The sequence below is a fragment of the Ascidiella aspersa genome, chromosome 1 (assembly GCF_963924565.1).
Source record: "Ascidiella aspersa chromosome 1, kaAscAspe10.2, whole genome shotgun sequence".
Taxonomy (NCBI): Eukaryota; Metazoa; Chordata; class Ascidiacea; order Phlebobranchia; family Ascidiidae; genus Ascidiella; species Ascidiella aspersa.
Window position 1 is genome coordinate 13,945,621 of NC_139447.1, and position 63,207 is coordinate 14,008,827.

The following is a 63,207-nucleotide window of genomic DNA, read 5'->3' on the forward strand; positions in this document are numbered from 1 at the left end:
TTTAAAAGAGCGGGAAGCCTGGCTTCCTCTTGTATCCTGAAGCATTTTAGACGAGGCCAATACGCGTATGGTGATAGTAGAGCTTATATACATTACACAGCTGCCTAGTGTCCTGACACCAAGTGGATAATAAGTGTGAAAGACCTGCAAAAATACAATAGGTCAGCTGATCTTATGGTGTGCTTTGTAACAATTTAAAATAGCACAAAAATGGAACAATCAAAGACTACCACACTTTTTGTTGTACTGCAAGAACAACATTAAAACATGTGCCCATATAGTGCAAATTCATATCACTCATAAACGCCGTCTTAATAACAAAAAGTACCGTAATTTATTGTATTTTGAATTAGCTGTTTTTAGGTGTGTCATTTAGTCGAAAAAGGAATTATGATCAAAGCTTTAATAAAAACTTGTAAAATTACCAGGTTTACAAAAAAGTAACTTTTGCACCCATTCGAAGTAAGAACATTTACTTTAAAAAATACAAACAATACTTAGTTTAAAAGGTAAAAGATTTGTGGCATGAAGCCGCTGGGTCGAAAATATATGGACGTTTCATCTCATGCATAGGCTCGTATAACGTAGCTAAAAGCAAAAATCAAAAGAATTTTCGTGAACATAAATTTGCGCCGTTGGGTCTCCAACTATATCTGAATATGCAAATCATGACTTAAATATTCAACTAGGATAGTGTTACCATTCGTCAGAACTTCCCTGATATGTCAGGAAATTTACTGCTGAAATCTGTGACAGGAAAAAAATATAAAATCTGCTTATACGTCTGCGATTTAATCGTATACTGTTTAAAATATATCGCCAATACATTCACAATATCGAAGTTAATAACTAACTTTGTTTAAAATTTTGTACTGTTTAATAAATAGCTCTAAATTTCACAGAGAGTAACTCGCGTGTGCAATTACTGTTCATTGTTACGTCACACACTATTAAATTTATGGCTTTTAAAATAAATTGTTTTCGCATTTTAAAAGAGTTTTTGCCTATTGTGTTCTATTTTAGTAAGCTCAGTTAGAAACTTTCACCCAGCATGTTTTTTTTATTGGCAAACCCTAAACAAGCAAGATTATATATATTCTTTATCAAATATGGCGTTGCAGGTAAACATTATTTGCCTACCGCACACTTGTCCTGAGTTGTTTAAAGTCTTATTATATTGGGCTACACACAACATTTTTATCTGGTCAAGCTGCTGTTTATTAGCCAAATGGTTATAATAAACATTATCTCTGTTAGAGATTCGAGCTGAATTTGTTGAGATCTTAAATTCACTTCTAAGAGAAAATGTAAAATTCACGGATAAAGTACAAGAAAAAAATTACGGTTGAAATAAAGTATCCATGCTTTAGAAATGATAGAATTTAAAAGGGAAGCAAAATGTTTAGTTTGCAACCATATATCTCGCGCTACCACACAAAAGGTAGCGCGAATTTATAATCGCATATCAGTCCTGATAAACTTAGTAAACAATATGTAAGGAAAAAAGCGCAAAATCCATGTCTGTAGCCAGTTTTGTTGAAATCGGATAATTCAGAATGCGCCGTGCGTTCCGCACCATCGAAAATGAAAATTTGGGCAACTTAAACTATATACAAGGGAATTTTTTACGCAGCACGCCATTGTTTTGCATCTTTTGAAACAAAAAAATACATTAAAAAAAGCATTGATAACAAAAATGTTTGACCGCACTTTCCCCGAAAAGTTATTCGACCAAACTGAGATATGGTGCCGAATGACACATAGAAAAATAATTTAGTTAAAAACATAAGTAAGTAAACGCAAATGCAAACAATAGGACATTCGGGCATTTTTAGTGACCTCGGAGGACTATTCAATTTTATTTGAATAGATGGATAAAATTTAATATAAAATTTTCACGATAGAAAATATTTTTTTAACGGTTCGCTGATCCGATTTTTACGCACAGCATTTTAATGTTTGTATTTTTGATTTTGATCAAAGCTTTGTCATCCACTTTATTCCACCAAGTTGTCATCTTATTAGTTTGAGTTAAAACCAAAAATATATAATTTAAAACCACAAGCTTTAAAAAGTATAACCTCCTGCTAATTAATTTTAAGGAGGACAGTATATGTTTGTTTCTAACTCAAAACTTGGTTGAATATGTCACCTCCAGCATCAGAAGCACAGCCTTCCTCTTCAGACAAAACTGAATCAAAAAAAGAAGAAAAAGTTATAAAAGAGGAGGATGAACCAGAATTGGTATTTTTACTCATAATGTACTTGTAAACTAACAACCTAACTTAAGTTTAATCTTTCACTAATGTTAACTAATTTTATAATATAATCAGCAAAGAATAACTAGAATACCTAGGTAGAAATGTTGTCGAACAGAACATCTTGTAGTCATTATTAGTGTATTCTGATGATAGGATGCCACTTATATAAATGTTATTAAAATTGATTGACACAGAGTCGCTACATAAGATTTTGTTGTTAGTTGGTATATGAGATTATTGGAAGAAATGTCAAGACTTAATTATACGGTAAATATATCTGTTAAAATTATTTCATTTTGTTAAATTTATTTTCTAGAGTGAAGAGGATAAGCAACTTTTGGATGAACTGACTTTATGTGTTGACAGATTAAAGGTAAATCACCGCATATTCTTGTTTTATAAGATACATCTACAGACAAGGCAATGTGGAAACTATCACAAGTGCACCCTTAAGTTTGTTTAGCATCAAAAGTGCATCCCTGAAAACATCTGAAGTGCACCCCAAATATGTAAAACGCTTGTGCACCCTTATTTATCGCATTGACATAGGTTTACAGTGCAATGTACACTGGAAAATCATAAAATGCACCCGATGCGCACCTTTTTACCTTTGACGCACCCGGTCACCCAGATTGTTCGGCCGTGTTCCCACAAGATCTCGTCAAGTTCTGCCATACTTTCCAGACTGGCAGAACAAGATAAAAAGTTTGGCACACTAAACGTGGTTCAATCCCCCACAATGGCACACTCAGCGATAGAAAATTGCTATGAAATTTGTTCAGCTATGTAAATTTTAGCAGTAATTGTAATTATAACCATGCAAATTTAAATACCTAAGCATCTCCCCCGCGCAATAGCAAAATTTTTAAATAGGGAAAGTATAACGAGTGCACTTGCAACATTTTTTAAACAGAAAAAAACCTGCACTTAAATAAATTAAGGACGGAACCTGATTTATTTGTTACACTACAGGGCTGCACTTGACCTTGGTGCACCTGGTCAACTTGACTTTTCCGCGAGCCGCCAACACGATCACAATCCAGATTGGCCTGTGAACTTTTAACTTGCTAATAATTAGTATATCAAACTTTTACATGGATATGAATTTCAATCACATTGATTACATAGAAGTTTTTAAATATTGGTTATTTTAGCAAAATTATATTAGTTTTATAAATTCTATAAAATGTTCTTGTAATTTTTTGACAGGAAAGTGACTCAACACTTTATCATCAAGCCCTGGAGCTGTTGCGAACTAAAATCAGATCATCCACTGCATCAATAACATCTGTTCCAAAGCCACTAAAATTTTTGCGCCCACATTATGGAACTCTCAAAGAGATATATGATAGATTGCCAGCTGGAGAAAACAAGGTAATAATTATCTTCAAATTTTTTTAAATAAATTTACTTTTTTATAATTATGAATAAAACAATGTAAAAATTTTTAAATGTTTTTTTAAGGTTTTTTCCGCTGCTGGTTACAAAAAACATTATATTATATATAATTTAACATTGTTTGTTGGATTTTTAGTGTTTCTGTGGAGACATTGTATCTGTGCTTGGTATGACTATATCCGAGGACCGGGAATGTCTCAAGTACAGACTTTTAGGTTCCCAAGAGGAAATTGGATCCTGGGGCCATGAATATGTGCGGTAAGATGTCATAATAATCATCATTATTGAAATAACAACACTAAACTGATATTAGTGTCAACCAAGTTACTACAAAAATTACCCAACAACAGGGTGGTCTTTAACCCTCCGGTATTCTTAGTGATGTGAAAAAAAAACTAGTTAAAATTAGCAAGTTTTTATACAACCATTAAATGGATATCCAATTGAAACAAATATGAAACCTTGCTAATATTATTTGATAAGTAGCCTCGGTTCAATGATTTATGCCGTTTTAAAGCATTTGTAGTAGAGACACAATATTAATTTTTTGATTAACTACAGACACATTTCGGGTGAAATAGCCAATGAATGGCAAGACATTGACCCAGAGGAAGAAGGTGGAAAGGATAAACTTGATAAACTTCTTTCTATTGTTGGGGTATGTTATCAGAAAAGTTTATTTCATTGGTTACGACTGTACAGTGTACATTGTAGTATATTATAATTATATTTCCTAATCTGTGAATATGTTTAGGATGTTGTGCCTTACGACATGAAACATAATGCCGAAACTGAGGCCTGCGACTTACTGATGGAAATTGAAAAACTAGATCTTCTTATTAACTTTGTTGACAAGGCAACATATCCCCGGGTTTGCTTATACCTTGTCAGGTAAGACGTAAACTTAACAAATCACTAAGTGTGACATATTAAAAATTTCACTTTCCCAAATTTGTTATGTTAAAAAAGTATAGGGTTTTCAAATTATGTAAAAGAATTATAGGGGTTTCAAATTATGTAATGTTGATTATCATATGGCCTTTTAATAAAAAAAATGTGCTCATATTTCAAATTTTGCAGCTGTGTGCCATACACTGCTGAACCAGAGAACACAACTCTTTTACAAACAGCTGTTCAAATTTTCCGCAAATTTGATTGTCTCCCAGAAGCTATGCGTCTTGCCATGCACCTTAATGACATGGAGCTGATTGAAGATATATTCCTTTCATGCAAAGACTCGTAAGTTAATAAAAGAAAATCAATTATACTTTTTGTGACCAGTTAACCATTACAAAGAAATATTTCCAATGTCATTCTGCAGTAGTAAAACAACTTGACAAAAATCCCCGCCTGTGATGTTTTTATATTAAAACAAGAAACTTCATTAACAATAGTTTGTCGAAGTTACCTGAAGTTTTACATTTATACAAATATAGTTATTTGCAAACATATTTAAAATGAGATTTTAGTACACTCATGCCATAGAAATATAAATAACACATTATGAAAGCAAAAATATTGTTATAAGCAGTGTAAAAATAGCAGAATCCCACAATGATTACTGTGTTAACATATTTGTTAAATGCTATGTTAACAGTCAACTAAAGTACATAAATCAGTATTCTACCCCTTATAGGCAATGTGTACATAAAAACATTGTGGTAAGTGTGGACAAAAAGTTGTTGTTGATTTATTGTCATAAACTTGTTCACTTCCTGCTGAATTCATGTGTAGTACAAATTCCCATTTCTGTTCATATAGGTCGCGACAGAAACAACTGGCCTATGCACTGGGCAGACAACAAGTGTTCCTAGAATTGAATGATGAAATGCCTGAAGCTGACGAGTTAACAGAAATTCTCTCAAACTCTCATCTTACCACCAACTTTCTTGCACTTGCCAGGTCAGACATTTGATCGATAACCCGGAACTTCCATGTTTAAACTGGTTGCACATATAATTTAACCAGCTAACTTATTTATTAGTTAATGTAATATTAAAACAGGTTTATGTAAATTTTAACTGCAGAGAACTGGACATAATGGAGCCCAAAATTCCAGAGGACATATACAAGACACACTTGGAAAACACAAGTAAGCGATAATGTAAAAGCACATTTTGATTTTGTGCCTTTTTATATATGATTTTTACTTTTGTTGGTTCTTGGTGAAATTAAAACTGGTCAAGCATGTATCACATTTGAGGATATTTTTTTTACCAGGACCCGGTATGAGCACAAGTGGTGCAAATGTGGATTCTGCTCGAATGAATCTCGCTTCATCTTATGTCAACGGCTTCGTTAATGCAGCCTTTGGTCAAGATAAACTACTGACCGAAGAGGGAAACAAATGGATCTATAAGAACAAAGAACATGGTACTGAGATGTTTTTTTAATTTTTTTTATTAATGGTGTGTGTAAAGTACAAATTATTTTACATTCATAAATCATAATAATATTATCCAATAGTGAGTTTATGTATTTACAATACATAATGTGACAATTTGCGTATTCTAACAAAAAAAAAAAAAAAGTATTCTAAGTATCTAATTATTTTCAAAGCTTTAAATTGCTTAAATTTTTTTTCCTATATCAGGCTAAATGCTGTTATTGCAAACTATGTATTTAATTATGTGGGTAATCTCTTCTATTTTTGAGTTGGTAATATTGCTTTGTGTTATTTGCCAGGCATGTTGGCTGCAACTGCTTCCCTCGGCCTTGTCTTGCTTTGGGATGTTGATGGCGGACTCAATCAGATAAACAAGTACCTGTATTCATCCGAGGACTACATCAAATCAGGTATGTTCAATGCATAAACCATGGCGGCAAGCAGGCAATTGAATCTACATGGGTAAATACTAACCCTGCTACAGTAATATAGACCAGCAAACTCCTAGGTGCCTTCGGAAGGGCTATTATCCCCACTTTCAAGCCTATTGTTGCTTCCTAATGTTACAGTCACGTTTTTTTTTTTTTAGGTGCCCTGCTCGCATGTGGAATCGTCAACGCTGGCGTTCGCAACGAGTGTGACCCTGCCCTTGCCCTTCTGTCCGACTATGTTCTGCACAGCAGTAACGTGATGAGAGTGGGAGCCATCTTGGGGTATACATTGATATTATTTTTCAGTTGCTTGACAATTGGTATATAGCACAGCTTGTCAATCACTTGTGTTTTTGCAAAAATGGTTTATTTTAGTCGCTAGTTTTGGTTCTTGTTTTTGACAGGGTTATTCATTATAGCTGACAAGTAATTTTATTTTAGAGTTTTGTATGAAGGATGTAAGTGTTTTTTTTTGTTTACAGCCAGCAGTAGCAAAACATAGTTGGTTGAATGTGCTAACAAATTGTTCCATAGTGTGAAAGGTTTCCCATCTGAGATTTAATTCATTGTTTTCACATACAAAATGACTAAGTAGCCAATTTATTTCTTTGTTGATTTGCCTGTCATCGACTTATGGGTTAAATTTTTGTCTCCGTGAAACTCATCAGTGTGATCTGGATACGTGTTATAGATAAAATGGTAATTTTTTTAACGTATTGAAATGCAGGTTGGGTCTTGCATATGCCGGCTCCAACCACGCCGATGTGATTGCACTCCTCACGCCCGTGTTGGCCGATTCCAAGTCCAACATGGAGGTTAGTGAAGCTTAAGTTATTTATTACTTTTTTTCATAAATATGGAGGGTAACACAAAAATAAGTGTTGGATGCTATACGATCCTGCAAAGTGCAGACTATGCTGTTTATCCCATATTAACGAACACATAATTTAATGCCTGTTTTTAATAATAGCACAATATTATTATCTGTAAAAGTGTACAAAACTTTGTTTATAAAGAATTGTTTGACAATTTTTTTCCTACAGTAAAATCAAGTTGCGTGTATTTGCAGGCCATGGTGCCTCTTTGAGATCTAACAACGCTGCTTTACTAAACTTAAATAAAATTGCGGTATTTTCAAGATGCCACATTCTTCCCATTTTATGTAATAACAAATAGAGAGCTCTTGAAAGCTAAGAATATGATTCCGTGCTTACCTTCCTTCTATTTGTGCTAGGTTATTGGCATAACAGCGCTGGTGTTGGGTCTGATCGGAGTGGGCACGTGCAACGGTGACGTCACGTCGTCGCTGCTGCAAACTTTGATCGAAAGGTCGGAGTCGGAACTGAAGGAGTCCCACGCCAAATACATCGCGCTCGCCCTGGCACTCGTTTACCTCGGTAAGGTTGCCACATTTTAGGCGAGATAAACGTTGTATTTTATAATTATTTTTCGTTGACTATCATTTTATTTATTTATTTTTATATTCTTAGGCAAGCAAGAAGCGGTTGATACGATCTTGATGGCTCTTGAAGTTGTACCTGAACCGCTCAAGGGCTTCGCGACTGTGTTGGTCGAAGTATGCGCGTATGCAGGTAAGACTTGAAATTTAAATTTGATTATAAAATTATTATTTACTTGTGTTTTGTATTTCGCGGTATTACAACACAAAAGTTGACAAAGTTTAACTGTAAAAAGTCTAGCGTCCCACGATTTGACAAAAGCGGATTTTTATCACAATAGAAAATAATTTGATCAATAAACTGAAATTCGCCCATCAAGTTGTGGAGTTTGTTTCGCCTTGTGGTATTCTCTGCTTGTTTGCTAAATGTTGATATAATTACCAATTTTTTTAAATATTTTGTTGATTAAAGTACACTTTGGAAGTTTTTGGCAGGTACTGGCCTCCTTTTTAAAGCGTTGGAAGTTTATTCCCGATTATCTTTATTTTCAAAAGTTGTTCTGGAAAATATCAAAATTTGTTTTGCGGCAAACCAGCCCACAGATTTTGTGTGACTTTTTTATAATTTTTTTGTTTTAGGTACCGGCAATGTGCTCAAAGTCCAGCAGATGCTCCACATTTGCACCGAATCCACCGAAAAAGAGGAAGGTGCTGCAGCGGAGAAGACCAGCGACAAGAAAAAGGATTCCTCCGAGGGCTCTTCTAAAAGCAAAAAGGATGACAAATCCAAGGTGGGTTACATACAGGGACATTTTAAATGAGACGATGAGAATGTTAAAACAATTATATTGATGTGATGATAACCGTAAAATGCGTGAAAAGTTGCTCCAAACTATTGAATTGATATGCGTATTGAAAAGTCGTCCAAAGACCCTATGTGTTTTTTAAAGTCTTAATATAGTCCTATTTTTGACGTGCTTGACCGCATGTGTTTAGAAATCGTCTCTGTAAAACCAGTTCTTAGCATTATTACTGTTTTGATTTTGATTTATATTTGAAGCACGTAAAGAGTTTCGATTGTATGTATTTGAATACTTATAAGTCCTTGAATGTATTTGATTTATTTGCCACGTTGCAACCCTGCACAATAAAACGAGCATAAATTATTTTTTCCAAATTTAGAACGATGACAAAAAGACAAAGTCGTCCGATTGGGGAATGAGCAAGCATGCGGCCGCAGTCCTGGGAATCGGCTTAATCTCCATGGGAGAGGAAATCGGTTCTGAAATGGCATTCCGTTCTTTTGGACACTTGGTACGTCGTTTAAGTCGGCATCGTTTTTGTCAATATACCTCCGCATAAATAAGTATGTAACATTCACTTAGCTCCAGTGGTTAGAGTTGGGTAATAACTGCGGGCTTTTCATGTTTTAGTGACTAAAATTTCCCGAAGGCTATAGATATTGTTGAACAGTGCTTCCGCAACCGGTGTGCCGCGAGAACATGTCAAAAGTGTCGCAACGTTTCCGGAAGTGCTTGCGTTTTTAAGGGTACTTTTTATTATAAGTTTTATTACTACGAAGCTCGTTAAGGCAGGCATTTTGACCTTTGACAATCAATTCAGGTGTAACTTTATGAACTTAGGGGTGAAATTTTCAGCACTGACTTAAAATATTTTGGCAAGGCCGTAAAGCCGCAAAATCAAAAGATAAAGGAATGTAATAGGTCGAAGTTTGGCGCTTTTAAACAATAATTGCTCCTTTTTGCTGGGTTGCCTTGGATAAATAATGAAGTTGCTTTGTTGCCTATTGTCGATCACATTTCGTAGGGGTGACGCCGATTTGTTTTGGTGTGTTAAAAAAAATTGCCTTTTTTCGTTTTAAAGCTCTTATAAGTATGAGACGCACCTATGTTTTTGAGTAAAATCTGATTTTGAAATTAATATATGCATAATAATATAGTCATGCTGATGCAGAAAAAAATAGTCACTTATATGTTGACAAGTATAAAACGTTTTTGTTTCTTCTTTCTGAATTGTACCACTACAATACATGCCAGATTTACACGCTCGCTTTGTTCACTGTCAACTTTTAAAACAAAAAGTGATGTGCTTGTTTTATAAATAGCTTCACATACAGTCACATCCCACCTACGAACCGCTTGTAAAGCAATTGGCGTGATCGACAAACCAGCTAAACACCGCTTTTTTAAATAGATTAGCCTAACCGCAATCGCCATATGGGCATTTATAAAACCGGCAAAACTTGTTTTTCTGTACCAACAATAGGCCAAATACTTGTCGATTTGTTCCAGTACCGATACGGCGACATCGCAGTTCGGCGCACCGTTCCCCTGGCCCTGGCCCTTACCTCCGTGTCCAACCCACAGCTGCATATTCTCGACACGCTCTCCAAGTTCAGCCACGACTCCGACGCTGAGGTCGTGCACAACTCCATCTTCGGCATGGGATTGGTCGGAAGCGGTGAGTTATTTTGACCCGGTACCTCGCTTCTTTGTGTACTACTGGTAAATCATGTATGTTATATCAGTGCTTGTCAACCTTTTTGGAACAGTACACACTTTAACGTTTACTAAAGAACTTGTACACCCTGTTGTGCTGCAAAAAGAAATATTAACCGTTACGACGAACTATTTAGTACCTCACAATAATGATTATCAAGGGAAATATTTGGTTATGATGTCACAAATAGAATATATAGTATCTTACGAGCTACGTACACTTAAATACACGTTGCGCCATGTATTGGACACTCCAGTCAGTCTGGCAATAAACCTGTTTATTTATTATGATGCCTAATCACAGAGTTATTGTAATGCAGTATTTGTACACCCCAGTACACCCCGTCAATGTGAAACACTCTTTAACAATTATGTTACACCCTGGGGTGTACATTACACCCGGTTAAAAACCACTGTGTTATATAATGTTAGGGTCGGCGAATATGTTAATATGTGATGTAATTTGTTTGCGATTTGGCACAAGACGTGTCTTCGCCTGCAGTAAACCCGGCTTTGCGGTTATTCAACAACTGAAACTTTGAGCTTAATTTATAAATTCGAACAAACCTAATAAAACTACTACGTCCAAATTACTGTTAACAAGTCAACAAAAAGTTTAACATTTAAGATTGCTACAAATGCTGTTGAATATAGCGTTCCCGTTCCCGCTGATTACACAATTATGTTATTTATTTCACTTTGCTTAGGTACCAACAACGCGAGGTTGGCGCAGATGCTCCGCAACTTGGCCGTGTATTATTCCAAGGACCCGAACAACCTGTTCCTCGTTCGGTTAACTCAAGGACTTGTCCATTTGGGAAAGGTTTGACCCTTAAAAGCTTTAACAGAACTCGTTGATTTATTGTTTTTAAAAACTCGTGTGTTTTAATGTTTCAATATTAAATCTTATTATTTTTCAGCAACTTTAACTTGAATAACCTAAAAACGATGCTTAACAAAATAAAACCTACTTTTGTATGTGCTTTGGTATTTATTTAACGTCTCACTGCAACATTTAGCAGTCTAATCTAATTGATTTGGATACTTGCTTGAAACGCCAAAATGCAATAAAAATGGAGTTTTCCTTATTGCTTTTTGTGTTCTGTAATTGTTGCACTCATGTTCCTAATACTACGTTTATTGTACAGGGCACACTCACCCTGCAGCCCTATCACAGCGACCGACAACTACTCAGTCCCGTCGCCCTTGCTTCTCTGCTCTCAGTTGCGGTGGCACTGCTCGACGTCAAAAATAGTAAGCCATTTTCAGTGTTGTAGTGACTTGACTTGATTTAAGTCACTGTTTTCAAATGACTTGGGATTAAATTAAGTGTTTTTCAAAAAAAGGTTTTTTACATTAAACAAACTTTATTTGCTGTATATTATTTTTATAGTTTAACGTTTTACTTTTATGTCAATGCCATGACTTGAAACTGACTTGCTCTCATATAGACTTGACTTCGACTAAATTTTTTTTTTAAATGACTTGACTGGGAGTTAAAGTCATTTCAAAATGATGAAATGACTTGTTTACAACACTGGAAAGTTTGTCAAGAATAGTTGTAACCCATTTGCACTATATGTCCATCTATTAGCACCTGTTTTGTCGTGTATTGTTTTTAGATTAAGTGCATGCACTTTACCTTTTAACATCTTGTCGCATTTCAAATTTATGATAATCTATGTGTGTTACGCTGTTCGAGTTTTGGTCCGAGCGATTACAAAAAGAGTTACAAAGATCAATCAAAACAACTACACTTTTTGTACAGCGGTGTTGGGCAGGTCCCACTACATGCTTTACACAATGGTCCCGGCCATCCAACCCCGGATGCTGGTGACCTTTGACGAGGAGTTGAACCCACTTCCAGTCAGCGTGCGCGTCGGTCAAGCAGTGGACGTGGTCGGACAAGCCGGCAAACCAAAAACCATCACTGGTAAGTCAGACGCGGTGTACGGTACAAACGTCGTAGTAATATAGTTTTGTAATGCTAGATACGGTAACAATATTTTTTTTAATGACATATAGTTCGATATTACAATTATATTTTATTGCAAACTTTGATGGTTTTCTCTAACACTTCCTAGTCTGAAATCTAATGCATGTGTTTTTACAGTAGTAGTCCATGTTTTTTTTTACAAAACGAATGCCTTCGATACTAAGTGGTGCTTCTTTTGCAGGCAGGTCAAACGCGTACATTTCACCTAGACTTACCCTTGACCCTTTAGTTGAAATGTCCTGTGTAACATAATTTGTATTAACGCAGGCTTTCAAACCCACACCACCCCTGTACTCTTGGCGTACGGTGAGAGAGCAGAGCTGGCCACTGAAGAGTACATCTCGCTCACCCCAGTGGTCGAGGGATTCGTCATTTTGCGCAAGAACCCCGACTACGAGTAATTTATCCAACGACCAAGGTCATTCCGAGGCTTGATGGTGGCTTTTTATAAAGCTGCTTTCATATACCCCTCGTGTCCCGGCAAAAGCTATACGGACCTGTCTGTCGCCCCTCGACTATTGTGTCGTTTGTCCTTTGAAACTTATTTCAGCTTCTTTTGCTTTTCGAAACTCGGGCACGCTACTACTTAACGTGAAATTGTTGTTTTTCGGCGTCAAATAGTAAATAAACCAGTTCCATTATAAAACATGAGGATGTGCCTCAAGAACTTGGAACCATTTTCAATTTTTTTATCCTGGTTCGCACACTACGACGAACTTGAAAAACCAGCATTAACTAGTGTGATTCTTTCAAGAAACCAAACAAATAGTTGTGCGGTTGAAATAATATATCCTTGTATATACGTCGAAGGGTTACAAGATAATGAATTATATGAACTAGAACGGTAATCGAAACAGCAAGAGCGCGTATATAATAAATATACCTTGGTTGAATTTAATGTGGTAGCCACGTGGTTATTTTTTGCTTTCAGTTAATGAATATTGATGTTGTCTATATTTGATAGCAGGTAGAAATAGTACGAAAAGTGAAGTGTAAATTTCTCACCACATCGAGAGAGTTTTCCAACTAACTTTGGGACAAATACGAACAGTGCAACAAATATCACTTCTACACGGGATTTAAATTGCGAATTACGTAGTGAAAAATACAGTAGCGGATACAGATTAATAGGCGCTTAAAACATGAATTAAATATAATTCAATACAAGACATTCGATATAATGCAATACAACAGGACAAAACTAAATGGAGGATCGACAACTGTTAAAAGTCATGAATGAAGGCAAACTACAGTAAGCAATTTGATTCATATTAAACTGGAACGTTGCTCATTCTCTATGTGCAGCGTAAGTAATTGGTTTACGTAGGGCTGACTTTTTAAAAGTGTTTCTTATTAGCGATCCCCAGATTAGTCTCGGCCACCGCCCAAGCTTAGTAGCGCTATTTTGATAGAAAATGAAAAAAAAAACAAGAAATTGCGACGCAAATGTTTTAGCGAATAAATCTAGAAAAAGAAAGCGTTGTCCGAGTTTATGAAGGCCTCTACTTTCATCGTGGGTGACATTCCGCGCAATCGCAAAGTGCCATCGGTAGTTTGATATCATTTTAATAGTCTCGGGACCGTTTCCGCAAGCCGCCTTCCTCCTCAGGTGCCATTGGCTTGACTCTCAACCTAGGGTAAGTCCAAAAGCACCTCAACGTAACTCACGGGAAAGAAGCCAGTCTGCAAATAAACAAATAAAAGTAATATGTGATAACTGCAAAAGAAAAACAATACATCGGTAAACAACGAAATTGTCTAAAAGTAGTTTGTTTTAAGATCAATGGCGCCCAACCCAATATTTGGAAATTTTAAAATCTGACTCTTACTATAGTGGCATCTTACAACTCTTTTACGTAGGTAAAACAAACCAAATGATATTTCTCACTCTTAATTGTGATAACTTTTGAGTAAGGTTCCACAATCTGTTTATTATATCTGGTTGTCCACAATCCATAAGAGGTTGGAAATCAATGATTTAGATCAGTGCTTCTTAAACTTTTTTAGTTTTATTCACCCCTCGCATCTATCTCCAGATTTCAATCACCTTTGTTTCATGATATGATAAAACTATCTCGTCTATATATAACAGAATAAAATGAACACCCGGCATATCCGCCTCACTCGCAAGCTATCGGCAATTTCTGACAGTTCACCTCTGCAAAAATTTTATTCACCCTGGGGTGAACCATTTACCTGTTTAGGAAACACTGATTTAGATTATAAGGTTACCACCAAAGGGTCTCTCTATAACATGTTACAGGCGGATAAATTGAATCTTTTGACAGTGTACACTAGGTAAATAGTTTGTGTGAGTGCCGAACTGAAGGTCAATGTAATTACAAATTTTTCGCGGTTTTAAACATAAAGAGGTGCGCCGTTATTTCGAGAAACCAAAGGGGTCCGCAAGGTGAAAAGTTTTACTGCAGCTTTTTGTCTTGAGCCTCAAAAACCGTACATCTACAAAGGGCACGACTAAGTGACATTAGCATTGATTTGGTCAAATCAAGGAATTAGCCAACGTTTGCTAGCTTCTAACGAGATCGCAATTTAACACAGCTTTGGCGCGAATGTTTACCGAAGGAAATGTGTCGCGGCCTAATGTGCCACCATTCAAACAAACCACAATGCTCCATCGCAAAATCTATAAGGGAATTTAAATAACGATTTTTGTCTGCAAGATGACGAAAAATGCATTCACATGCTAATGACACCACACAAGTGTTAGCAACCCAGGTAAAGCCATGTCACACAGTAATACAATTTGCTAAAAACGATACATTCTCGTCGTTTAAATACAGTGTCAGTTTTTCATTTAACGTAAATATATTTGGCAATACTAAAAATATCGATATCTCACCTGGCCTTTGTTATTCATTCCCTCGAACCAGTTCTCGTCAATCCTAGACACCAGAGTGATGACTTCGCCTTCGAGGAAACCCAGTTCGCCTTCGTTTTCTGGCTCAAAGTCGTAAAGACCCTTGCAGCTGGGCTGAGACACCGGCTTTTCCACTATAAGATAATTAAGTAAAGCATGGTCTCGTCTAGTGACATTGACAAATGCGAATTCGCCCAGAATTTTTTTATTGTCAGTTTTCTGCAGCAATGACCCCAACAACAATGAGCCGTAATAAGTTCTAGTTTAGGCCGCTAGTTTTAAATTCAATAGAAAAAGTGTCAGTAGGCTTACGAAAATCAGAAAAAGGATGGAAAAATGTTGCAGGAAAGTTCAATACCTAGTTTAATTTTTTTGTGATCAAATCGACACTCATTTATTTGCGTTGTGTAGGCCAACTTGTAAGGCTTGACAAAACGCTAAATACAATATTAAAATACATTAGGCTTTAATAATCCCGTTGCCATCATATTTAACGAAATTGTACAGCGATATTATTTTGTTAACACTGTCATCTGCACACCACGGCTGCAATCAACCTACAGTAACTAGTGCATATAAGAATACTTACCAGCGGGTGCTTGGTGTGTAATACTGTGCCGTGGGCTGCTGCTAGGGGGCATTGCCGGTGATCTGTCAGCAGCGTTGGAGCTTGGGGTTCGTAACTGCTTCTTTGGTCGGTCCTGAAAAACGAGATTGTTGATGCAACTCCATGATAAATAATATCACAGGCTTATCAGTGGCGACATAGCATACACAATTGTGCAGAACCGGTATGACGAACACGCACGCTACAAACTGTCATATATGATCACGGTATGCGCGCAAGACTTTGTTGCAATGCGCGTGCGAAACAATCGATAACCCGGTAGTTGCGCCATTAACAGGTTTGGCGTTCAGGTCGTAAACTTTTTTTTACCGACGACCCCTAACAAATTTTTTGACGTCGCGTGGACCACGATAGGCAAATATTTTCAAAAAATGAAGTCATAAATTGACCTTACAATACAAGTAACTTTATAGAGCTGTTGATTTTGGTCTAAAAAATGTAAAAGTGAAATGGAGTCTAAATACAGCGCAAAACCGTTTTGTTTTTAATTAAACTGCTTTCTTTGAAAAAAATGCTTACTTTTAAATAGACACTAATATTTCAATTAGGCCTTCATGGACCCCCTTAAACTCATTTACGGTCCCCAGTTTAAGAACCCCTGGTCTAACCAGAAAAAACACATGGGCGCAATAAACAATCAAGGGTCGCGCGGGTGTTAAATATACGAAAATAACGAAGTTAAGGGCAGAGCATATACCGGATGAATAACAAAACACTACGTGTATCGCTTGCAGCGGAACGCTTCTTGCGCTTTGGTGCAATCAGACCGTATTCAGACTTGTCAGCAAACCGATGTTCCGTGTCGGTGGTCAATAAACTTAGGGCGTGACGTGTGGTTTCACAAAATTTTCAGCGCATAATCCTACTGTTGTAAATATTAAAGTTTGACAATAGAAATCAAAAGTAAAGACCGAACATATTAATATGGAAAAGAAAATTCTAACAAACAAAAGTCATAAATGTCTCACACCGATATAAACACAATTTTCTCGCAACGGGCAAAATGGCTAAGTAATCTATCGATTAGGTAATTTATAATTATAATCCATTGGCTTTAAGAATTGTTTTGTTCGGTCTAGGGTTGGGCATTTGACCAGTCAAATAAAATCCGGTCAAATACTCGTCAAATAGGTCAAATACTATACACACTATCATAATGCAATTGAAGTTAAAAATAAACCTTAATTTTAACTTTAAATAAGTATATGAACGTTTTGGCTCAAGTACAAATCTACTTTGCTATTACAAACGCTTTGTTATTACTAAAGAACATGTGTTTGCATCAGGTAAACCCTACCATTTATATTTGAATTCTTTAAAAAAGTTACCATCAAGTTTAAATCAAAAAACAACTTTTAAATAATTTACAACATTTGAATCCAATATGAGTATTTGACCGGTTAAATAAAGTGCGGTCAATTGACAGGCTTGCCAACCCTAGTTCAGTCTATTTAACAATGAAATATGTAAGGCGAAATCGTTGGAAAAGTTAACACATAAAGCAAACTACACATCACACTAAAGACCTAATTGTATTAAACACCCCCACACTTTTCGTGAAATTTTCTTATTTACCTAACGCCAAAGCAAAAATCAAACACGACCGCCTACCCTCTCTGGCTGGGCGTTGATTTCGTCAATTTGCTCCTTGAGTGCGTCCTGCAAAGCTTCAAGGATATCGGAGGACTGACGATGGTATTCCAGTTGCGCTTCGACTAACGTCGACAGCTGACTCACCTGCTCCACCTAAATTCGCCCCGCAAAAACGTCACACACATTTAAAATTTTGATAAACAACACATGTTGTACTTATATTAAAAATAGCTTATTACAAAAAGAATTGACGTAAAGTTAACAAACATTTTTTACACGCGTGGTCATTAAAATTTTTGATGAACACATGTTGTACTTAAATTACCAAAAGCTTATTACAAAAAGCATTGACTACAATTCAACAAATAGTGTTTATACAAGAGACACACTATAGTCTAGTTTATGGGACCGCAAATAGTGTGCCGCAACACAAATTTAGGACAAATCGAAAAAGTATTAAAACACATTTAGGGACAAAATAATTTAGAACGAAAAGGCTACTAAATTGGCCAAAATTAAAACTTTGTCGCAAAACATCAAACACTGACAGTTTGACAGCGACATTTAATTCGGTTGATTAGCAAAAAATGCTCAGAAAACGTTTGCATCTCAAATTTAGTACTATTTTTGTCAGTGGCGGCATAAAAGCTTTTGCGGTTCCATGATACGGCAATGAAACACGATAAAAAGCAAGCAGTGTTAGTGTAACAGGCAGAATGAGTGAGTTTCGTTCATGATCGAGTCAAACTACCATCACCTCAAACGACTCGCAACTAAAACTACGACCACTACTGCTACTGTTACGTCATCATGCACGGGTTAAACATGGACAGCGCTTCTCCCCTAGGAGGAGGAAGCGTGGTGAGTGATCGTCCCACATGCGACGCCAACTGAACAACGCATCGTCGTGACGAAGCATGCAAATCACTGCGCGGCCCGCCTGAAAATAACCACCGAGAGTTGCTTGAGCGATCGAAAGGTTGCCAGTGATGATTGCGTCAATTAATATGGTGATTATAAGACTTTCAATAATATGTGCACCGAACAGGCGCCGAATTCTTACTAAATACGGGTTTAAATAGTTTTTTTTAAGTCATTTTCGCATAATTTTTTAATATCAACATTTTTATAATCATTAGGCTTAGGAAAAACCTTGCAGTTTACAAATCACACGGGGTTCGAGATATCAATAAGTCAAAGCGAAAGCTTAATAGAACAGTATCGTTAAGTGGTATAATTTCGTGTCACGGTAAGCGCTTCTACACAACGTTTTTTAAACCTATTCCTCATATAGGATAAGCTTTACGTTTATACCGTTACCCATTACAAAATTATTAAGCAGTTTTGTTGTTTGGCGATACTTAATGATTGTAAAATAACTGATTTTAGGCTAAAGGCCTGTATCCATCTTTCAGAACTAACTTACACAATCCATCATTTAACAGTTTATGCGCAAGCAGCTAGCCAAAACTTGTAAAGTGGTCATAACAAAGCGAGGGATATTTAAAGCAGAGTTTCTATGGCCGCTTTGCTTAGCATAATAAAAGCAGTGCGGCATAGGGCAGGATTTTGCAAAGCGGACATGGAAACAAAGCATTGCTGGTTTTAAAAAGCGTCGGTGCTAACAGGCAAGCAAGCACACAAACGTGTATTGATCTGGCGCTCAATGTCACACTTGATGAGCGCAGTGGCGGCTTGTAGCAATTAAGGCAACTCACATCTCCCGACAGCAGATTGAACATGCTGCTGTCCGCCAGGTCGAGAGACTCTTCCAACTTTTGCTCGGCCATTGTTACCTCTTCCGGTGGCACCTTGGCGCCTGCGCGTTGCCAAGTAATAGTGACAAAACAGCTACAGTGGCTACTGATAGGGAATTAGGAACTACAAATATATCTATCGACTAAATTGAGCTGGAAAATTGGACGTTTCAAACTTTCCGATTTGTCAAATTTGTACACTCTCTGATGAATGCCAGTTTAATGCTTCACGTTAGAGTTGGGTCGTTGATAGCGCCGAAATTAATAATTAAAAAACGATTGTTTTATTAATTTATCTTCGAATAATAATGTTTTTCTTCGAACCATAAGTGTGAATTGATGTGCCAAGATACTAAATAAGATGGGGAATACAAAATATGTCTAAGGTGGCCCACAAGTTGTCCTTTTTGACTAATAATTCATGCAATAACGTACCAAGACATATAAATAAAATATTTATAGATATTTTTGATACATAGATGTGTATTTATTATACACCACTTCAAGAAAAAGAAAACCAAAAATGGTACTCATGCAGAATCAGTAAGAAAACAGTAAATACTACGACAACATTTTGGGTTGATTTTGGAAAAAATAAAACGTTGTGTTAGTGACACGATGGCAGAATCAACCATTTCTCTAAGCTTTATGAAACAATGCAAATTGCTTCTGGCAACTGCTAAGTTTAACTCACATCTGAGTCTACTATGTTGGACATGGATAGGTCGGCAAGTTCATAGGCTTCATGCAACTTGTCTTCTGCTAGTTGCAATTCCTCAGGGGATATTTTACTACCTACCAACCACCACCAAAATGTTAAGAAAAATAGGTATTCCATCATCACATCGAAGGATTTTTAGTATAAGTCAATGACTCTTTTCTATTATATGTTTTTTATTTTATTACAGACTTTTATTTATGATGAGATTTAACTAACCTAATTGCCTATAACCAGTTTGGCAATATGTGGTGTGAGTACCAACAGCAAACTATTGTGTTACATAGTAGGTCAATGTGGTAAAAAACTTTTAATTTCAGGTAGGTAGAAAAGGCACTTTTAATGTTGGGTATAGATATATAGATAACTTGGCAAGGAAAGGCCATGATAGTAATAAAAGCCTTAAACAACATGTTGAAATAGGAAAAGAATTCCTGCAAGAAAGGCACATATATTTTGGTGAAGTTTGAACCATTATTTTAACTTTTCAGTTAACAATTTAACCATATAAATTCAGAAATTAGTCTAAATATCAATTTAAACATATTAACACAGAAATACCTCTTTTTCGTTTATAATCATAGTCCAGCCTTCTGCCAGATAGTTTCTTCCGGTGATGCTAAAGTTAAAATGCAAATGTAACCATTTCTGAATACACAGGAAATTAAAACATAAAGCAGAACTAAAAAACAAACCAATGCCTTAACACTAAAATCAAATATCTATATATAAAACTACCAAATTCGTCCTAATTGGACTTAAGAGTTTAGGTTAAATAAGCCACAAGCAGTGATTAAACAAAAAGTTTTTAACAAAAATATAATTTATTTTTTTTAATATTTCAATAATATTTTGTTAGCCATTTCCAACAAAATTTAAATTTCTCATTTTTTGTCCTAACAACATAAATTGCTTATAATAGCTAGCCTAAAACAAACCATCACATACTGGCCACTGAAACTTTTTCTGTATGTCATATTTAATGCTATTGTGCCAATACATGTTTTTCTACACATAGGCAACAACTCAAAACTGTGTTTCTTTTAGCATTAGTTGGCGTAGTAGTAGAGTAGTGTGGCCATTGAAACTTTTTGTTTATTTTTTTGGTAAGGTTCTGGATTTGTTTTAATATGGTTTAGTGTACAAACTATACACATTCAAGCTATACAAAGTTGAACATTTAAATTTATGTAAAAGTCTTATTTGTTAGATGTAAGATTTAAGATTACAAACAGTACTTTAAATTGCATCGATTCATAGTGCAGTTTAAATCACAACTATAATAAGATAATAGACAAAAAAAACAAACATACCAGACATTCATATAATGGCATAACCAAGATTTTACCATTTTGTTAAGATATATAACCGATTAGTTTTTGCTCATTTTGAGTGCAAACTTATCACGATAGCTTAATGTGGACCGTAATGCTTCCAGTCTTTTATCATTCTGAGTAATCAGCATTTCATTCTGAGTAATTAGCAAACACAAACTTTTGAAAAACAATTTTTATTTTTGTTTATCATTATGTGAATGATTTATTTATGGCACAATTACCAGCAATGGCTAGTTTAACTAGGATAACTTGAATATTTTCTTACAATAATGCATTAATAAGTTGTTGTATTCTACAATAAAGACTGTTCACAGGCAAGCAGCATACAAATTTTCAAGCTTGTGTAAACTCCATATTGCTAAGTAGGTGTCCGGTATTAGAGGGACAACTTACCATAACTTCCTTTATGTCTTTATCACAAAGCTGTTGCAATGGGTCAAGAAACTGCTGTTTGACTCCAAAGTCGAGGGAATCTTTTATTTCAGCAAGTTGTAACATGCCTTCTCCAACCTTCTTCAATGAATTACCTATATAATTACCAAAATAAATTTTACTAAAATAAGATCTTTAAAATAATATTCGCAGGTTATTTTGTAGGTTTTTCAATACTATCAATTTGTTTGAGTAAAGTTTTGGGGGATTTTTATTTTTTTTGGATTTTTTTTAGAAGAAAATGGGTGTCACACACATCACAGTTCATAGTAACTATAAAGAATGTAAATCGCTCATTTTTTTCTCAAATCGCTTATTATTTTTTTGTTTTTATATATTTGCTGCAGATCAGCATATTAGTTACCATACGGTGCAATCTAAGTATATGGCATATCAAAAATCTACAGCAGTAGGGTACTGCCACACTGTGCAGTTGGCTTTGTTTACACCAATGACTTAATGCAATAGATTGTTTGTTGAATTGTTGTATATGCTTGAAGCATACCAAAATTAGAGTTAGATCCAAGTTCATCCCCATGCTTCGTCATTGCATCTCCCAAAACCTCTTCAGCTTGCTTGTATTTTACATCTTTCTGTTTCCCCTACAATGTCATTATAGGGTAAAAAAGTGTAAACTTAGGAATAAAATAATGTTGTAATAAAAACATCCAATATTAGGCTTATATAAACATATATGTATCTTTTTTATCTTAACATACAATACATGATCTTAAAGAGAATCTATTTATGAAAAAAGCTTTAGGTATTATGGTTAAAAGTTTAAAAAAGTGTTAAAACATCTTGAACTTATGACACAATAACTATTATTAATGTTTAAGAGCAAATTTATGGTTTAAAACTAATAATTTAAACTGACTTGAATTTTTTGGTAAGTATTCATCATGCTCATTTTAGCACGGTTTGTTGCATTTGGTTGTAAATATTCCTTGGTGAGAGTCATGATTTCATTGATTGCTTTGCTGGTGATGTCAACTTTCTGAAGTAAAAAAAACAGTGATTAGAAGTACTTGTTTGGATCTGTTTAAATTTCCACTCAAATATTTCATTTACCTACACATATATATATATATATATATATAAATATATATTCTGTGTTATGTCTGTTGTGTAATAAAGTGAGACTTTTCACATTATGTATTTAAAAAATTGTCAGAGAGGCAGTTTTAAATATTAAATGAAACTAATGTGTTTGGCACAGTTCTCTTGGTTGTAAATTATTGCTACTTGTACAAAGTGGCACAATGCTTTGGAATTGCTTAGTCAATCTACAAGTTTCCTGTGAAAGGAAACAATTCTGGAGAATTTCTCCTGCAAATATAGAAGGCCAAATATTGCAGTGAACAAATTTGTATTTTATTCCTCTTAAAGTTACATAGGAATTTTTGTGTCAAAGTTCCTAACCAACAAGTGTTTGTTGTACACTACACAAGAGTTTTAAACTATGTTTAGGATAAAAAGTTTAATTTTTATTTAGACATCAGTTTGATAACCACCATACCCTTTCCATTTCAACAAAATCCTCAGCAAGTTTAGTTGTGTCATTTTCATTTCCAATCTTCTCTGACACAAACTAAATTTAAAACATATAATATTACCACGAACAATACATATAATACCTACACAACCATGCATATAATGTATACTTCTGTATTATATGTATAATGTTCTGTTAAGGACATAGCTTACCTGGCTAGCTTTGTGAAATTGCTTTTTGAAACCACCCATAGACATAATGCTGTTTGGTAATTTCCACCCAACTTTGAAATATTTCAGTTAACAGCAAGACAAAAATATATAACTTTCAGGCTAAAATAGTTATTATTTTGCACAAACAAACAAAATACAAACATAAAGTAAGTTACATAAACTGTTACATAGTAATAATAATCACAAACAGCTCCTTTGTTATTTGTGAGATGTGATGACCTTGGCATGCTACAAAGACTTGCTCAAGGACTAGAGGCTATACATTATCACTATTCTATTCCTATTGTGTAGTTGATTGCATTTTTTTCCTTTGTGTTTTTTTGTATTGTACTACAAGTGTCCAGTGTCTTTCACCCTGAGGAAGGCGACTTGAATAAGTTTCCGAAACGTTGGTTAACAATTACAATTAACAGAGGAGTTGTTTTTGATTATTATAAAGTAAGTTAGCTAAACACTTCTCCTCTAAAGTAACTACACTTGTTTGTCTGTTCACAATAATCACTACGATTGAATCTAATATATATTTATGAAGTTCTTCCAGATTGGAAAGTTTGCTCTCTTAGCCACGGCTGGAGCCATGCGTTTCACAACAAATCGCAGTGAAATATGTTTGGCCATTCAAGCCAAACTTTTGGTTTTTGGAAGGGCTTCATTTAAAGCAGCCCAATTGTTAAGAGCAACATTAATACAGTCAAGCAAGTTTAATTACAGCAGTACAATTTTAAGCCAGTTTAACATCACATCCAAAGTTTCCAATCTGGAAATTCATAGAATAAAGATACTGATAACAATTTTTTTGTTTGTTAAAAAAACAGTTACTTTGTTAACTGGGTTAATAGCATCAGAAAAGACAGAGTGGCTATTTGTCCAGCTTGCTCAGGTATGCATATTCATAACATTAGTGATTATAGCAAGTTTACCTATATTTTATCAAGTAAATAACTCCTTCCCTTTTTAATGTATTTCAAGTTTACTCTTTTATAGGGTGGAACACCTTTATTCAATACTGACTTTCAATTACACTTGTAAGCTTTAGGATTAATAAAGCATGTAATTACAATATTAACTTCTAAAAATTGTGTATCTTCAAACTTTCAATCTAAAAAACCTTACTCTTGACCCTTTGTACAAGAACAGTTCTATGGTAGCTATTTTCTTTTGTGTTATCCTGGTTGTGTAAGTAAGGTTTTTACGTCCGGAAAAAAGGCAAGACACCTGACATGAAATACCAAAGGGAAGTATGCAGCTCGAAATTCTTTGCGTAATATCTCCAGAAGTAAACAAGATATTGATCTGAAATTTTTACACATTACTTAAAGAATTTTAGGGCCGAATATTACTGAATATTAATATTCATAAATATAAATATTTTAAAGTTTTTTAAAAAAAAAAGTCTGATTGCTGGCTAGCTTAGGTTGCTTTAAGTAATTTGTAAAAAAATCAGATCGATATCTTGTTTACTTCCGGAGATATTACGCAAATAATTTCGAGCTGCGTACTTCCCTTTGGTACATGAAACCACATTTCTTTAAACGGTACCTTTAAATGTTTTAATAAAGCTGAAATTTGGTTTAAAATATTATTTTTTTTAAATAGTTATTCAAGTAGACTACGTGAGTGAGGCAACCCAGAAACCGACACTTCATTAATCAAACACAGGGAGCTAAAATAAGATTGTTTACACTTACAGTAACGTGAGACGAAAACATATTTTCAAACTTTACATTTCGGTGCATATCACTCATTCTCAGTTTTGTTTGTGAGAAACTCAATTCTACGTCTAGAAACTCGAATGCGACGCATACCTAATTTAATGTCCACCAACGACCTAATATTCCAGGGCTACTTCTACTAGTAGTACTATAGCCTTAACTAAACACTGCCTTAGTGTGCCATCCGCCCCCGCCGACTCATCTTGGTAACACCACATCACGTGACGTCAAATCATAACGAGTCAGCTGACGCCAAATACTCGGTCGGTCGTGATGCTTCGTTGGGTAGAATCTGCCAAAAAAAGAATGAGTGTTTTCCATGCACTGTATTTTATCGCGTGATATTATTTTGTTTTTGTATCTTTTTGCTCGTTTGGCTAAAAAAAAAAAAAAAAGACGCCATTGTCGCGGCCGTGCCTTGTGACGACAATCATAAAATGTGGAAATTTGTCCAAATTGACTATAAATGCCGTTTTATCAAGCAAGATGAAATCTGTTTTAGGTGCCTAATACACTGGGTTCACGCTTCCCTTCCAATGGAAAGTTTGAAATAAAATACCCGGCGTTGACTAAGTTAAATAGTATTCACCAGTTTAATTTAAACTAGTGAAATACTACTGCATTTATTTTGGCCGGTAATATATAACTACGGCAATAAACAATAAAATCTACCTTAATTTTGCGTGGTTAAACAAATTGTAAGAATCCATCCTGCTATTTTTTTTTGTCGCATATTGAACGTTGTAAGATGTTCTTGTATTTGCTCTCCTCGTGTTACAGCCGATGAATATAAAAATTAATATGGCAATGACCATGCAAGCAAAAACTTAAGGTTTCGGATAGCGTAACATATTTTTTATAGAGGGCATAATGCGAAACATTCTTTAAACTTTTTTACTTATGCCTATACCGGTACGTGACACTGCGTGACACTACTACACGTTTAGATAAAAAATTACATTGCGTCCTGTCACCCCTGGATGTGCCATTGATATATTATAAAATTTGTGTATTGTGCAAGATATAGCCTACCGTACTTTAGCTATTTATTTCGATAAATTTTTTTACAATATATGAAGTTATGAACAGGGGCACCCGCAGAAAATTTTCCAGGGGGAGCAATCAGGGGCGTGAATTTTTAACTCAGTGAATTCCCCTATTTTCCGTCTGACGTTTAGGAATAATGACTTTACTAAACACCGACGGTATGACGTCATAAAATGGTGATTGCATGACGTCATAAAAAAAACTAATCAGAAACAGCCGAATAACGTTCAGCAAAAGCGAATTTTTAGACGCAAAACGAACACGTGTGTCGTCGACAATCCTGTCAGGCACCATAGCAGCTGCGAAACCACACTGTTCAATTGTTAACTTCTGACGAAAAAATAGACCAAGACCGCCAAACATGTGTGATTAATTGTGATAGAATTATACATAAAACATAATTCGACTATCAGCAGCGCAGTTTCTCAAATTCCCTGAACGGAACTAGCGCTAAATTACAAGCACGCCTTTCGCCTAGGGTTGGACAGATGGCAAAAATAAAAAAAAGCCAAACTTACCGCCAAAGAAGGCAAATCTACTACAAACTCTAACAAGCCCATATTTTTCCTTAAATTAATAAAAAAGGTATAAATAGTCATGCTTCCACATTGAATTTCCCTTTTTCAGGCAATTTTTCTAAATTATTTGTCGCTTTTCGAGAAATTTTCTTGGCATTTTTTTCTCTTTTTGTATTTTGTTAGGCAATTTTATCTTTTTGTGTTGGTTTGATCTCTTCTTAACATAACACTCATGTAATTTTTAATTAAAACAAAAAAAGCCTAAAAAAGCCAAATTTCATTTGGATTTTTTTTTTCAATAAAATCCAAAGAGGTTCAAAAAAGCCTAAATTTCTAAATTTGGCGAAACCTGCTTTGTCACCTGCAATACTAAACGAAGAACGTTTTTCCCGGGTGTTATTATGCCACAATTAGCGCAACATCTGCACGGAGCAGTGTGCCAAGTCAGCTAAAGTACAAGTCCGATTGAGAGAAAATAAGTTGCGTCAATTGCACACCTAACACGTGGACTAGAATGTTTAAAGAGCATGATTTTGCGTTAACTATCATTACATAAAAATGGAGACTTTGAAACGCGCACAACAGTCACCAGTATACCCCCTTTTAAGAATCTGCTTCAGTTGAACAAGTGCCGATGTTACTACACCAACATCTGATACTATAGCAGAGAGGAACATTAACCGCGCCTGTTTTGTTCTTCGCACGAAATGCGAAAAAAATTTCATTCATACAGGCAAAAATGCAGTTTGGCGGATATATCCGTCCCTGGAAGAGTGTATAAGGCAGAAATGTTATAACCGAACATGTAGAAAGCCGCTCTGGTTTATATGGATTGTAATGAATTATACAGTGAGTTGACTTAAGCGACCGTTTTCAAACGACTTGACTTTAATCAGTTTAAATATTGTTCTGGTGCGGACGCAAAATTTTAACATTTTTTTAAAGCAAATGATTTGACTGGAGCTTAACTTTTTATTTTTGGCAAATGACTTGAATATAATTTAGATTGTTTTGCAAATGACTAGACTGTGATTTATAACGTTTCGAAATTCCCTTTCCAGCACTGTAAAAAACACAAAAAAGCGATAGAGGCGAACTTTTCGCAAAGGTTTTGTTGTATTTACAAAATTTAATTAAAAAAGATGGCAATGAAAAAAAAACGATCGGCGATATTTATCGCGTCGAAGATCGCAAATGCTTGCCGCGAGGTTTGCCGAAGCCGCGACCGCGCCGTGGAAAGGGTGAATTCCACTGCTTGCCGCCCCTGGGCACGAACGGTCTGTTATTAAATTTCGGACCTCCGCGTCCGCGGAACTGCTGCTGTCCGCCGAAGCCGGGCCCCGTGTTCCGGTTGGCCGCATTCCAGGAGGGGGAAAGCGTCTTATTTGTCTTGTAGCCTTCGCGCGGCGAGAAGCTAAGGCGACTCGTGAGACGGTTGCCGCCGTTTCCATTTCCTCGATAACGCTCCTGGGACCTTCCGCGCATTGGAGCGCCCAGTTTGGGTTTGGTGAATTTTCCCTGCGGAATGTTGCTCACGAAACCACCACCACGCTGCATTCGACTTCCGCCGCCTCTGCCGCCCCGACCACCGCGTCCTTTCGGCGTGTAGTCCCGCTTAAAAGGCTGTGACATGGTGCGGCGGACGGGCGGAGGCTGCGCGGACGGCAGCTGTGGCGACTTGAAGACTGTCCCATCCTGGTTTTGCTGCTTGATCTGCTCCTCGTCGGCCGCCATGAAGTCGTCGACGTGCATGGACGGGGGTCGGCTGGTGTTTTGCTTGCGGTGCCGGAACAGGTCAAAGGGTCGGTTGTGCACATTGCCACGACCCCTGCCTCTCCCGGGCCGCGGTTGGGTGAGGAGCCCGTGCGAACGCTTAATGTAGGTCACTTTGACGGCCGCACGCGAAGTATAGGTCTCAGCCCTGGGCTGACGCCGGGCGCGCGAGTCGTCCAGCTCGCACGGAAAGTCCGTTTCCTTGGCAAGCTTGCCGAGCTGCTCCACCAGGTCGTAGCCGGGACAGAACTTTTCGGCGGTTGCCACCAGATCGCACTGCACCATTTTGCGCTGGCTGCTCGCTAACGAATGCGACGTAGCGGTAAGCTTGGGTGCTGTGAGAGTGAGCCTGCGCAACAGCAAGGGATCGTCCGAACCGACGCAGAACAGCGGCCTGGCCGCGAACTGGTCGGTCAGGGAAAGGGGGGCCGGAAAGTCCGACTCTTGCGTGACTGCGATTTCTATGGGCGCAGAGCCGGTGACGAGGCTTTGGCGCAGGGCGGACAACTTGTCGATGGTGTGATCGTAACCCGGATCATCCCAACAGCTCAGAAGCGAGAGCTTGGCTTCGAAGAGTCGCAGCGGGTGACGAGGGTCGTCGCTCCACTCTAGCAGGGCCGAAAGCTGCTCTATGGTAAAGCAAGGTTTCGAGCAATCTACATCTGGAACAGCGTCGCGCTCTGGTTCGACGAGTGCCGCCAGCACTTCGGCAAGGTTGAGCGCGGCGTCGATCGATTCCGCTTCCTCGTCATCGAACTTATCACCGACGGTTTGAATGCATTTCAGGAGGCGGCCCTCGTTCTTCGACAACCCGTTTCTCAAGAACGGCAAGGCCGACCTGCACGAAATTAACAATAATTATTATTTTAACCGGCTCTTATATGAACGTGTAGTTTTGCCATTTTTACTACAGCAAACGTATAACAGTAAAAATAACTAAGAAAAACCAAGATTTCGACGATAAGGACACAAGTAAAATTATAACCTGGGAGCAGAAGAAATTTAATTTAACTTTGTTGTTCTACAGGTGGTCTTCGTAAAACCAAAGCAACGACCGCGAAACAACAATAGTTTGCGGTGAAATTTAAACCAACAAGAGTTGCCTTAAAAATGACAAATTGTAAGAATCCAAAAAATTTTTTAACTCAGTGAATTCCCCTATTTTCCGTCTGACGTTAAGGAATAATGACTTTACTAAACACCGACGGTATGACGTCATAAAATGGTGATTGCATGACGTCATAAAAAAAACTAATCAGAAACAGCCGAATCACGTTCAGCAAAAGCGAATTTTTAGACGCAAAACGAACACGTGCGTCGTCGACAATCAAAGAGTTGCCTTAAAAATGAGCTGCTCATGATACCTAATTATTTATTATTGTGTGCTTATTAGCTATACCTTTCATCCAAGAGTCTTAAAATGACCAGCAGGGCACGGCTCGATACGACGTGCGAAGGGTTCGCGATTTGATTCCAGGCCAACGTCACGATTTGGCGCAAGTGAATCGTCGAGGGAAAGCAATTGGCCATCGATTTGGCGTCGTCTCCCACCGGCAGCATCGAAATCCCGGTGTCGACAACCACCGAGGCGAGCAGCAGAATGGCGGCCACCGCCTCGCTGTCGCAGGCATCAGCAGATGCATGCCGCCACAAGTCCAGAATCCCGTCGCCGTCGCTGTAAAGCAGATACACAAGCGTCGCTTTAGCCGAAGGCAGTGTGACCAGCTCGGCGAAGTTGGCGACGGTCGTGATCTGCTCCGGCGACAGCATCAGTTCCTTTTCGCCGACGTCCTCCACCGAATCGTCGCCGGCCTTGGCCTCGTTTTCGTCGTCGCCTGTCACGACCAGCAGTGGCGAGATCTCGTCGGCGTACTTACGCACCGTCTCGAGGGCAATGTCTGGCGATAGATCGATGATCTGCTGCGCGAAAACGGTACAGACGTTAAGCAGCGGTTGGCACACGGACGCCGAAAGCGGCAGGAGCAGCGACATGAGGCGGTCGACGTGCGGCAGCAGGCAACCACTCCACATGGCACAAGTGGCAGCGACTGATACCGCGGCTGACTTGGGCGCCTCCGCCGGTGTAACGATGGGAAGCGGAAGAGGCAACAACTGTGAGAGGAGGGTCAGCATCGGTTGGAAGTTGTCGCAGCGGCTTTCGGCACATTTCAATATCTCGCCCAATACTTGGCCGACCTGCTCGAAGCACGACTGGTGAGCGAAGAAGAGAGAAAGCACGGCCACCACCAAGCCAGTGACGTCATGCAGGAGATCGGGATCTACAGGGCGCGTGAGCAGGTAAAGGTCCGAGTAGAGGGAGACGACGGCGGCGGCCAGTCTCTTGCCGTTCACGCACTTGCCGTCAATGTCGGCCTCCAGCAGTTGGCTAAGCATGGCGCGCACCAGTTGAAGGCAGTTGAGCGCGCACGAGGTGACGGTGGTGTAGAGACGCAGCGGGACGCCGACGGTGAGCGCGCGAAGACCATGGCATACCTGGTATAGCGCGTCGTGCAACTTCTCGAGGAGGGAAGTGCAGGTGCCAAGTGCGTCGCACGAGAAAAGTCGCATCACCTGAAGGCGCGAGTCGCTGAAATCAGTGGCGCAGGAACCTGCGCGAAAATCGACGGCCTATATTCGAATCGGACGCTGGCTGGATACGGTTTGGTGCTGTCAAACCAGTGTGGTAATGACTTAAGTCAATGACTTGAATTGACCTTAGTCTTTGGATAAATGACTTCACTTGGACTTAAGTCATTGTGTCAGATAAATTGGGTTTAAATTAAGTGTTTTCATTACAATTATTTCAAGAAATTTGGCTATTTATCTTCATTTTCGCACGTAAAACAATTTGTTAGCGATATATTGCGTTTTTGTTATTTTTAGTCGACTTATTGCTCATTATCTAACGAGTTAACCAATTTTAATAGTTAAACGTTTAATGCAATATGTCAATAATTTAAGTTGACTTGCTCTCAAAATAAATTGACTGGGACTGGACTGGTTATTTTACTAATGATGTGACTGGAAATTCGCTTTTAAAAATTACTTATTTCCACACAACACTGCTGCCAACTTACCTATCTTGCAAACGTGGCATAGTAACCGAAGGCTGGTGCACAGTTGAGGGCCAATCGTCGGAAACGAATTCCAACTTAACTGCTCGGATTCAGTGGAAATGGTTAGCAATAAAGCAGGGATGTCCGACTGGTCGTTTTTCAGGGATACGTTTTTGAGGCAGTGCAGCCAGTCTAGGACTAATTCCGACTTGGGTATGACGTGACTCGCGGTGAGACAAGTCTTCTGCAACTCGTTGAGATTCTCGTAGATGTAAGCCACCGATTCAGATTTTACTAGGGTTGTCAAAAGTAAACCTGATGCATAGTGATTAACTGCAGTTCTATGATGGACTACTTCAGGCTTGTCGGCATCTTTCCTATCTGTATCTGAACCTAAAGCAATAATAAATTGTTAGAGAATAACGTTTTTGATAAACTCTGTTAGTCTTCAATCAAGACAAGGAAATAGTTTCACCTGGCTTGCTTTTGGCTTCTGTTTCAATGATTTTGTCATCCTCCATTTTGTTGTCGAGTGATTTAGTCTTATCTGACACAGTATCGTTGTCATTTAGGTTGTTGATTCTCCGAGGGTAACAAAGGCAGGACAAGATTGGAAGCATATGCTTGTCCATTGACAGCACCTGGCTAAGACAGTGCTTCCCCAATGGCAGGTAGGTGATTGAAAACAGGGTTTTCAAGGTATGGACCAGTTCATCTTCTATGTCTTCCATGTCGCCTTCAGATTCCAACAAACAACTGATGTGGTCCACTGACTGCATACTTTGAATGAGAAAAGCCAGTTTAGCACCAAGGTGACCAGCAGTACCAGGTATGTCGATTTCAAGGTTCGTTGAAGATTTTAGTAAATGCTGAATGATGATGATTGCTGTGTCAGCGTTCGCAGTCAAGTACAGGAGGCTCTTATGGGTGGACATGAGCTGCTCCAGCAGTCCACAGCATGCATCAAATATAGGCTTATATCCAGATACATAAGGAAGTGTGAGAAGAACTTGGACTGATGACAGTAGGCCAGTGAATTCACTTATTCTACAAAAAGAATAAGTGAGTTGTATATTAAAACAAACTTTAGTCAACCATTTCAAAAAACTTTTCCCCACCTGTATATTCCAACATCTGCTGACACACAGCCACTTCCAGTCACATTTTTGGACACAGGAAAAGTCCGCACAGAAAATTGTCCAACACTGGATTTAGGGTTTTTAAATACTGCTGTTATTTCAAGCAAGCTTTTAGCAATTTGTAGGCTTTCTTCCACAGATATACATATGTCTTTTGGATTAAAAACATTTTCAATGGGAACTTCATTGACCTGGTATAAAAATATAAATTTAAATATTTACGCATTAAATAAATCATTAGAAAAACAGAACTTATTACAACCTCATTGTGAAGTGCAACACCAAGTTTGTTGCCGGCTGGATCAGTGAAATCCATTTCACCAAAAACTTTTCTTTGTCCACATTCGTTTTGGATAATTCTAAGATTATCATGATCACCTAGTGACTACAAAAGTTCACAATTATATTTATTGGTTACTACTAACTTCAATTGAAACTTTTTCTTACAGAATTTTTGGCTGCTACTGGTGACTCTAGTTGTGACATTTCCCCACTATGTTCCACTTCAGCTGGAAATTCCATAGCTTCAGCCTCCTCCTCGTGTGTAAATATATCTTCTTCATTCTCATCATCAGAGAGATAGGCATACTCATGGGGCAATTTATCAACAATACTCATGGTCACATTTTTCACCTGGTCCATACATTCATACATGTGTGCTTTCCGGATGAGTTGGGTAAGGGCTGTTGCCATTCTTGCTGCTTGTGGCTTTAAAGCAAGCTGCACAATCTGTACATAAGTAGTCCTGGGTTTAGTTAAACCAGTTTCTAGGTTGGCAACCTCATCACCAAAAACAAACAGGTGCATTAGCGTGGGCCAATCAGTTATGGCATCCAAGACATGCACTGCACTAATTTTTACAGAGGAAGCAAAGTGATCTGCCTCCAAAATTGCCAACAAACATTCAGTAAGTCCTGCTTGTAGCAGCTGTTCAACTGTTTCTGAGGTTGTCCGACATAAAGATAAAGCCAGCTTAAGGCCAGACTTGATGGCACGGACATTGATTCCGATAAGCATTGTAAATGGACTGTCCAGTTTTAAACAGAACACTGCCCAAACCACTAGATAAGACAAATAGTCAATGTCATCACTGATTGTCGCTTCCAAATGCACAAGGGGTGCTTTCAATTTGGGAAGAATGTGCTCGATACAGGAAAGCCAGTCAGCCTCCTTATCAGAAATGATTTCAACAACTTGATCAGACTCGCCTAATGGGGAACATAAGCCTATAGCTTTATCCAAGACATTCTTAAGAGTTGCACTCTCTTTAGCAAGCTCCTGCATGGCTTTATCATCAGAATCATTTCCCACATCAATACTTAGTTGTCCTATTAGCTTTAGATGCAAACTTTCAAATTCCGATGTATCAGGAGACCTGTCAAGTAAAAAATACATATTCAACTACTTTCATGTAATTAAATGCTACTATATTTTGAAAAATTGTGTTAATATCTTTATGAATTTTGGAAGCATTACATATTTCTTAGAATTTTAAAGAACACACATACTTGAAATATGCAAGTGGATAAGGAACCATTTCAAAGGGGTTAAATGACATCATAGATGCAGGAAGTAGCATATCTTCCTCCACAAAAGCTTCAATTGTTGCAACAGCTTCCTCATCCAATATATCTTCATCACTAATCACATCATACTCTTCCCATTCAGCATTCTGAAAAAATGAAAAGCAAAATAATTGAAAACAAAGGCAAAATATTAAGAAGTCTTGCAGATTTGGAGCAAACCTACATTAGAATTTTCATTGCCGAATTCCATATTTTCTTCCATATCTCGATCCACATCATCCCTTTGGGAAGACCTTCTCTGACGGCCTGTCCACTCTTGACCCTCCGAATACTGGCTGGAACTCCTCCCAAATTTGTTATACTGAAAATGTCCCTGACCAACCCTACCTGGTCCACGTTGATTTGAAGTTGACTGGTGTTGTTCATTTAAACCTGGTGTTGGCAGAAGGGCATGGCCTCTCTTATTTATAAAATCATTTTGGTTGTTTTGAAATAAAATGTCATCTTGATTCCTATCTTGGTAGTTATGTGAATCTAATTCACGATACGGCAGATGATTGGTTTGAATGCTTGAAGGTGAGAGAACTCGCTGGGCGAACCTCTGTGGTGGTAACAAGGCATCTTTGCTAACATTACTGGAAGTTGTTGTTTCTGCATTTGCATTTGCATTTGCAAGTTGATCGGGTGTTGGAAGCAGTACACGGCCTCTTACTCTGGGGAGTTCTCGTCTCTCACGAATTGCTTTCACTGCAACAGCATCACTTGCCTCAGCACCAAATACAGCCAGTGTCAGTGTCTTGTACCATCCACTGCACACCAGTTTGTCAGTAACAAGAGGCAGGGGAGGTAGAACTGTTGTTTGCATGGACTCTTGATATTCAAGTGTACAGAGATTTTCAAATGTGCTGCCACTGTTGTTGTTTGAATCGCTAGCAAAGAAATCAATCCGGAACTGTCCAGGAATAGTCTTTCCAATTTGCCTTAAAATACAACATCAATTGATATAAATAAGTGAAATATTAAGAAAACAAACTATGACTAACTAGTTACAACTATTTGTGTGTAATAACTTCCAAAATGAATGTTAATCACAAAACTTTCTTTCATGATTTGTTCTGGTAACTGATCATCTGGTGGGCAATTGTATGTGGGTTAGGGTTGTTCAGATTTAACTTTTTTTTGAAAATTTATGCTTCCTGCTTGATTTCCCATTATGTGTCACATAAAAATGAGTTTCGTAAGTTTTCAAAACAATTGGACAACATTTAGGGGCTCCGCAGACACCCCAAAGTTACCACACTGAAATTGCTAAAATCTAGGACTTCCCCTAACACGATACTGTACATTTTTCTTAAAAAACACAGAAACCTTGTAGTTTTTATATTAAACAATGGCAAGAAAGCATCACTAATCTATTTTCAAGTTTTACGTAACTTAAAATGTATTCTTAAAGTCCCCAAATCTCTACTTTACCCCATTTTTGGAGCTGTCATTTAATTTATCACATATGTACAATAAAAACATAGTATTTTAATCAACAGTGGAAAAAGAAGGAATATAGCAAAAGTATAACAATGTCATAGTTAAAAAATGTAAAAAGGAAACATCAATGAGTAGCTTTTTTATTTTTTAGCCAAGGTTTTTTTTTAGAAAAATCTGGGTATGATCGCCTGTGATCTTCAACAGCTTGTAGCAAGTTGTTTGTTGCTGTGGATTGTCGGTTAATATAGCAGCACAATCAGTGTTTACTTTTAAACCCTCTTTCTGCGGCATCATTCACAACTTTAACAGTACATGCAGACTTTAACTCGTTGTACCCATTATGAGCACCATGAATCGGGAGAATGCGTCGGCCAATCACATATCTGATTGAGTAGCGTAAAATAAACTAGGAATCTGTGCCAATCAAATCGTCTAAAGTGGTATAACTTTTGATTTTATGATGCAAAACTTGAATGCCTTGGTGAAAATCTTCAGGTTTTGCAGTTGCAAGAAGATTTCGGGCAATTGCTGCCTTTGTGGGTGATTACTAAACAAGGAAAATGTGACAAGTTTATCTAGAAAAATAGCATCATTACCCATCTGTTCAGACCACATAAACATTTTTTGCCTTAGAAAACTTGTCCCATCCACCTTGTAAAGGATTCGATATTCTACTTTGAACATCCCAACTTGTAATTGAGGTGGACTAAAAGTCCTCTCAACACTGCGCCAATTCCCTTCAGCATGCAAGATCGCCCAGTCATCAGCGTATGCTTGGAGACTGTGGCTGGCATTAAACAGCAAAGGAGCCAGAACTGACCCCTGAGGCATGCCGTTTCTAAGGCGTCATAACCTGCTTTGATGGAGCCGTTGTTTGTCTTGAAACAAAGCTGCGATTATGGATAAGTTCCATGATCATGCTGACCATGTGTTTGCTAAAAATAGTAATCACGGATTATGCTGCTATGTTAAACGACAATCCTTAGCAACGTGCAAGCTTGCTAAAGGCTGTTGAAGATCACAGGCGATCATAAACATGTTTTAAATAATTCGATAAAATGTATTTTATTGTATATATGTGATAAATAAATGACAACTCTAAAAATGGGCTGAAGTAGGGCTTTAGAATACATTTTAAGTTACACAAAACTGGAAAATAGATTAGTGATGCTTTTTTGCCATTGTTTAATATAAAAATTACAAGGTTTCTGTGTTTTTAAAGAAAAACGTACAGTATTGTGTTAGGGGAAGTCCCAGATTTTAGCAATTTTAGTGTGGTAACTTTGGGGTGCCTGCGGAGCCCCTAAATGTTGTCCAATTGTTTTGAAAACTTGTGAAACTGATTTTTATGTGACACATAATGGGAAATCAAGCAGGAAGCATAAATTTCAAAAAAAAGTTAAATCTGAACATCCCTAATGTGGGTACTTTAACAAGATTAAAACTTGCCTTTGCATTTCAACATGCATATTTTTTTGTTTTACATTTAAAAAATATATCTTAGATCCGCTTTCAGTGAATATATCATTATAGCGTTTGAGCATTTGACAGCAGTGGCATTAAAACTGACTGCCTATTAAGGATAAGCTATTATACTGACTACGGCAGTATGATGCATAGAAGGGAAAAGGAAATATGGGACAACAATTTAATCGGATGCAATAAGCATTCAATATTCACATGTGTAGCCTTTAGGCACAAAATATGCAGGAGTCAAATATACATATATAAACAGTAAACATGCCTGTTTTATTACACATACTATGTATGGAAGTTTGATTATGAAAAGAATATCAACTTACCCATCACTGCTCAATTGTTCGTGAAGTTTCACTCCATGTGGAATGATTTGAATTTCCTCAAGAACAACTGGACAAAGAAAATCAATTGCAGCCCAGCTGTTTAAGACACTTCCATCAGATGGTTCTTGTGAAAATGTGTCACAAAACAGGAGTTTCATATTGTTTTAGGGTAATAACATAACCTAACTCTAAATAAAAATTCAAAAAAGTTAATAAATTACTAGTTTCTTTTTATTATGCTATTTATAAGATGATTTAATCTACAAAAAAAGTGTAAAATGAATGGGAACCTATTGCCAGTGGGCCACATTGGCTTGTTTGACAATTTTATGTGACCTACCGTACATCAATATTAACCTGAAATATACCACTAAACATTAAAAACAATGAATGTCAGTACAAAAAATTGCTTTGTGTAATCAAGGTTAACCTTGGCATTACTGCCCATGTATGTATAATCCGCATTTAACGTTATAATGACATCAAACTTTCTCAGAAATTGCCACACATTCACACTTGTGACGTAGAACTTTCCAGACTTATGCAGCCGACAGTTCTAAGTTTTTGCCATTTAAGCAGAATTAGGTTGCACATCCCTGCGGTAGAGGGATAGGGTTTGAACAAATGTAAAGCTCAGTTAATTTTTTGTTTAGGTTACAAAAAAAATTGTTTTGCTGTAATAAAGGACCTAAATCTATTTTTAGCCATACATAATTCATCACAAACAGTATTATTTAAATTTGAAAAATGAAAAGATGGCCACCATTGGTCTCTCTCAGTTTTTTTCATAATTTTTATAAAAATCTTATTTGTTTTTTTCGTGCCAAGGGTTTGATGCATAAAAGAAATAAAACCAATAAGTTCATTCCAAATTTTAATATCATTGGCACATGATGGATAATCAAGCATTGTTAGTAATACAATCAAGGGATTGGACATAGAAGACAAGTCATTAAGGTTGAAAGTCGACCGTTGCAATATATCCTCTTGAAACCTTTTAAAATAGATCTTGTACAACTCCAAACACATAGGGTCAGTGGGAGAAACTCTAAATAATCGTTCAAGTGTAGTTTCTCGTAGCATGCCTGTGTCCATTTCATTTTCATTACAATTAATATCTAAAAAGTTAGCTAAGTATTTATGAGCATTTGGATTGCCAATATTATTGTTTGAATAAAAAGTGAGAGATTTTAATGCATCTTCCACTTTTCCATACTTCAACAATATTTTAATGTGCTTTCTTACAAATATATCCCAAACACCAGGTGTGGTAGACAATATCTCAAAATGTTCGAGAGCCTTATCTGCAATTGTTTGAAGCTCAATCATTGTACTTTCATTGGGTATTTCCTCCTTTTCTGTATTTAACAGCAAGGATTGCCAAAGAATATACTCAAGCAAACCTAAGTAGCCTTCTATTGTAACTCTCCAATATTCAATATTCTCTATTCTTGATTCTTTAGCCCTTATTGACTTTTCGACAATATGATAGCAACTTAGTTCTTCCTTGGCTGCTGGTAAATTTTTCATTGACAAAAGCAAAAATGCATGTTCCAAGAGAATTTGTACATGGTCCAAACCTTCTGAATAGGTTTTTAGTACTCGACGATGTGTTACAACATGCTTGCAAGTATCGCTATTTATACGAAGAGGGTGATGCAATATGGCAGCCATTCCCACTCTCCAGACAATCTGGTTTAGGCGTATAGATCAAATTAGTGTTTAGAAGTCAAAAATATCAAGCACAAATAATTCAAAGTAATAGACTAAAACATACCTCCTCATACGATTTATTAAATTCTCTCAGATGTGTGAATTGTGCTTTCCAATTGAGTTGCAATATCCCAACCAAGATTATAACAACATCACCCCATCTGGATTAAAAAATGTAAAAATATCATTTGATATATTTTATAAACACTAAACACCAGGTTTAGAAAAGGTGCTGCTTTGGTTTTGATTCAGTTGGATAGCTGACTGCAGGAGTTCTACATGGTTAGGTTAATTGATAAATTGGAAAATTTCTTGAATACTTAATTTACAGAAACATAGGGAGATATAATATATTAATTAAATTGTATCTTGTTTATGTTAGTCTTCTGTTTTGTTTTTTTGCTACCAATAAGGTTTGGTAAAGCTTTGCTGTTCTCCATAGGCTTAGTAATTATGTCACTGCTTTTAAAGGTAAAGAAACACATGTTTAAAATGTGTCTAGGTGAATAGGCCTAACTCTATACAGAAAAAAATATTTCAATTCTTCTTACTTGTGATTTAAAAGTTTTTTATGTAGCAGTTCAACAGTTTGCTTTTTCGTTGAAGGAAGGGGAAATGCATTATGTAATGACTGAAACTCTGAATTGTGAAAATAATCCCCTAAATAATGTAAACGACCTTCTCCTGGATTGCGGTGATCATAGTTAATAAGTTCCCTTAACCTTAGTGTAAATACATCTAAGTATTGAACAGTCTTTGGCATTTTTTTTAGTCAAAAGCTGTCAGAAAAAATGTAACTTTAATCAAAATCAAACTATTACATGTATATACACTGATAAACGTACTATTTCATTTAAACATGCTTTCTTAATTAAAAAATCCATTTCCTTTATTGAATACCCTTTCAGTAATTTTCATCATAATAACCAAGGTGTAGTAAATTAGTCACATTTTGCATATTTCCTTTATTGTGTTTTTTTACGTTAATTTCTACGTATCAAAACGAAAGAGCCCAAATATTGGTACTGCATCTAGCGGAGATTGGTCTAAAAGAAAAATAACAGAGTTGGGAAAACCTGGCGTTTAAAAGAAAGTATAAATGTGTGTTATTTTTATTTACTATTTGCACGTTCAAAAACGTACATAAACTTATCTTTCATTTCTCGGCAATTCATGCTTACTATTTGCTCATTCATCCATAAAAGGGAAATATTTATTATGCCTGTTGTTAATGAGGTGAACAAAATACCATAATGTTGAGATATCCAATACCCACTATTTGTTTAAATTATGATAGGAATAAAAAATACTTGAAACCTTAAACTTAATATATAACTATAACATCGATAAACAAAACCTACTACACGAAACGCTTGACTGCGCGATTACTGTGGAAATGAAAACGTGCTAGAGATGACGCGGGTTGCGCCGCGCAGTCCCAAACAACAACGCGAAAGTGAGGCGAGCGCTATGACCGTGGCGCAACAGCATCTGCTATATATTCAGGCAGCCCCTCAAGAAACATATTCATTTGGTCATTATATTAATTTAAGTTTAAGTTAACAAATAGTCGTTGAAAGAAGCAACCAATGGGTTTCTTTTTATCGAAGTTGGTTAATATTTGGGATGGCTTTAGTGATTGCCCGGCTCGCATAGCAATGCTTGGACTGGACGCAGCTGGTAAGTAGTTAGATATGTTAAATTATTTAACTATAGTGTACCTTGACCTTGGCGTGTTTTAATGTTGCGGTAAACATGCACAGACGTTATAATACTGGCATATTTATTGTTATTCTCAAACGAGATTGTTAATACTTTTCATTTTTAGGTAAAACCACCATCCTTTACAAGTTAAAGCTGAACGAAATGGTGACAACAATTCCCACGATCGGCTTCAACGTTGAAACTGTGAGCCCCTGCAAAGGTCTTACGTTGACAATATGGGACGTCGGCGGCCAGGAGAAGATCCGTCAACTATGGCATCATTATTATCAAAACACAGACGGTAGGGCCACGCTTTATTGAGTAATTTGCATAACACTTTAACGTAAAACCACCTAAGAAAAAAATGCTTGTTTTCACCATTGATTTAACCTAAAGTTCCTAAACCATCATACTGGTTTAACAAATGAGTGGACCAGTGATTTAACCTAACCCATCATACTGGTTTGATCAACAAGTCTGTTTAAATCTGTTTATCTTGTAAAATAAAATAACATATTATAAAAAAACACTGAGCTGTGATAAAATATAGTTGATTTTGCTTTCACTTTGTAGTCCTACCAAACTTTCCTAAATATGACACGTTTAAAAAAATTCGTAAAAGCTGCGTATAGTGAGGACTGATGTAAACGGCGATTAAATAGTTAACGAACATTGGGTTAACATAAAATAAGTTGCACAGAACTTTTCTAAACGTGTCCCCTCTTACACCATTTTTATTTGGCTTGTTATGGATGCAGGCCTGATTTACGTTGTCGACAGCGCCGACCAAAATCGTTTCGCCGAGTCTCGCGAAGAACTTTTCAAAGTCCTTGAATTCGACGCCATGTCTCGAGTTCCCGTTCTCGTCCTGGCCAACAAGCAGGACCTGCCTTACGCGCGTTCCATCTCGGAGATCGTCGACGCCCTGAATCTGGCCAAGTTGAACTCTACCCACAAATGGCACATCCAAGCCTGTTGTGCCACCACCGGAGACGGCATTCTTGAGGGTTTTAACGCATTCTCGGGAATGATCAAGGAATACAAGAAATCTCACCCGTACTGAGCTTTACATAAGCTTCGTGTGTCGCCTATCATGATGTTATTTAGTATAATCCAAAGTAGTGCATTTCATTTGTGCCTTTTCCCGTGAACATTGTATCGATTATTTTATTTCTATTTGAATAGAGATTTTTATGTTATTGTTTTATATTGCTCTTTCACATTTTAATATGTTTTTATGATTAAAAACCTTTATGATTAAAAACAAACGTTTGCATTTTTGAGTCGGTATCAGAGTGCGATAGGTTTAGAAAAGTGTCACATTATATGGGTTGCTTCTCCACGGGCGCGCGTGCGTGACTTTCGTTTTTGTAAGTGGCGCCTCCTAAACTTCGCAAAACGTGTTTAAACAGACTTAGCGCAATTATCTACGACTACGTGATCTTAAAATTAGTTTTGTGGTTAATAGCTTTTTGCAGTATTTTTTTCAGCTTCCTATTTAGTCGATTCAGTAACGAAATAACTCACAATATTGCTTGTTAAATTTTATAGTAATATTCATTGTAGACGATATATGAGAATTTTACTTACGTAGACGAAGACGAAGAATTATATTTTTTACAGTTACGCAAATAAAGCTGATAATATATACCACCCACGATTCGATTAAATGCCGCATCACAGAGGCTGTACGCGGCCCGCCAAGCAATTTAATCCAGCCCGCGGCTCATTTTTCTTAAAATACCAACCAAAGCCACTTAATTTGTACATGTTTGGTTATATATATATACTCTCTTTCGCAGGGACGGATCTATGTTCCCGCCAAACTCCATTTTTAGCCTATTTTAAAGACTAGAATGGAAATTGTTTTCGCGTTTCGGGCGAATCTCTTTTGCCTTTCTCGTAAGTTCCACGTGCTTGTGAGAGTCTTTGTAGACAAAAGAGCTGTTGGGTCAACGCCCACCCACCCCCCCCCCCCCCCCACACACACACACCACAAACAACATATAAAAGAATAAACATATATTTTATCTGTGCCTAATGCGTCAAGTCCCCCTCCAAATCTAAATTAAAATTCTAAATAGCCGCGATTTTTTTCGCGCTTAGCGCAATTACTCGACTTTTTTTTAAACGACTTCAATTGTACATTTGCGCACAACTCCCAACGTAATTACAGGTACTTCAGCTTACTTGTTCTATATATCATATGTGTGACGTCATGTTGCGTGAATTTCAGATCCTATTTTGACCATTTTATGTTTCTCATGCGGCAATACTTAATTGTCACCCCCCCCTTGGTAAAGCTTTATTGTTTTCCATATATGCTTTATAATTATGTCACCGCTAAAAAGGTTCAGATACACTTGTTGAAAGTATGTCTAGGCCTAACTTTATACAGGAAAAAGATTTCGATTCTTACTTGTGTTGTACAAGCTTTTTATGTAACAGTTCAACAGTTTGCTTTTTTGTTGAAGGAAGGGGGAATGCATTATGCAATGACTGAAACTCTGAATTGTGAAAATAATCCCCTAAATAATGTAAACGACCTTCTCCTATAGTCAATGAGTTCCCTTAACCTTAGTGTAAATATATCTAAGTATTGGACAGCATTTGGCATTGTTTAAATCAAAAGCTTTTAGAAAAAAATATAACTTTATTCACATTTGTATACACAACTATTGCATCTATACACACTGATAAAGGTACAATTTAATTTAAACATGTTTTCTTAACTGACAAATTCATTTATTTTGTTCAAAACCCTTTTAATAGTTTTCATTGAAATAACCAGGGTGTAGTAAATTAGTCACCTTTTGCATAGCAAACATTGTTTTAGCTTCATAAGAGCCGTAATCAGTATTCATTTGTGTGCACACCTCAATTCGTAAATTGTACACTTAAAGGAAAAAAGTTGAGTTATGGTGCGACTCCAAACCTCATGGGCACTGGTCTACCATCCTATCACAACTCACATTATTTAGGTTAGGGTGCGAGTTAAATAATAGTACTTGACCCAGCACCCACACTCAAACGCTAAACCAAATACGAGAGTTGGATAAACCTGGTGTTTAAAAGAAAGTATAAAATGTGTGTTATTTTTATTTACTGTTTGCACCTTCTCGGCAATTCATGCTTTTTATTTGCTCGCTCATCCATAAAAGGGAAATATTTATTATGCCTGTTGTCAATGAAGTTGTTAATGAGGTGAACAAAATACCATAATGTTGAGATATCCACTATTTTTTTAAAGTATGACATGATAGGCATAAAAATACTTGAAACCCTAAACGTAATATATATTGACTATAACATATATAAACAAAACGTACTACACGAAACGCTTGACTGCGCGATTACTGTGGAAATGAAAACGTGCTAGAGATGACGCGGGTTGCGCCGCGCAGTCCCAAACAACAACGCGAAAGTGAGGCGAGCGCTATGACCGTGGCGCAACAGCATCTGCTATATATTCAGGCAGCCAACCAGAAACATATTCATTTGGTCATTACATTAATTTGAGTTTGTGTTAATAAATAGTCGTTGAAAGAAGCATATGATTAAAAACAAACCTTTGAATTCATGTGAATATGATTAAAAAATGAATATGATTAAAAACAAACCAAAAAAAAATGAATATGATTAAAAACAAACCTTTGAATTCATGTGTTGGTATTAGAGTGCGATAGATTTATAAAAGTGTCACAATATATGCGTCGCTTCTCCACGGACGCGCGCGCGCTTGACTTTCCTGTTTGAAAGTGGCGCCTCCTAAACCGCACAAAACTTATTTAAACATAGTTAGCGCAATTATCTACGTGATCTTATTAATATAGTTTTATGATGGTTAATTCCTTTATGCAGTATTTAATCCGGTCCGCGGCTTATTTTTCTTAAAATACCAACCAGGGCGATTTTGTACATGTTTGGTTGAAACATATTATATATACTCTTTACAGGGACGGATCTGTCCCAACCAAGCTCCACTTTTAGCCTGTTTTAAAGACTAAATTGGAAATTGGTTTTGCGTAACGCCCGAATCTCTTTTGTCTTTCCCGTAAGTTCCACGTGTTTGTGAGCGTCTATCTATATAGACAAAAGTCGCCCTCTGCACAGTGGCACTCTTTTAAACAAAAATTTGTCAAACTGATTAACATTTTGACAACCTAATTTTGTTAATGTCATGTTTGTGCTTCTCTCGATTTATACCGCCTTTGCCATATATCCATTGTTTCGCAAGTAACACATCGGCAACTTAAAGCTTTAAAAAGCCAAAAAAGCGCAATGTAAGTTTTCTGTGCAAATTTTTACGTAATTTAATTTTGAGCTGATGGGTTAAAACACATCACAAGTTTTAAAATTTATATTTACCAAAAGTGCCATTTTAAACAATATTTTTATATTTTAGCTATTCGTAGGCTAAACTACTTTTTGAGTTACATATAAATTGCCCGTTTGTTTTTATTATGATCGGCTATCACGAGGTTATTTAAACGGACATGTTACAACGTAATATAGTGATGAACAGAGTGATGGATTTTTATGTCTTGTTTAACCAAAATTCAAGTATATTTCGTAGATTATCGCGCTTATTGCAAGGGTAATTACCTGTAGTCCTTCGCCAGTTAGAATTAAACTGGTAAATCCTCTATTTAACCTTGGCAACGCCGGGTATTTGGTCTAATGAAAACCCAAAGGTAACGGTAAGATAGCACCTCGACTTAAACTTACAGATATTTCACGCGAAATTGAGTTCAAAATATGTGATAGTTTTCATACTAAAACATTCGCACATATGTGTGTTAATAGCTGAGATCTAGCCCTTCTGTTTCATTGAATAAATGATATGGTACTGTGGATCCCCTTCAATGAGGTTGCTTGTACTAGCAAATTGAGCAAGCATTGGCGTATGGTTGTTTCTCGACTCGTTCCCTTCTGAGCCTGCATAGCTCAGTTGGTAGAGCGACGGTCCCGGCTTGACCGGAGGTCGTGAGTTCGAACCTCACTGCCGGCTAGTTGTTTTTCTAGTCTGCCCTGCTTGCATCATAGATTAACAGACTCGGTGAGTCTGCGATGGCTTTCGGTGTACTAGTTTTCATACTGTTTCTTCTTTTTGGGTAGATCAGTCTTAATGATTATTACATGTTTATAAGCTGCATGGTGGCTATAGCGTTACACGAATATATAACGTTTTCACATGCGTCGTGTATAGTTTTAATTTGTACTAAGGTATTTTTATTTCAAAATATCTTAATATTTTAGGAATAACTGTACTAACGACATTCTACGTATGCTACATCTTCTGGTGCCGCGGGTAAAGTATTTGTATTTTTATGTCATCAACGAAACTATACAAAACCACCGGTCGTGATAAAAACAATCCATTTATGTATACTCTTATAAAATTTCGCGTCTTATTTATATTAGGGACATAGACCTACCTATATGTATGGTCTGCTTACCGACCTTATCTCCTTTGGAAGTCATTTAGCGTCAATACTTTCCCCGTTGTTATACTTTTTTTGCATCACTGTCCATCCACGTTTCAAAGCGTTTCCTTTAGCGCCTCCGAGTCGCCCACCTTTCAAAAAGACAATCTACCTCTCGTTATTTGAAACCATCAGTTCAGTATCGATTTGTAGTCATGGGTGCGCGAATGAGCAAGTTATGGGAAGATTTTCGAAACCATCCGGTAAACGTAACCATGCTGGGACTTGACGGCGCAGGTAGATTCTAATTTATAGCAATAGTTAAAGGCGGTGACATATACAACATATCGGGACGACTAAATAACTTAGTTTTGTAGTTTTAACATTGATTATATTCGAAAGCCTGCACCCTGTATTTTTTGGTTTCAGGGAAAACAACTATCTTAAACCGACTAAAGTCGGATGAGCCGAGAAGTACAATTCCGACGGTTGGGTTTAATATTGAGACGGTCACCCCGTGTAAGGGTTTAACTTTGACTATTTGGGACGTTGGCGGACAAGATATTCTGCGATCACTTTGGAAAAATTATTTGAGAGATACCGAAGGTATAGTTTAAGGTTACGCCTCGTGATTTGCGATCATAATTGTAAAAAACAAACAAATTATGACTTGCATTTTATTTAATGGCTTTCTGATACTTTAAGCAAATGTTTTGTAAGGATTCACAATCAACACGAAGAATAAAAAAGAACAATAGTAAATAATAAACATTAATTTATTTGATAAATCTTACTTGGCCAACACAAGCAGATGGTAAAATAGTAATAGTTATACCTGAATCTATTCCACGGTCTTCGTTTATCTATGATTTAGCAGTAATCTAATCGTGCTTTTGTTCAGGCCTGTTATTCGTGGTGGACAGCTCGGACCCGGAGCGTTTTTCGGAGGCTCGCGAAGCGCTGTTCAACCTGCTTGCCAACAACGAGCTCCGTGTGCCCATCCTGGTGCTGGCCAACAAGCAAGACCAGCACACGGCCAAGTCTGTGACCACCGTTGCCCAGGTAATGGGGCTGACCGAGCTGAGCCAGACCAACAAGTGGCGCGTCCACGGATGCTGCGCCGCCACTGGGGAAGGCATCATCGACGGCTTCCAGCTCTTCTCGAAAATGACCAAGGAACACCGGAAGTCGATGTCCTCCTAGCGCGCAGCCTGCGTGCCCCGTATCAGTTTATCGGTTTCTGCCTGTTGATTAACAGAAACTGTGTGTTTCATTTGCGAACTTTTGTTTCCATAAAAAGTGTGCACTTCTTATTAGTATTTCACTTATTCCTGCTAATCCGTTGTTGGCGCTGTATTAAATGGCTTTCAATATACAATACATATTGAATAGCAATACTTTGTTTTGCTTTGTCATTTTGGTAATTGTAAAGTGTTCCATATGCAAAAGTGATTAGAAGCAATACGGTTTTCGTTGTTTTAAGTTGATACCCATAGCAGTTTCTAGGTATTTGTCACAGGATTCCTTAGCCAGGAGAGGTATACTAAATACATAAATAGACGGGCGCTGCGTGCAAATCCCCACGCACAAGGAAGCGTACACTAAATGCAGAGAATAGCAAAACCGATTGCTTAACGCCCATGCAGAAGTGTGACGCAAGCAAATGATTCAGTGGTTGTTGCTCTGTTAACATATTGTTCATTGGTTCCTTTATCCTGAAAGCTATAGACACTGATAGTACATATGAAAGTATAAAGTCGTTTAGATGGCTGTTTTCATATTTGTATTTCTACTAAAAAACTCGTCGAACATAAGGTTTAGCTAATTGTTCAACAAACGGAAAGAACATTTTGTTTTGGATTATGGCCCATAATAGCAAGGAGTATATCAAAGTTGTCATGTTTGGAAGAAACGATGTCGGTAAGTTAAATGTTTTGTATTGACAATAAATTATGTTATGCGCAGTGATTGTATTGATAATTTTCTCTTTGATTATCCATAAAAGTTAATTATTTATATTTTGAGGCAAGACTACAATCCTTTACAAGTTAAAACTTAACCGCCTGGTTAAAACCATTCCGACGGTGGGCTTCAACGTCGAAACAGTGACTTTAAGCGATGGGACTGTGATGGACATTTGGGATATTGGTGCAGGCGAAGACGACTTCAGATGGAAGTCTCATCATTGGTACCACAACAAAGCTTCTGGTCAGTCTTCGCTAACACCAAAAACATAAATGAAATTTTTGACATAAACAGTTGTTGGCAAATACTTGTTTGTGTAGGATTTATTAGACTCTGTAACGATTAAACAAGATTTTTGGGAAAGAAGCATTCACGTGACTTTTAACAAGTAACAACACACAGCTTACTAAATGAGCTGCACTTAAACCTATGACGTGTCGTCTCAACTTTGGTCAATCGTCAAACTTTATCAGAAATGGTGTCGCGCATGACGCACTTTTACTGTATGAGTCAAGTAATACAAATGACATTCAGCACAGTGTAGAGTTAATCCAGGGAAACCTGTTTAGGGCAGTGCCGATACGATCCAAATCTAAAAAAGTTAACAATATTTGAAAAAGCCGAGTGTAAAACACGAGGAAGACCGTTTAAAAACGATATGCCATTGATATCGAAGCAAACATTGATAAACCTTTTTCAACTCAGAAACATACGCTTTTCTTGTCCTTTTCAGGGTTCGTCTTTGTGGTAGACAGCACGTCATCTGACAACCACTTGGAATTGTCAAGATCAGAGTTGCATCACATCGTCGAATGCAAACCTATGTCAAAACTACCCGTCCTGGTCCTGGTCAACAAGCAAGACCAGCAAGGACACATGACACCGGAAGACGTATTCGTCAAACTGGACTTGGCCAACTTGAAAACCACAAACAAGATTCACGTTCAAGCCTGTTCCGGGCTTTCGGGAGACGGTTTGAGCGAAGGCTTTCTGCGCATGTCCTATATGATAAAGGACGATAAAAAAATGAAAGCAAGTTGATTTTTGAGGGCGATAATACTATTTATAACCTTCTTCCTCTGTCCTTCGTATTGATACAGCTTTGCTGTAAAACAGGAGAATGTAACGAATAAATACCAGACGTCAAATCAAGGCACATATTCTAATACGAAGTGAAATCATACAAATTTTGTGAATCGTGAAGAGATTTTTCGATTTCACACTATAAAAACACGATGATTCTACTGTTTAAAGCTTTTTTTAATTCACATTGCTTTCAGAGTAAACTTTTGTTTAAAAGTAATACAATCCGATGTTCACGGAATAACGAGGTGTTTTCATTGTTCCATTACAACCTTATTGAACCAATCACCCATTTTATGCACAGCTTACAATTACATAATGTACTGTATACATTATTTTTCATACAAATATTCTGTATTTTATATTTGTTAGAAAATTTGCATTAAAAGCAAGAAAGTTCAATGTATATTTATAAAATAAATTATTATAGACTTAACGGAACACAAAACTCGAGCGTCACCCCTTACAGAGTCACGACCAACTTTTGGTCAATCTCTGGTCTATAAACAGAAAACCGCTCGGCATTTACTTCGTCACGAATTCACTACCAGACGTAAAGTTTCGCAAAAAAACGCTTGCGGGCGTCAAGCAATCCTAAACTGATAAACAGGTGCGAAATCGCCCTTCCATATTATAACTGCGCAAATGCGAACATTTTTCGCGCTTCGCTTGAATTTTACATGACTTTTTAGTAAACGTTCGCCCGTGTAACACAAAAGAGCCCAAAAATGGAGTACTTCTGGTGTTAATTTTAAAGTGTTGTTATAGATGTGGGATGAAAGAACCTGTCAATATCATCATTTTACAAAAATGCTTCAGATAGGAAGAAGAGATTCATTTCTATTGCTCTTCCAGGTCAAATTAATTTTCGCCTTTTTTATTTAGATTGGAAATAAAATAAAAGCATTTAAGTGTTTCCAAATAAGATTAAAATTTGAGCTACCAAATCCATAAAAAACGAGAAAGTAAACTAATTCAAACTTAATCACATTCAATTCACTCACAATCAATTTAGTTTAATTCTCTTATATAAATGTCAATGGTAAAGATTCCTGTGCTAAGAATAAGACTTTAGGATATAGTCGAGGGCTTCTTTCGGGCCGCGCCCCCCTTGACACAATTTCTCGAAACTCGCGTCCCCTTCTCCGAATAATATGTTTGATAGCCACGTTTTTTCATCATGCAGGCGAGGCCCACGGTTGAGAAACCCTGGTTTATTTTAACAGATAGAATAAATTAATATGCCCTAGTTTGAGAAACGCTAAAAAGTCTATATCAGTGGTTCTCAAACTTTTTTAAAAAAATTGCGCAACGGTCCCTCAGCAACTTTTTAAATTGCTCACGGTCCCTTAAAAATATACACAAAATAACATTTGTTTTTAATGGTATCAATTGGATGGGTGCACTTGCTTCTTTGCTATCAGCTCGGCTATGTTTACCTCTAACGAATCACTTTTTTTGTGTGAAGCAATCACGAACAGTTTTAAATTTTTAAACCATGACCGTACAGCTCACAGTGACAGCGCAGCAAGCTGTGGTAAAAACGTAACTCTCATTAGCACAATGCAATACTGTGACGTCACAATGGACAATTCAACTCTAAGTGTACAATAACGTGAATGAGCAACTAATCAGCTTGCTTTGGAAAAGTAAGTTTCCTGAATTTTTTTTGCACAAGAGGTTTTCTTCTTCAGGAGCGTCGTTTTGATTTTTTATTAGGTGCTTCGCGGTCCCAGAAAATTGTCTCGCAGACCCCAAAAGGACCGCGGACCCCAGTTTGAGAACCACTGGTCTATATGGTATTAGGTTTAATTTAGTATTATCTCATTCTTGGGTCCGACTAAAAGACTAAACGTGGTGTTGTATAATTTTCAAGTTTTCTATCTCTGGAGTCGTATAGGGATGTTCTTCCCACCTGGCAATGGTCTTGGTGAAATCATTATTATCCCCGTTTTTCGCTGTAGTTGTTAATTAGTAAAGCAATTCAGATGCCAAATAATAAAGTCCATATAGACTACACGGACATTCGGACAATTGCATATTTAATATGTGATGGGACATGGGCTCAAGACACAGGACACTTCCAAAAAGGGCGGGATAGCGGTAGTAAAAAGCCTATGAGTAACGACCAATGCTGTGGAGTAGTGTATTTTAAAGTGGTCACTGATTAACCCAACAGTCAAGAAAATATTTGCAAGGGTGAATTTTTTTTTGCCGCGCTCTGTATGGACTCAAACAAAATATCTAGTTTATGCATTTTTTGCTTTATTGGCAAATCTATAACATGTTTGTACAAAAACGTACCGTAAACGGCTATTGTATCGTGTAGCTGCAATACCTTCGGAATAAACGTTTTGAGAAATATAATCTGACAAACGCAATCGTTCCTAGGGTCAGTAAACGGCACTTAACTCATCTTATTTTGGCAGTAAAAAAAGTAGTGAAACTCATAATATAAAAGAACTGCGTTATTGTGGGCTTTATTTGAAGAGTTATAAATTAATAATTAGAGTTATAAATTAATAAGTCCTATTTTCTGTTCAAAAACTGACTTTTTATTTTTACGGGACTTGAAAAAACGAAATTATCCTAAATTCCAGTAAGTTCATTGATGTATGTCAAGCAATCCCTGTATAGACATTAAAACTTGAAAAATTTTGGAGTAGAAAAGCATTGGGAGTTTCATCATGAACTCTACCAAGCGTAGGCTTGCCATTTTTTGGAAACGTAAATCCGGGACGCATATTAAAAGCTGCAAATAAACTTAATGTAGACCTAATACAAAATAATTTAATGCAACTAATTAACGTAACGGGGTTGCGGTTGTTTTATATTTTGTCAGGGGGTATTTTTTAGGGTGGTTTGTCGAAGTAATTTAAATCGTAACCGAAAATAATGTCTGTATTATGTATAAAATAAGTCGGGTAAATACTTTCTATAATTAAAGTAGGATGCGGCCCTTGTGAAAGCAGCAACAATATTAGGTTCTGTGTTGGCAAAGGCGCTGTATCCATAACAAATTCGTTCCCAAGCATAGGTTAAACAAAATGTAAGATTCCGTCAAGATGGCCGTTAAAACTATTTCATATTATGATGTACTCTGCGTCATTTGCTTGAGCCGCGTGTTATTGCCGATGATTTAAAAAAGTAATTTATCATATTACTAAAAAGTAATGTTACGAATAGCGTAGTATCCTGGCTTGAAATGGAGTCACATTCTTTAACCTGTGTGGAAGCAGCATATAATCGCATGGCGTGTTATAAATTATCGCATTTATCTGCGTGACTGTGAAACATCTAATTGTTCGTCTTCGCAAATTAAAATTGCAAATAATGTGTGCTTACTTATGATACGACTGAATACCCAACGTCTAAGCACATCACAATATTTTACGTAACGAAAATGACATAGGAAACCACTCACTAACGTAAAACCCCAAGTTGTAGCAGCCATTGTTCGCATTGCGTGATATTCAGCAAACACGTAATCCCTGTACCATACTGCGTTCAACGTAAGTAAAATCTAGTTTGAAACTGAAAATTGGTTATGATTAAAACCGCCGCATTAAATGAGTACTTCAAGAAGTTCTTAAACCTAAAGGTAATTAATTTTAATTAAGGCAATATATACCTATTCCACGCAGATAATTGCTATTAAAGTTTTTTTATACAATGTAACAAAGTATGTAGCCAAAAAGCATTTTAAAAAAAACAAATTCAATTCTTTGTCTTGTGTGATTAAATTACTATCTTTACACAGTTTTTTATACAATGCAATTAAGTATGTAACCAAAAAGCAATTTTAAAACTACTCACAAACGTAAAACCTTTAAGCAGACACGCAATCCCTACGGGCTTGCCCCTCCCTGGAATTTTAAAATACGATTATTAGTATTATTTATAAGTGTAATATGTATTACTTATAAAGGTTAAAAATATTATACATTATCCATAGCCCCCAGTGGCGTATCCAGGGGGCGGGAGTTTTTACCCTCTTTTAGTAAGTGATATTATCGTTTTTGTCATGGTTTAACAAACTGTTCGAAGCGGCGTGCTTTTTGAGTAATTGGGTCACGCGTCTTAATCTAATCTAATGCGAAACCAAAATTGAGTGTAAAACGCCGTTTTTCGTCTTTTGTTTGGTCGACCGTAAACGCTGGAAGTTTTTTCTCTTTCGTTATTTGTTTAGGTTGACTGATTAGCAAGTGGCGCTTTTGCTGGACGTATTTGGCTGTTTCTGATTAGTTGTTTTATCACCTCTTGCAATCACCATTCTATGACGTCATACTGCCACTGTTTAATGACATCATTATTCATTAACGTCAGACGAAAAATAGGGGAATTCCCTAAGTTGAAAATTCAGGACCCCCCTTTTTGATCTTCTGGTTACACCCCTGATTGCCCCCCTGGAAAATTTTCTGCGGCCGCCCCTGGTCATACGTCAAAAAAAATATACTCACCAAACACAAAAAATAAGCTAGCCCCAGCAACCTTACCCCCAGAAAAATATTTCTTAACAGCCGCTGAAAAATAATTAATTCATGTTAAAAAGGCAGCTGTTATTAGTGTGTTTTTCGTCTTGGTAGTATAAAAAATATAACATTTCATATATGTGGGGATTCTGTTATTAGTGTGTTTTCCGTCTTGGTATTATAAAAAATATAACACAATTCAAGATAATTAAAAATACAGTTCTGACATGGACCAATACTGACCTTATCTGTATACCCTTTGTATACCTTTCGTGAGTTGTATAACCCAGCTGTCATCTGGTATACATTTGGGTGTACAGCAGTGGTGTCCAACCCAAACATGCCGGCGTGCCGATTTTTACTCTTCTTCTTCCCGTGCTAAAGTTTAGTAACTAATTCTTTCTAATAATAAAAGCGTTTTTTTTTACATATAATAAAAACGTGTAGTATAGCAGTGCGCATTACTACATCTAAGTGTCTGTCGCGATTATTGTATATTATGAACAAACAACGACAATTTACTGTATAAAAATTAAGTATTTTTTGACAATTGGCTGAATAACAAATTAAGTATAGGGTGGCTTGCGTGCCATTTTTTATTAGGTCGCGTGCCACATTTGGCGCGTCGCTTGTTGGACACTTTACGCTGTTCAGTATTCCAGGTCGAAGAGTACTGGTTAAGACGAAGTTAAAATACTTTTTTGTGTTTTATTTATACGATTCAGGTCAATCAATTGCTGAAATTTTAAATTTTATTTAGTTACCTTTGATGAAAGCACGGACAATAAATATATTGCATATAGTTTCCACTTTGTGACGTGTATTTTGTTTATACTAAACATCTAGATGTCATGTTCCCTTTGATAAGAGACCGACGAAATTTTGCTTCGCGCGACCTTCTGTTATTAGTGCCAGTTTCGTTAAGGGAAATGTATTCAGCCCAAGTGTAACATGCAAATTATATCACACCATAGGAGTTTGAACTCATTAAAACGCCATCCTATCGAGCGATACTCACATCCCTTTGATGTGCCAACTGCCATTGCGTCACGTTTCTTTTAAGTCGAAAGTTTTGACAATTTAAACCATATATGCAGGCCATTTTGTCACAATTCGCGCGACTACGCTGCATATTGTCTGCGTATTTGAGCACGACCTGGATAAAAATCAGCATTTGTTTTTAAGATTAATTGTTTAAAGCAGGGAGTCGAACCGGAACCGAACCGGAACTTTATGAATTGGTTTTGGGTCAATTTTTTCCGAACCGTAACCGAACCTGAACCGGTTTTTATAAGATTTTAAGGAGCCGAACCGGAACTGAACCGAATAATTTGAAAGTACCTGAACCTTAACCGAACCCGAACCTGTAAATAAAAGCGGTTCGCTCCTGCATGACGCCACAACTTCGATTATACAGAGTCAAGTTACGCCATGCTCGAAATTTTATGAAAAAAATATGAATATTGAATGAAAAAATCGTTTATTTTTTATTTTTTAGATATTTCAATATTGAGTTGCTGTTTTTTTAATCAGTCACGTAACTTAGATTAAATGACTTACAATTCAAAGATTATTCTCTACATTTATCGAGCCACATTTTGAGATTTAACGCAAATTATATTGCATCTGAACCGGAACTTTATGAACCGGTTTTGAAATAGCGATGGTTGAACCGGAGCTGAACCGGAACTTTTAAATTCCTCCGAACCGAAACCGGAACTGAACCGGATACCGAAAAAATCCTTGAACCCGAACCGAACCTGAACCGGAAAAGTCAAACGGTTCGACTCCCTGGTTTAAAGACCTAATTTATTTACGAAAATTTTCATGGCGTTTTCCAAACGGAAATTCTGAATCCGTCCCTTTACTAAATTATAACCCGCGACAATTTTTTTCGTTTGGCGCTACTCTCGCACATGTTGTACGCCTATGCTACACCGTCTCTGTATATTATAAACACGTGTAGTGGGTCAGTCCATATCAGACAGGTTTCAGTTGGCAAAACTTTTACTTTAGAATTAGGCCTATACTTGAAGCATTGATCACATAAAAAGATACGCATCGTGATTCCCAACTAATTAACTAAAAACATTGTCATGTTATAATGCATAACAAACCCAAAACGGAAGAATATTCGCGTCATGTGCGAAAAATTGCGTTTACATGGTTAAAGTTTAAATATAAAGTTTGTTAGTTATACTCATAGCGACAAAATAAAAAGACAGCAAATACAACAATGTGTGGCCGGACTTGCCAATAGAAGTTGTATTTATGGTTGGACCTCGTGGTTTTAAGCTATTTGGGGTGATTAAAATAAAACCGAAATGTTTTTCTTATTATATTCGGTAAACACATATGTATGCCAATGGAAACTATAGGTAAAAGTTGATTCAAGCATGTAGGAACAACAAATCTACTTTCTAGCATTTAAATAAAGTTTAGGAATTCAGATAACATAAACATTTATCTATTCGAGTTGTTATTCAGTGCAATTTGCTTGAAGGCCTCCTGCGAATTTTCAACCAGAAAAACTACATTCTGCGGTTAACTGTGCTACACCAAATTATCCGTTATCAGGATTTCACTTGCTTCGCCTAAAATTAAATACTTCAACAGGCATATTTAACCCTGTATTTTTTGCTTTACATCAACTTGGTGTTCTTATTTTTGTAAAACTAAACCTGTGAAAAGTGTGTCACAGCAGATATGAAAAAAAACACACTAAAAAGAGCATCAAGGTTTTTGACAATATACGTAGTCGAACAGGTAGGTGGCATGTTTCCCCTTCACACTATTTAAAAGTTTTACGTAGAATTGCTTTTGTTCAAAAGTTTGTATCTATATACGGTCGGTAACAATATTTCCAATATTTTTTCAAGGGTCGCACTGACAAGGTCTACAAGAAATGCCTTCGGCTTCACATTTCGCATACCAGGCCAGTTGTGGCAAACACAAACAAACGTGCTTTATTAAACGTCAAAGTAGTGTTTGCCAGACAGTATTTTGTGAAATTGTATCAAGTATGACGTAATAAGAATATCAACAACCTCCAACCATTATGCTCCAAAGTGTATCAAGTATGTCAATCGAGTTTTAAATGAAGAGAAAAAAAACGTCTCTTGGCTAATCATCAATACAAAATGGGCAACAGAAGATATCGCTAAAGGAAAATAGTTTAGTGGCTTTCTTCAATTTTGTTGAAGTGTTTAAATTTTGCATTTAATCCGATTACAAAAAATAGTACAATACAGTCAAATCCGATCTCATATCACTGAATGTTAAAAGTTCAACAAAGTGCCGCAGGTACAAGTATAGGAAAATTATTCGTTAGCATTGCACTACCTTTTTTAATGGTTTGCAAAATTGTACATTTAGGTAGATGTAATGAAACCTAGTAAATGATGGAAAAAATACAAATCTGTCATCTGAATGACTAACAGTTCGAATTTACCAAACCGGTCCAAAATGGTATGAACTTCCAGGCTTATACTATTCAAAGGACCCCGGAATGCCAGGAATTAGAAATATAGAAAAGTATTTAAATAATAATTGTTATTTAAACAATAAGATGACTTACACAATAGTTTTGTTTACATATTAATACATTAAATATAGTTTATCCACTTGGTCAATGACCGAGCGGATACTTAACAAAGTTAAGTGACGCCTTTCCTAATACGACGACGTTTCACGTTGCATGAAATTTCAATATTGTCAGGCTTGTCTCGTATAACTACCCTTGTCCAGAAGGCAAAGCAATAATGGGCACTAATGAAAATGGTTAATCTGATTCTTACAGGATTATCTCTAAATAAAATGTAGAGTGACCTAATTACAGAAAATTCAACTCAAATACAAGATGCTCTCGTGGCTAGACAAATTGTTTGATAACAGTTTTCTTGCGAAAGCAAAATACGTGGGAAAGTACGTACAAAAGGTAACGTGGCGAAATTAAGGTAATCACCAACAGCAAATCAACTCTAATACTTAACATAAGCTTCGACCTAAACGATTTAACCTACCACTGTGCTATAAAGTCTCAAGAAAACGATGAAAGGGGGCATTGCGCAGGAACACTGATGGAAAGTACAGTTACCAAGCGAATACTAAAAGCAAACTTTAACTACATATGGCGAAAGTATAAAGCGGGGCAAGAAGATGTTAATTTTCAACAGTTTAATAAATACAGAACAGCAAGCACACCATGACCCAGTTTGGTGAAACGTCACATTTTCACCACACAAGAAAACAATGTTCTCTTACGAACATTGTGACAAAAACGTGAAGTTGATCACGTAAAATAGGGGGAAAACGCTTTACACCCTGGAATTTAATACAAATTAATAAAAGTGCAAAAAAAACGCCATCCACTTTAAGGAAGTTGACTGAAAAGGCCCAAGATTTACGTGGTTGACCAACAAAGTGGCTGTATGGTATATTGTCGACGCAAACCTTATGCAAATAGCGGAATTATAGCTTCAAAAGAAAAGTTTACTTAGATAGATTTCATCGAAAATTGTTACTCACGTTCCAGGCCCTGGGTATGCTTATCACGATCAAGCATTATCGGAGAGAACACTGAACGGGCTTCGGATAGGACGATGAGCGCGTTTGTGTATACTAGATTACACCTGTTTGGTCCAATAAATAAAACACGAACGCGAATTAGCACGAACAAATAAAGCGACGCCAGAGCGCTGAAACTTTTTATATGAATAGAACGCAAACAATAAAACAGGAACGTGGCGCATTAAGGGGATTGCCAACGCAGGAAGTTAAGTTGAACGCCTGAACTAACAATACTGTCATTGGGCGAGATGCAAAAAACTAACAGCAGAACTTGCCGCTCTAACAGGGAAGCACCAATACAAAAAATCAACAAGTATTACCAAACATGCTCCGTAAACGCCTTATAAAAATGACTTTTTACTTAAGCATGCCTTTCATTTGTTTCTCACATGCTAGTAAATAACAAAAAACCTTATGCTTCTGCAACACAAAAAATTAAAGGTATAAAGAGTACGAGTTTTCTATATGCAACCGCATTTATCACCATTCGCGGCTAATGAAGTGCGCGAGAAGAGACCGAAGCGCTTTGTTATATTTTTTGATTTTTGAACCGCAAGAACTCTTCAAAAAAGTTCAAGCATTCACCGCAATCACTCCGAATTTAATTTGGTCAGCAAACAGCGTCGCGAAAGAAACGCGTTGGCGTCGCGTTCTAGAGCATAGCGGTGCTGCCGGTGGACGCTCGAGTCCTGTTGTCCTCATCTTCATCACGATTCTGACGCCAGAGGGCGCAGTACTCGGCCGCGAAGAAGAGCGCAACGGTGAAGGCGTGAATGGTGTGCATCACCGCGTTATGATTGAAAGTGTTGGGCAGCGGACAGCCGTGGGCAGCCGGGTCGTTGTGGTCCGCGCAACCGTACTGCGCCAGCAGGAACCAGATCAATCCTTAGGAGAAAAGCGGCTTTAATTAATGTGCGATTATACTGCACCCTATACCTTGAAAGCTTTAAAGGAATAGGGGAATAAGTAAGTGGTCTTTAAAGGCATTTATGGCTTTAGGCACACACACTTGCCCACTTTTAGGTCATCTAAGGCCCTCTTTGTAGTCAAACAACGCGAAAAAAACAAAACGATATTACAATTTGTTTTCAATTAACGAGCAGTTTTATTCAAGCTTTCTGCAAGCGGGTGTTTATACCCAAGCTAAGCAAATATTATTTCTGATGAGTAGATGATATATTATAATGCTGTGCAGCTTACAAAACAACGCTTCCTGTTGTGGATACCTAAGGACGGGACCTTTGACTAATTTTAAGACCTTTACTTCACATTAGCATCATCTCAACACTATAACCTAAAAACACACGTACGACGTACGTAAACGTGCTAATCTTTTGCTATTAAAAAGTACTGAAGTCTAATTAATTCCCTGATAACAAATAAGCGACACACCAAATCTAATAGGTAAAAAGGATTATAAAACAAACTAACGATAAATGAAATGAACATGTCATTTAAATGAGTTAATAAAAAAAATGAGAATTGTTTAATGTATAATTTTGTTTTATTGGTATACATTGTACGGGAGTAAAATATATGCCTAAGATACTTGGCTCTGGGATCATTATTATTCTATCAACGCGGCCCTGGTATTATTCAATAATTATAGGCTTTTACATCTGCTCCCAGTAGACATCCTTGTCAATAGCGAAAACACGCCGCCAAGCATTCAAGCAGGATCTCTTTTGTCACAAAATTGATTTACTGCCATGTTGGACAAACGCGGACACGCGACGACTATTTGCGCTTATGAAAAGATCGCAAATTTCTTTGACAGCGCGGCACCAACCTGCAGTCACAAAGACAAATGGCGCCACTGCTCGCAGAACGAGATCACATCGGACGGCGGGCTCACCGTCTGTTTGTTCGGTCATCTCGTCGCTCCCTTTCTCGTCTTGTGCGAAGAGGCTGATTGTTTTGGGGTCAGAACGCCTAGAACCTGTATAATCACGAGGGGTTAACCACATGATGATACTATCACCTTAAGGTTTATCGCGCAAGGAGCTCGTGCGATTGTTTATTGCAAAATACCCATGTACTGAGTGGTTTACGTGGGCGGACAGGCAGTCTTTGACCCTTGAGCCCGGGAATCGCTGAAAGCCACAGTTTTGCGCACTGGCCGGATTGCGGGTAAGAAGTTACGGGAAGGCAAGTCGTGACTGAGACATTGCGCTGCCGGCGATGGAAGCTCGGCGAAAGATTCATCACGAGCGAAATGAATTAAACATGTAAACACGAATTCGATGGCGACCGGGGACGTCGCCGTCGTTCGCGGAAAATAAGACAATGTAATCTTCGAAGGTAAACCACGGCGCTAAATCGCCAAATCTAAAAAGACAAATTTGACTAAAAGCTAACGATAAAGGGAAAAATCGCTGTGCTTATAAATCAGCTTTCACAATGCTGATGAAAATGCGGTCAGGTTCACTCTTTGGCGCTCCTTCAGCCTACTTGGCCGGTATCCATGGCCTTAAGGTTCGGCAAAACGACGACAGGTTTTTACAGCGTATATGTAAACACACAACATGTCAAGCGGCGGCGGAGGAATAAAAAATCACACGAGGTTGAAAATGGAAGATAAGGGTTTTCAAAGTTGCAATGTCACTCGGGCCATTAAGGTCAATATTGAGTTGGCGATTGGTTGGATGTGACTGGAGACTCGCTAAATGGCTTGTCACTCAATCGGGGCTAAATCAAAAAGACAACGATGAAAGTCGCCACATGGTATTTTAAATTGGCTTCCTATAGGGAATTAACCGTGTACCTGTCAGGGCAAGTGGCGAATAATTACCAGTTTACATTAACCAATTGCAAAAGAAAGTACAAACCTGTTTTGAAACCAATAAAATCATCACGGAATTATAAAAATACTGCAGAAATCTAACGCTTTCATTTGGTGACAAATATTTAAACGACTATGGCCGAAAAGATAGTAGCCCAACATTGCGGTAAAAAGGGGCTAATTTTGTGCATGAAAATGTTTAGCGAGTCGCATTAGAAACCTTGACTTTAATGGTGATGCAAAAGGCTCTCCCGCATGACATGCATTAGTTGGTGTCGAAGTGATACTCGGCTATAAATAAATTATGTTGCCATTTTGCCAAGGCTCCGCATATTGCATCGATGGTCAAAATGGAAATTTTGCATTGGTAACCTCGGAACGAACGGATAAACGTACCCTTGGTAGGATAGACCAGTGCTTCGCTGCAGCTGGTTGGAGAGCTGTTTTCCATGATCAGAACGGAGCGTCGGTTTCGTCGCCAAAGTATGTAGAGCACGGAGAGCATAGCCACAAAATTGACGATGGTGCCTGTGCAAACATCAACATTTACCACAGGGCGTAGACGGCAGCGCCACAGACAACTGGTTGTCTTGCAAACACGGATGCTCGACGCACTTTCGCAGTGTGGTGCGGACGCAAGATAGGTCGCGCACTCGCCATATTTTGTTTGTTTACGTTGCCAGTGCTGTGCGTGCTTTTCAGCTTAGCGCCCGACAACATGGATCTCGATAAAAAGCGATAACATGCCTCGCCCTATGATGTAAGTTTTTCTTTCAAGTAACGAATATTTTACTAAAGGCGTCGCAGCGAATTCTTTAATTAAATGTGGTTATTTCAATTGTTTTGGAAAACTCGATTGGGCATAAAACTTAGACCGATAAATAGACGCGTTTATCTCTTTTTGCAACACCATACCTTTTAAATCTTCGACGTCAAATTAAATTTATTTGTCCACAAAAAAGTATATAAGGTGAGTTTTCACCAATTTAGTGCAACTGATGACGTATTAGCAACTTTTATATTATTTTTGTTAGGAATTGTGCAAAAGTTCGAATGCTAGTTGTACATGCCTGCTTGAAATATTTCCTCTATTTCAAATATAGTATTTCACGAGAAAAGCCTAAAAGGATAGGCAAAATTAAGAAATCACCAGTGCAAACTAACGATACTTACATGCAAAAAGGGTTGCAAAAATCAATAAGGATTGCCACGGGTCCTTGTGGTGAAAGGAAATGGCGACATTGTAGACGACAATTCCAAGGCTTACAGCGCCTACGATCGCGTAATAAAGACACGACGCCTTGCCGCGTATATGGCAGATATCTTCTTGGTCGAGCTACATGAAAAGGTAGTAATTCGTGAGTTAATAAAGGGGTGACAGCTTTAGTTTTCCCAATATGGCGCAACCACTCACCTAGGCATTCTAACGATATAAGCCGAAAAGCGATTGCCCTTGTTTATTGTTTTATAGAAGCGTCTCTTGTATTCAACCCAAGCGCCGCTCGTGGGGCGTAGTCAAGTGCCTACGTCTAATGTGGCCTTGTCAATGCTACACTCGCCGCATTTGCAGCACGAAGCGGCAAACAGCCGCTATTAGTGCGAAGTGTGATTAAACTATACGCAACGCGGTATCTCAGTTTGTGACGACGCTGAGTTTTTTAAAGTACTCCACGACAGACGAAACAATGTGCTAACCCCAAACCACCATCACTGTTTGACTCTAGCAAAGCGTTAAAAATCCGCTTCTCTGTTTTTTTTTATTCAGTCTAATCTCCAAGTTCATCAAACGCTACAGCTAGGTTTTCTCGATTCGAATCTAATTTTAACGACCCTTTGATGAACCATTCTCTAAAAGCACTTTAGCAGGGGTAGGGCAAGTCTGATTGATGAGAGGAACAGCAAAGGAACTTTTTCGCGTTTTTTGAAGGGCAAGAGCACCAAAACGTATATTTATCAAAATAGGTGGTTCATGAAACG

General features: G+C 37.3%; 8 protein-coding genes across 10 annotated transcripts in view; 3 read left to right on the forward strand and 5 right to left on the reverse strand.

Annotated features, from left to right (window-relative positions):
* Positions 1–2,012: 2,012 nt before the first annotated feature.
* LOC146167902 (26S proteasome non-ATPase regulatory subunit 2-like) lies at positions 2,013–13,249 on the forward strand. Its single transcript, XM_083381876.1, has 22 exons — positions 2,013–2,244; positions 2,578–2,634; positions 3,471–3,635; positions 3,796–3,917; positions 4,221–4,317; positions 4,414–4,550; positions 4,740–4,898; positions 5,421–5,561; positions 5,687–5,751; positions 5,880–6,032; positions 6,345–6,455; positions 6,635–6,758; positions 7,204–7,291; positions 7,711–7,873; positions 7,967–8,068; positions 8,515–8,666; positions 9,058–9,189; positions 10,188–10,356; positions 11,102–11,217; positions 11,543–11,648; positions 12,163–12,327; positions 12,658–13,249. Exons 1-22 carry the CDS (start codon positions 2,146–2,148, stop codon positions 12,789–12,791), a joined length of 2,757 nt encoding a protein of 918 aa, XP_083238002.1. The 5' UTR covers positions 2,013–2,145; the 3' UTR covers positions 12,792–13,249.
* On the reverse strand, positions 12,910–24,141 carry LOC146167903 (endophilin-A3-like). 2 transcript variants are annotated; one of them, XM_083381881.1, is made up of 11 exons: positions 23,441–24,141; positions 23,253–23,324; positions 22,611–22,730; positions 22,239–22,335; positions 21,695–21,828; positions 20,526–20,583; positions 19,208–19,308; positions 17,508–17,642; positions 15,858–15,969; positions 15,251–15,402; positions 12,910–14,073 (listed from the first exon to the last, which is right to left on the reverse strand). In XM_083381881.1, the coding sequence occupies exons 1-11, from the start codon at positions 23,483–23,485 to the stop codon at positions 14,023–14,025; spliced, it is 1,077 nt and encodes a 358-aa protein (XP_083238007.1). In that variant the 5' UTR covers positions 23,486–24,141; the 3' UTR covers positions 12,910–14,022. The 2 variants fall into 2 exon arrangements, with proteins under 2 accessions (XP_083238007.1, XP_083238015.1); XM_083381889.1 differs by lacking the exon at positions 19,208–19,308 and adding an exon at positions 19,941–20,041.
* Positions 24,142–27,910: 3,769 nt separating this feature from the next.
* Positions 27,911–34,489, reverse strand: LOC146167904 (protein virilizer homolog). The gene is made up of 9 exons (XM_083389005.1): positions 34,456–34,489; positions 34,215–34,378; positions 33,154–34,081; positions 32,969–33,091; positions 32,686–32,897; positions 32,043–32,614; positions 31,589–31,960; positions 29,911–31,120; positions 27,911–29,349 (listed from the first exon to the last, which is right to left on the reverse strand). Exons 1-9 carry the CDS (start codon positions 34,480–34,482, stop codon positions 27,912–27,914), a joined length of 5,046 nt encoding a protein of 1,681 aa, XP_083245131.1. The 5' UTR covers positions 34,483–34,489; the 3' UTR covers position 27,911.
* LOC146167905 (uncharacterized) lies at positions 33,784–42,076 on the forward strand. 2 transcript variants are annotated; one of them, XM_083389008.1, is made up of 4 exons: positions 33,784–33,824; positions 40,866–40,909; positions 41,058–41,234; positions 41,692–42,076. In XM_083389008.1, exons 1-4 carry the CDS (start codon positions 33,814–33,816, stop codon positions 41,994–41,996), a joined length of 537 nt encoding a protein of 178 aa, XP_083245134.1. In that variant the 5' UTR covers positions 33,784–33,813; the 3' UTR covers positions 41,997–42,076. The 2 variants fall into 2 exon arrangements, with proteins under 2 accessions (XP_083245134.1, XP_083245133.1); XM_083389007.1 differs by lacking the exon at positions 33,784–33,824 and having other exon boundaries at positions 40,694–40,909.
* LOC146167906 (uncharacterized) lies at positions 34,504–37,724 on the reverse strand (the record flags this gene model as incomplete). Its single annotated transcript, XM_083391339.1, has 2 exons — positions 37,517–37,724; positions 34,504–35,212 (listed from the first exon to the last, which is right to left on the reverse strand). Coding segments are annotated over exons 1-2 (867 nt in total), but the record flags the coding sequence as incomplete, so codon positions are not given.
* Positions 37,779–40,008, reverse strand: LOC146167907 (TATA box-binding protein-associated factor RNA polymerase I subunit A-like). The gene is made up of 3 exons (XM_083389006.1): positions 39,781–40,008; positions 39,294–39,390; positions 37,779–39,208 (listed from the first exon to the last, which is right to left on the reverse strand). The coding sequence occupies exons 1-3, from the start codon at positions 39,990–39,992 to the stop codon at positions 38,171–38,173; spliced, it is 1,347 nt and encodes a 448-aa protein (XP_083245132.1). The 5' UTR covers positions 39,993–40,008; the 3' UTR covers positions 37,779–38,170.
* Positions 42,077–46,570: 4,494 nt separating the features above from the next.
* On the forward strand, positions 46,571–50,099 carry LOC146167908 (uncharacterized). Its single transcript, XM_083386168.1, has 6 exons — positions 46,571–46,656; positions 46,789–46,965; positions 47,261–47,546; positions 48,269–48,279; positions 48,385–48,567; positions 49,058–50,099. Exons 1-6 carry the CDS (start codon positions 46,575–46,577, stop codon positions 49,363–49,365), a joined length of 1,047 nt encoding a protein of 348 aa, XP_083242294.1. The 5' UTR covers positions 46,571–46,574; the 3' UTR covers positions 49,366–50,099.
* An 8,897-nt stretch (positions 50,100–58,996) lies between these two features.
* LOC146167909 (uncharacterized) overlaps positions 58,997–63,207 on the reverse strand; it is a 6,596-nt gene continuing 2,385 nt past the window's right edge. The window contains exons 3-6 of the mRNA XM_083388958.1: positions 62,404–62,566; positions 61,627–61,758; positions 60,238–60,387; positions 58,997–59,333 (exon numbers count right to left, since the gene is read on the reverse strand). Coding sequence (XP_083245084.1) covers positions 59,101–59,333; positions 60,238–60,387; positions 61,627–61,758; positions 62,404–62,566 — 678 coding nt within the window. The 3' untranslated portion in view covers positions 58,997–59,100. The remainder of the gene's footprint in view (positions 59,334–60,237; positions 60,388–61,626; positions 61,759–62,403; positions 62,567–63,207) is intronic.

Excerpts from the sequence above, each read along its gene's own strand:
- LOC146167902 (XM_083381876.1), top strand. The coding sequence starts at position 2,146 with ATGTCACCTCCAGCATCAGAAGCACAGCCTTCCTCTTCAGACAAAACT. Across the intron at positions 6,759-7,203 it reads AGAGTGGGAGCCATCTTGGG|GTTGGGTCTTGCATATGCCG; the intron begins GTATACATTGAT and ends ATTGAAATGCAG. Across the intron at positions 8,667-9,057 it reads AAAAGGATGACAAATCCAAG|AACGATGACAAAAAGACAAA; the intron begins GTGGGTTACATA and ends TTCCAAATTTAG.
- LOC146167903 (XM_083381881.1), bottom strand. The coding sequence starts at position 23,485 with ATGTCTATGGGTGGTTTCAAAAAGCAATTTCACAAAGCTAGCCAG. Across the intron at positions 20,584-21,694 it reads AAGACATAAAGGAAGTTATG|CATCACCGGAAGAAACTATC; the intron begins GTAAGTTGTCCC and ends TTTTAACTTTAG. Across the intron at positions 14,074-15,250 it reads GAATGAATAACAAAGGCCAG|ACTGGCTTCTTTCCCGTGAG; the intron begins GTGAGATATCGA and ends GTTTATTTGCAG.
- LOC146167904 (XM_083389005.1), bottom strand. The coding sequence starts at position 34,482 with ATGGAATTCGGCAATGAAAATTCTAAT. Across the intron at positions 33,092-33,153 it reads CAGTAGCAGCCAAAAATTCT|TCACTAGGTGATCATGATAA; the intron begins GTAAGAAAAAGT and ends GAACTTTTGTAG. Across the intron at positions 29,350-29,910 it reads TTAAGACTCTTGGATGAAAG|GTCGGCCTTGCCGTTCTTGA; the intron begins GTATAGCTAATA and ends AATTTCGTGCAG.
- LOC146167907 (XM_083389006.1), bottom strand. The coding sequence starts at position 39,992 with ATGCCAAAGACTGTTCAATACTTAGATGTATTTACACTAAGGTTAAGG. Across the intron at positions 39,391-39,780 it reads AAAAAACTTTTAAATCACAA|ATGGGGTGATGTTGTTATAA; the intron begins GTAAGAAGAATT and ends TTTTTAATCCAG. Across the intron at positions 39,209-39,293 it reads TTAATAAATCGTATGAGGAG|ATTGTCTGGAGAGTGGGAAT; the intron begins GTATGTTTTAGT and ends CGCCTAAACCAG.
- LOC146167905 (XM_083389007.1), top strand. The coding sequence starts at position 40,819 with ATGGGTTTCTTTTTATCGAAGTTGGTTAATATTTGGGATGGCTTTAGT. Across the intron at positions 40,910-41,057 it reads GCTTGGACTGGACGCAGCTG|GTAAAACCACCATCCTTTAC; the intron begins GTAAGTAGTTAG and ends TTTCATTTTTAG. Across the intron at positions 41,235-41,691 it reads TTATTATCAAAACACAGACG|GCCTGATTTACGTTGTCGAC; the intron begins GTAGGGCCACGC and ends TTATGGATGCAG.
- LOC146167908 (XM_083386168.1), top strand. The coding sequence starts at position 46,575 with ATGGGTGCGCGAATGAGCAAGTTATGGGAAGATTTTCGAAACCATCCG. Across the intron at positions 46,966-47,260 it reads TTATTTGAGAGATACCGAAG|GCCTGTTATTCGTGGTGGAC; the intron begins GTATAGTTTAAG and ends GCTTTTGTTCAG. Across the intron at positions 48,568-49,057 it reads GTACCACAACAAAGCTTCTG|GGTTCGTCTTTGTGGTAGAC; the intron begins GTCAGTCTTCGC and ends TGTCCTTTTCAG.